Source organism: Bidens hawaiensis, unplaced genomic scaffold (assembly GCF_021521415.1).
Source record: "Bidens hawaiensis isolate Kalapana, Puna unplaced genomic scaffold, B.hawaiensis_p1.1 tig00002772_1, whole genome shotgun sequence".
Classification (NCBI taxonomy): Eukaryota; Viridiplantae; Streptophyta; class Magnoliopsida; order Asterales; family Asteraceae; genus Bidens; species Bidens hawaiensis.
In genome coordinates this window covers 2,109,676-2,181,764 of record NW_027491150.1, presented here as the reverse complement: position 1 = coordinate 2,181,764, position 72,089 = coordinate 2,109,676, and the positions used below count along the sequence as shown (strand labels likewise).

The window sequence follows — 72,089 nt, the reverse complement described above, 5'->3', positions numbered from 1 at the left end:
TCGGGTGCTGACAGATCCTGAGACGCGCTACACCATCATAGAAAAGTTAGTTTTATCATTAACACATGCGTCGCGCAAGCTTCATAGATATTTCAATGGTCATCCCATTGAAGTCCTGACTGATTACAACATCCAGCAAGTCTTGCGACGTCCCGCGCTCTCAGGAAGGCTGACAAAATGGGCGCTGGAATTAGGGGAGCACACGATCACCTACAAACCTCGTCCAGCAATCAAGGGACAAGTCTTAGCTGATTTCATTGCAGAAATCCCTGAAGGAAAAGTCGAAGAAGCTCAGCGCGAAGTAGACCCTCCGCAAGCCAATAATGAAGAAAATGTTTGGAGATTATTCACTGATGGAGCTTCAAACAACGAAGGGTCCGGCGCATGCCTCAAACTGGTGGATCCAGAAAATCATGAGTATACTTACGCAATCAGGTTGGATTTCAAGAGCACCAACAATGAAGCTGAGAATGAAGCCCTGCTGGCTGGTCTGCGCATCGCGCACAAGTTCGGAGTTAAAAAGCTAGAGGCTCATGTCGATTCATACTTGGTAGCAGCACAGGTCAATGGCCTTTATGATACCAAGGAGAACACTATGCCTCTGTATTTAGAACAGGCGAAGAAACTCACCGAGCAATTTGACTTCTTCAGAATCATACATATTCCGCGCAGTGAAAACAAGTCTGCCGACGCGCTGAGCAAGATGGCATCAACCAGCTTCGATCATTTCGGCAAAGATGTCAGAGTGGAAGTAATGAGCAACCCGTCGGTGGAAGCGAAGTCTGTCCTTGTAATTCATACAACACCTTCATCATGGATAACTCCAATAATGGAATTCTTGAAGGAGGGAAAAGTACCAGACGATCGCGCACAGGCGAGGAAGATAGGACACAAGTCGCAGAACTACGAACTGCTTGATGGTACGTTATATCGAAGCTCTTATCTTGGACCGCTCATGAAATGCTTAGATGCCGAAGAAGCAAGCTATGTGATCAGAGAGATACACGAGGAAATCTGTGGAATACATGCTGGCCCGCGCATGGTGGTTGCCAAGGCAATGAATGCAGGTTACTATTGGCCAGGCATGTACTTGGACGCGTTAAAAGATATCCAAAAATGCAAAGCGTGTCAGAGCTATGCGCCAAACACCATGCGGCCAAAGAACAACTTGATTCCGGTGACCTCCGCATGGCCTTTCAACAAATGGGCAATCGATATTGTGGGTCCCTTACCACAAGCGCAAGGGCGGTTAAAATTTTTGGTAGTGGCAGTAGATTATTTCCCAAAATGGGTTGAAGCCAAGCCATTGGCAAAAATCACAGCCGAGGCAATGAAGCAATTTATTTGGAGCCACATCATATGCCGTTTTGGCCTGCCCATGGAAATTGTGAGCGACAATGGCAAACAATTCAGTGACAAGAAGATATCCAGTTGGCTCAAAGAATTGCGCATCAACCAGGTCTTCACTTCAGTATACCACTTCACTTCAGTATACCACCCTCAAGGGAATGGCCAAGTGGAACGCGCGAACCAAAGCTTGCTGAATGGGCTGAAGAAAAGGTTGGAGGGAGAATCCCATTCATGGGTCGAGGAGCTACCTAATGTCCTGTGGGCGCACAGGACATTAAGCAAAACCAGCAATGGCGAATCCCCGTTCAGCCTAACCTATGGATTAGGATGCCCATCCTATAGAGTGCTCATGATTCCAGCACTATAGAGTGCTCATCCTATAGAGTGCTCATGATGAGTAAGACGGATAACGAGCGCGAAAGGAGGTTGGTTCTAAACTTATTTGTAGGGCGCAGAGAGGCGGCTATCATCAATGAAGCCAAATACAAGAAAAAACTAGAAAAATATTACAATCAGCGCGTGAAAGAATGCCACTTCAAGAAGAATGATTTTGTCCTTCGGAACAATGAAGCTAGTCGCGCGATACCCCCGGGAAAGATGTCCCCAAACTGGGAGGGACCTTATTAAGTCTCGGAAGAATTGGGAAAAGGCGCATACGCTTTAAAAGATTTGAATGGAAAGAAGATCCCGCGCACATGGAACGCAGCACAGCTTAGAAAATGTTTCATGTAAAAATTGTCAAGTTTGTAATCAAGGCTTTTTAAGCCATTATGAATAATGATACGCGCTATTTTCTCTTAATGTGTGTTCCATTACCTTTTGCATACATGTTTCACACTTCCGTTTATTAATTTTGAGCAATATGACAACATTGTATTGACATCAAACTAAAAATAAAACGAAGTAAAACATACATGCGCGAGCTTCAAGCTCAAACGCGTTAACGAGTTTTAACTCTAAAATGTCAGGGCCTTAGCCCAATAATATGAGCCTTAGCTCAGGGCCTTAGCCCAATAATATGAGCCTTAGCTCAAATTACTCACAACATCCATCCTACATGCTGCGCAGCTAGACCATAAAAATACCTAAGCACAGCTAAGGCAAAGCACATGCCAAAACATAGTTGTTAAGGTCTCAAGTCGAGGTCGCGCACGGGATTAGAATGGATATCAGAGTAACACATACTGACACGTAAAGGCTAAAAAACTCATTCATAATTCCCTATAATAAATGCGCGATAACGTCGCGCAAAAGAGGAATAATGAAATGCCAAGGCACGTGTCAGCATATTCAGAATATTGCAAAATAACTTGAAATATGACAAGGATTAAGTAAAATAATTTCCTTACAACCTTGTTCAAGTTTCAATGTGCAAGCATATCTTATATTCAACAAGCAAACACATGCAATATAAAGAGATGAATTGGGAATGCGCAAGATGCGAATAAGGAAAAAACAAAATTTAATTCCAAAACATAGAAGTTTACAAATTTACAAATTTACAAATGATGAGATAAAAACTACAAAAAAAAAAAAACAAAACATGAAGGGCTTTTCAAGTCTCTATATCAATATCAGCCTCTTCATCGTCCTCATCATTACCTCCTCCATCAGCATCTGGCGCAGCCCGCTCCTCGTCATCTCCAAACTTACCATAATCAAGCTGTTCGTCTTGAATGGAGTCGTCTTCTATCACGATAGTGTCAGGAGTAGGTCCTTTGGCCACGCCAGAGCCGCTAGCAGAGGCAGCATTGCCCGCGCCATCATCGCTGCCACCAGTCCCTTCACATTCATTAAGTAATTTCTTTAGCGCGCCAAGATCGGGCTGGTCAGCAAGCGCGGCTATCTGCAAGTCACCAGGAAAAGTATGAGTACAAAAGATTAGGAAAATAAGTCAAAGTAAACTCATTAAGGTTAAAATACCTGCTCAAGGATGGGAATTGGAGTGTTCAAGTACTTCTCCCCCACCCCGGCCATGTCAGCGCAGACAGCGTCGAGCTGATAAGGGTAGTCGGATGGATTCTTCTTCAGCATGCCATATTCATAGCCATCCTTAAACCCTTCAGCTCGATCCACCAAGCGCGATGCTGCATTGCAATCCATCACAAGGGTCTGAAACTCGTCTGAGTATTTCATCGCATAAGCGCAACGAGTCACACCCTGTGAAACTAGCCATTGACGATCCTGCGCGAGGGAAGAAACAGACGTCTCAAGAGCAGGAATCTGAGAGTTTAACAACTCAACAGTTTCCTTGGCTTGTTTTAGCTGTTCTTTGTCAGACGCTGCTGCCGCCAAGGCTTCATTCTTTTCCGCTCGCGCAGCATCGAGCTCTTTCTTCAGGCGCGCAACCTCATTCTCTAATAAAGATTTGTCAGTGTTAGCCTGCGCAAGAGTTTGGTCACGCGCCTCTGCCTCCAACTCCAGGTCACGCGCCCGGCGCGCGTACTTGGCGGCATCCGCTTCTGCCACCTGCAGCTTCTCCCGCGCAGCTTGCAGCTCATGCCCGCGCTTCACAAAAGCAGCGTTGGCACTTGCCCGGTTCTCGCTAAGTTCCGCTTGGAGTTTCTCAGCCCTCTCTCGGGCATCAGAAAGATTCCAAGCTGAAACCTTAGCCTCTCGCTTGGCCTCCACAAGGGCATCACGCACTTTTATATAATCATTGCGAAGCTCTTGGGAGGCAGCAAAGAACGCAGACCCAGCAAAAAGGTGGTCATTAAGCAAGTCCACGCGAGCGCGGTCCTCTTGAAACCTCCTCTCAGCCGGAGGAACAGAGTGAGCCCAGAAGTCTTCACATACGCCCATGGATTGAAATGAGCTATCTTCAGTGATATTCCAGCTCGGGCGGTATATGTGATCGGCTTCCTGCAAACACAAAGCAACGCAAAAGCAACGTTTTAGTCATCTAAACACTAATCTGGAAGTCCGCACAGCGGAGCAAAACAAACTTATACCTGCGGAGAGCCGGCAGAAAAGTCAGCGCCAACCCCACGAGAAGAAGGCTGCGCCACGAAATCTCGTGGCGCTACAGGGCTTGCGCGGCCACCATCAGGGCCTTCAGAATTGACCTCCTCATCATCCTCTGTAACAGGTCTCTTCTCCTGCGACTTGGAAAAATCAAAAACAGTTTCACAAGGGCTGCGCGCATGAGGAGGTGAGGGAGGTCTTGACGCCGTTAGATCAGCGCGTAAAATAGTCTCCTGCTCCTTAGTAATCCCAATGAGAGGATATTCAGTGCTTGTTGGAGCAGGAGCAGAACTAACGGCGCCGGCGCCGGCGCCAGCAGTGCCACCAGCAGCTTGTGTGCCAGCTATAATTCCTATGAAAAAACCAAGGAGAAATGATTCATGACTTGATCTAAAGGAAAAAATCAGAAAATCAAAGCGCAATAAATACCTTGGCGCACCGCCGTCCGCGAATTGAGCATCGCCATGAAGTCCATTTTCTCCCTTTTCGAGGGTAAAACAGGGGACTTCAAAGCAACCTTCGGCGCAGCCTCGGTACCTTGCTGCGCCTGAGGTTGAGCCACCAAAGTCGCCGGCTTTACAAACATTTGAGTGAACAAAGCTTCATTAATAACTCTATCGGAATCACACTCATAAAACCACAAAATATAAACAAAGTATACCTGTTAGAGAAGATGAAACAGCAGGCGCAGCGCCGCTTCCCTTGTCCGCCGCGCGAAGAGATGAGGTGGCAGCACCATACCTCGTGTGGACGAGAGGATTGCCCACACCTCGAGGCAAAGAAGACGAGGAAAACTGGGAGGTAAATCCCTTGGTTTTCTCAAGTCCCTTCGCTTGGGTAGGAGGAAGATTCTGGGCAACAGGGGCATCATTTTTCTTCTGTTTTTTACTGGCCCCTGCGCCAGTTTTGCCTTTAGTTTTGCGCTTGAGTTGTGGCGCCTCAGCTGCTTCCTCCTCCACCTCCTCTTCCGCAAGCTCCAACTCATAGTTCTCGAGCGCATCTACAATACGTGCAACAGAAATGTTAACCAAATTTGGTATTCTAAAGGCATAAGCATAAATACAAAGGCTTACCAGGCGCATCGCTATTAAAGCAAAATTCTAAATCGACAGGGATGAACATATCATCGAAGCGATCGGGGAAAGCAACTTCCCCAGCGCTCAGCGCGACAGAGCCGCCCTCCATATGCTCGTCATAGGCGGCGTGGACGTATTCCTTGCTTACTGCATAAAACAAGACAAATGATATCAGCAAAACGAATTATATTCGGGCAGAAATAATGCAATGAGCTAATAACTCACCTAAGCCATCAACATGGACGACAGGCTCAGTCGCGCTGTCGGTCCACCTCTTGCTCATACCAACCCCCACCAGCGCCTCCTCGCAAATATTCTTGGCGGGGGATGGTTCAGCAGATAACTTGTTAACCCATGCGCCCGTTGGGTTCTTAAGAACATTCTCATCCGCGGGCGCAGAAGTGATCGAGCGCATGGTCATGCGGATGGGAATCACACCAGCCTTAATATAAAAAATTTTTTCAGCCCAGTCATGAAGGCTTTTGAAGGAAACAGTGCAGCACTTAACCTTCTGACTGCGCGGTATGAATGAGAACCAAGAATCTTGGATTTTTGGCTTGTAAAAATATTGAAAGCGCCGAGGGGTGGGTTCCTCGCGCTGAGCTTTGCACATGAACTCAAAATGAGTCATGCGCACTAGTCCACAAGGATGGACTTGGGATATGTGAATCCCATAAAACTGAAGGAGCGCACCCATAAACCTTGTCATCGGAAGACGAAGGTTACAGTGAGTGAAAAAGTGAGAGTATAAAGAGATATAGCCGGTGGGCGGATCTGCCGCAGTTTGCCCGGTCGCCGGGAGCAGACAGCTGTACTCAGGGAGAAAACACCGAGAGGCGACGAGATTATCGAAGTCAGACTGTTTCAATTTGCAGGGAATCTCATCCCATCTCTTCACCGTTTTGTTCTTCCCCACCTCCTCCGACGAGGCCTCGGCAGCCCGTTTACCCTTGCCGGTCTTCTTCAAAGTGGACATAACCAACGACTTTACACGGCGTTTGCTGGGGGAAATTGTGGTGTCTGGGTTATCAGACATACAATTGTGAATCAAACAGTATGGTTACTTTAAGCACGGAAATCTGGAAGCAAAGGATAAAGGCTCTTAATCGGAATGAAAATTGAAGAAGAAAGAGCTCTGAAATAACAATGAAGATGAAGAAAAAACCACTCAAAAGGCTTGCTTTTATAGGCCCAGGAGAGAGAAAGAAACAGGTAATGATCAGAGTTACGCTCACGCGCCCCCACTCGCAGGTGTAGGCCAACATGAGCGCGACACGTGTTCCTGACACTGTATGAGGAGACATGAAAGGCCACTGTAGCACCTCGAGCACACGAAAAGTCTGACACATAACGTCTCCATCTCTGACGCATGTCAGCACCAACCAACCATGTACATGGACGATTCATTTCAACCAAAAGGATAGAATTTCGCGCAACGCACTTGTGAGAAATGAAAAAGAAAAGATAAACCCTATTAAAAAAGCAAACCATTAAGTCTAATATCTATCTTACCTCGCTCGCGCGAGACAAGACACACATTAGACTGGGGGGGCTTGAAGAGGTATGCACCCGCCTTAACATCGAGCGGGGCGGGTCAACCCACAAGATATAGACAAGAGGCTTGAAATCAGGATGTCATGAAGACGCAAAGCCAAAACCTATGCGCGTGGCGCATATCACATATGCTCACGCATCACATATGCTCACGCATCACATATGCTCACGCATATCACATATGCTCACGCATCACATATGCTCACGCATATCACATCTGCGCGTGGCGCATCTGCGCGTGGCGCATATCACATATGCTCGCGCATATCACATACTCACGCATATCACATGCTCACGCATATCACATCTGCGCATGAAACATCTGCGCGTGAGAATAAAGAGAAGACCTCGCGCATCCCCAGGATAGGCGCATATCACACATGCACACAATCAACCACGTCCTTATCCAAATCAGGATAAGGACAACCATGATTGTGCTCATCAGACAACCTTCCAGAAGGTATCCTTTAAGGAATAAAGAATATGCTGATGTTGACAGCTGCCAATGAAGGGTGGACAACTCAGCAAAGCCCATGTGCTACCACGTGATTGCACATGGGTCAGGTGAAATACCTTGGTCAGAGAATAATCAATGAAAAAGCACCAGGTGTCCTAAGGACACGTGGCGCGAAGCAATAGGAGGAGGCCAAAAATGCCCTAATTGGGTCTGAGCCCAATCATTGAAAACCCTAATACTATAAATACCACACCACCTCCACAGTGGGAGGTAAGCAAGAAAATATATTCTAAGTCCTTACTCACTTTCACATTCTTATCATCTTCTCCTACAATATCTTATTCTCACACCGGAGGGTTACCCCAAAGAGGACTCCTCTGTCCCTTTCTGAGGGGTAAGTTCACGGTGCTGCTCATTTTGTAGGTGGAAGAACTCATATTCTGGAAAACCATCGGTGATACAGCACACTCATACCCGAGGAACGTTGATCGTATATAAGTAAGTCGATCCACGCTTCTTCAAGGACCAACGTGAAGAAAAAGAAACAAAAGAAGATGAAGATGAAAAACCAATGGAGGTTATCATCCATACGAACATCCGCAATATTGGTAGTTCTTCTCCATCTTCAAGCCCATCATTTCTCCCTGCCTCTGTATCAAGTTCTTCAATCCATTTCCACGTTGGTCTCCTCCGTAAACATTTATCTTATCCAACTTCTTGATTGGGTTACCGAAGCTATTACTCTCAATCTCATCCATTGTTTCAGATGAATGTGTTTGTCTGTGTGTGTTTGTGAGTGTGAGATGAATGTATGTGTTACTTTGTGTGTGATGGATGACTATGTTACTTTGTGTGTGTGTGTGGTTCTTTTTTACCTTTACCATAGTAAAACTTCAAGCTCACCATTAACATCATTTTCCGACTCTTAAATACTTTCTACTTTACCCACTTTACAGCCATTTACATGTACTTCAATTAAGTTTCATTTCATTTTCATATCTGTAATGTATCATAATATATTATTAATGTATCTTCTGATATGGTTTATTTTATCCTAATCGTTATAGGTGAATAACGATTTTTACCGAGAAATAGTTTGACGAATATTATTCATTTTGTCACACGAATGGTTGAATTACATTCAATTGCATAGATTGACATATAGATGTCACTTGGTGTCTATTATCCAAATTTTTATTTGTTTTTTTGTTTTTTGACATGTCTTCTTCAGCTTTACGTACATTACTTTAGAATAGTAATAAAATACCTTTTTTAAGAGAAATATGCAATTTGCCTCCCTGGTTTATATCTTCGCTGGATGGAATAGCCACTGAAAACGAAATTGTGAAGTTTCCGCCACTGTGAAATTTTGGCGGGGCAGAGTGTGCCATTGTCGTCAGTTGACCGTGAGTTGACTGACCAAAAAACGTTGAAATTACCATTTTACCCCTAAGCCTATAATTAATTCTAAAACTAAATATCCAATATCGTGTAGAGGGTGGGGTTCGAACCCCCGACCCCTGGTTTAACACAATACAACACCAACCATTTGAACTATACTAATATTTCTTATAACTATATAATATGAAATATATATTACCACTTTATAACTTCATTAAAGGTTTATCATCATCATCATCTCCAGATTTTATTAACACATCATCATCATCACCATATCTTCATCATCTCAAGTTTATTATCATCTCTAGATTTACAAAACAATTAAAATCTAAATATCAATATTCATCCAAAAATCCAATAACAACAAATATGACACAAGAATTAATAATTATTAATTAATTTTTTGAAATAGAAAAACAAAAAAATTAAGATATAAATCAATATTCTTCTTAGATCGGAATCAAAGTACCATTTGCAATCACTCCGGCGGAATCTTTTACCACCGGCAACAGGAGAAACGGTTGCGACGGGGTGGAGGTGCGATCGAGGTGGTGGCTTCCATGGATGTCGTGGTGGTGGCATTGAAGAAGGTCGATGAAGCCACGAGCGTGGGTGCGGTGGCGGTGGCTGCCGTGACCGGAAAAACGAGATGGCAGGAATCCATGGCGACGATGGCTGCCGTGGCGGTGGCGTGGTGTCGGAGGTTAGGGGTTTTGATCAGAATGATTTATGGGTGTGGTGGTTGAATTATTGAAGCGATTGGTGGTGAGATTTGAGAGATTTGAGGGTTTGAGTGATAAAATCTAGGGTTTGAGGATTTGAGCGATTCGATTAATTGTTATGAAACTGATGATGAAAATGATGAGATTCAAATGGATTACTTGGTGGTGAGTTTGAGGATTTGAGGTTGGTGATGATGAAGATGAACTGTTGTTTGAGTTTGAGGATATGCTCTATTGTTGTTATATGATAATAATAATAATAATAATAATAATAATAATAATAATAATAATAACACATTCATATGGTTGTTGTTGATGTTCTACGATTCATCAAATTCATTTTGAATATGTTGAATGTAACCACATGAACCATTATTATTATTATATTTATTATTTATTAGAAGAAAATTACTAAAATACCCTTAATATGTTGGTAGTATTACTAAAATACCAACAGTCAACTGACGGTAGGAGTCAGAAGAACCCGCCTGAGAAACACAGAGAGTCAAAGTTCGCAAATTCTTTTTCAGTGGTTTATCCATCCAGCGACGATATAAACCAGGGAGGAAAATTACAGTTTTTTTTTTAAATTCTAATAAACTCTATACTTTATAAATGTGTTTAATTATTATTATTATTATTATTATTATTATTATTATTATTATTACGTTAATTCAAACCATATTGAATAACTGGTCTACTGTTCACTATTGTTTACAACACATTAAACTCTATACTTTATAGAGTAGAAGTGCTGCCCGTATAAACTTAGAAATATCTAAACTCCAAATACTGTGCTAGGTAAGGAGTTCTGCCTAAGTTATTATATTATTATAAATGGCTTAGACCATAGTCGAAGTTATAGCCGAACCTTAATTACGATTAAGAATAAAATAACTTTTCTTAAGTAAAGGTTATAGTTAAAATAGTATTTCTTTATGATTAAAGAAATATAATATTCTTATAAAGATAAACTAATGTTTCTTTTTGAAGAAGAAACATAGTATATAAATGATAAACAAACAAAGGGACTAAAGGTCCAAATGTTTTGAATAAACAAATATTTTTATCAAGGTTAAAAGCTATATGAAATAGACTAAAGGTCTAAAGCTAGATCGTTGATCTAGTTATTTATACCAAATGTTATTCTCGTACTACAAGTCCGAGGTAACAAAACAAGAAGCAGAAATCAGAAAACAGGAATCAGTATCAGAAACTGATTATAAACAGACAAGGTGAATACGCCCCAAACCTTTTATATTGAGTCAGAATGTTTGCATAGGATTTACGAATCCTTAAAACTTTGTGTACAATAATAAGAAACGGACACTCTAATTAAGAGTATACATGTGTCTGGATCCAAACATACATTGTGACTCGGCATTTCCCCGAGGCCATGCATATCATCAACATGCCTCTGAAGGTCTACGGGACTGTTCAGAGAAATGATATTGTGTATATAATTATTTGTACATGGTACTTAGGGTAATTTGATCCCAATATAGTTGGGTGCCTAATGAGTAGTCACAAAGGTATTATTGTTGGTTTCACAAAGGTATTATTGTTGGTTTCACAAAGGTATTGAAAAGATATTTTTAGAGTCAGCGTTATTCACCAGCTTTGTGCTGACGTATTTTTCCCTCATGTTACAGGGAAACAAGAAAGGTTAGACTATACAAGCAAAGAGGAATAGAAGATTGGAGTTATAGTCATTAGATGCTATCTGGCGGCTCAGATATTTTATTTCAAAATACTATAAAAGAGTTATGTTTTATAAAGAAATGTATTTGAAATATCAAGCGGGTATTTAAACCCGAGATTTTAATAAGTTTTCAATATAAATATTTTAAAGACTTCTGCTATAAACCGCAACTCTGATATATTTACAAAACAGGTATCAACTATTAGTCACACGCCTAGGCCCTAAGTGCGGGTGTGACATTTGGCTCATCATCTTTACTCATATATTCATTATTCCTTTTAATTTCAATTTTAAGGGGGTGTTTGGCCTGGTTTTTTTAATTTGGCTTATGCTTATATTTTAAAGTAGCTTATAGCTTATTTTCTATTATTTGATAAGCTATTTTTAAGTGTTTGGATTAACTTATATACTACAAGTTAATTATGTATCTTAATAAGTTGTTAAATCCATAATTATTTAATTTGTTAGAGTAATTAGTTGCTTCAATAATTACTAATCTATCACCATTTGAAAGAAAATGAGTAACATACAACCTTAAACAATTAAGTTTATTCAAATAAGCTAAAAACCAACTATGAACAAATGCGTGAGTATTTGTCAAAAAAACAAAGTAATCTTAAGTGAGTGGATGTTTATTATTGGAATTGGTGTAATCATTTTGGATATTTATATTATTGTGATAATTATTGTGGGTATGAGAAGCTGTTTAAACCCCAATCAAATGTTTATCTTCTGTCACATTTTATAATATGTGTATATATTTCAAGGGTAATTTGGTAAAATCAAAATATCGACCATGGCTCGGCTCGTTGGCTCAATCTTAGGCTCGTTTAATTTCATAATCAGATCAAGCCTAGTTGAGCTACCGTGTTTAATTTCAAGCTCGAAACCACCTTGAATCGACTCGTGAACAGCCCTACCGCACACATGATCTCAAAATCAATAATAATAATAAAATATAATCACATAAAGTTGAACTAAACACTAAAGTGAAGAAATGAAGACAATAAAATCTAGTCGTGTCACCTTAAGCAACTCAAAAGAGTTTAGCTACTCGTAATAATGAATAAAAAAAATTTCAGTAAAGAAAAACATATTAATTAAATGGTTCAAACCGAAGGTGTTGGAAAGAGGAAGATGGCTCGTTTCGGTGCCTAGGTGGAATCGTCATTATTTTAGATATTGTTTAGGGTTTGGTTCAAAACGATACTTGGAAATTTACTTCACCTTTAATAAAGTTCAAATGTACTTCACCTTTAATAATACTTCTTCACCTTTGATACATGCATGCCTTCAATGGAATTGGCACATTTGTCACATTATTATCTGTCACATGAACCAACTATTTCTTTTTAAAATATATAAGTTTATAAATTAAATTTTTTTAAAAATACATATCTATTTTTTCAATTAAAAACAGTAAAAAATTTTTTTTTACAAAATTAATTTTTGTTATTAAAATGTCTTCTACACGTATTTATAAACAAAACGTCCAAAAAAGTTTATGCTAAAACTAATTTTTTAAATGTAAAATGAAGAGTTCCTCACGTTTTTTGAGTTTATTATTGAACATGTCCCTATATAACTATATATATATATATGTATGCAATTTGAAAACATTTAACAGGTATATACATACATATATGTAGAGAACTCCATTAGTGAAATCATTTTTAAATAAAGTTTTTACAACTAGTTTTTTTTTTTTTTTTTAAAAAAATTTGTACATGAAAACCCTTTTTAAAGAATAACTAATAGCTCATTCAAAATTCAACATTAAGTTTAGATTAACTAATATGTCCATCTATTAAGCCTATTATTAGATCCACTCATGTCTTGTAAGTTTCATATACCTTTTTTACTAGATCTATGTTTTATAATTATATTTGAAGTAACAAAATTTACTAATATGTAATCTATTAAACGCATTATTAGATCCACTCATGTATTGTAAGTTTCATATACCATTTTAGTAGATCTATGTTTTATAATTATATTTTAAGTAACAAAATTAACTAATATGTCCATATATTAAACGTATTATTAGATCCACTCATGTATTGTACCTTTTTACTAGATCTAAGTTTTATAACTATATTTTAAGTAATGTTGCAAAAGTCGCTAGGCGGTTCCTAGGCGGCCGACCCCCTTGGTGGGAGTACTCGGGGAGTACTCGGACATGATAAATATAAAGAAAATTAGATTTTGGGTAATATATATATTTCAAATATCATAAGTTTACTAATATTTATAACAAAATAAATGAATATCAATATAAATAAGAGAAATACATTTTTAAACACTAAATTATTCTAAAAAAAATGTTAATCATTAATTAAAAATAATGATATTCGTTCTTTAATATTATAGAAATACGAATTATGTTGTATTATTTAAGTCAAATAGACCAAAGTTAACCGACTAGATGTGATTCAGGCTAATGTTGACCACCTATGGCCTTTTTTAAGTAACTAGGCGGAGTTAAAGAAACTCCCCTCGGCACCATACCTTGTAGCGAGTACGCGGAGAGTACTCGGACTTGTAGACCTAATTTTGTGTTATGTTTTAGTTTACATGTTAGTAGATCTACACTTTTATTAGTATTTTCTTGTTACTTGTACACGTGGGTGAACATGTTATATAACCAACACTAAGAAAATAAGAAAAGTATAGAAGCTCACTATGCTTTATGGGTGGAATTGAGAGAAGAAATTTAAGAACATAGAAGCTTGTATTCACCAACTTTTGACTTGATTATGCCATGATAGAGGGTTTTTTTTTTTTTTTTTAGATGATGAGTGAGGCTGTGTTTTGGTTATAAAGAACAAGGAAGTAGATGAGTATGTGTTTGTGGGTGGTGGTTTACGGTGGTGGTGGAAGGTAAAAAAGAAGAGAGAAGGTAAAAAGAAGTGAGGAGGTGAGTGGTGATAAGGAAGGACTGAGATTGCTTTGTATATAAAGGAAGGGTCGAGATTGTTTTGTATATATTTTTTGCTTTTCAAGTTTTTTTTTAAACGACCAACTAAGTAAAGGAATATGATAATTAGAAGATGATAAATTGTTATAGACTAATAAAGAGAAAAGTAGATGATGAGATGGATGGTGAGTGGCGGTTTGAAACAAGAACGAGTATTAACCACTGGAGAAGAAATAAAGGTTATAGATTTGTTTAAAATCTAATGTGGCATGCTAAGTTGTCAGTTTGAAACAAGAACCATTGTTGTGTATTGAAGACTTATGACATATAAGGATCTCTTAAGTGAACACAATTTGTCAAGACTTTTCATATGAATGTGTGTGTTTTAGATGAATGCTTGTGTTTGTTCTTTTTACTTTTTATATTTGTAGTAAAACTTAACTAGAACTGTAAACTTAATTTTCCCAACTTTAATTATTTTCAACATACTTTGTGCTTTACACTTTACAGCCATTTATTTTAATATTAATTTCATTTCATTTCTATATTTCTATACTATGAATGTGAATTTATTTCAATTTCATTTCAATACTATGAAAAAAAATATTTTTATTTTTTAGTAAACCTTTATCATAACCTATTTACTGAAAAGCCTATTTACGAACTGTTCACGAACAAGTTCACGCCTATATACACACAAATTGAACTGAAAACACTATTCACTGCTGCAAAAAAGTTTACCTCTTAATACCGGTCAAAAGTTATAAGGTTCAATAGCTAAACAATAAAAAAATATGACAAAAAGACCCCCAAGCTTTCCAGTTTCTTCAAGGCATAAGTTAAAAAGCAGCTTAATAGGCCCAAGGGCGTAACGGTCATTTTACATACGCCCGTATCCTGAAAAATTATAGATAAAACACAACCCAAATCAACACATTTTTTACATTATATACATCGAAAATGTCGTATCGAGAAATATATTACCTTGATCTCATCATGACTCGGTGTTAATAATCTTCCCGGTGAGAATCTTGGAAATCTGAAGCCCGCGACTAAACGCTTCACTAAACAAAATCCTCGTTTGCATTGTTTGAAACACGGGCATCCACGACAAAAACTCAAGGGGGGGGGAGACACAAATATCCCAATCAACATATCATAAAGCCGAGCCAACGACACAACCGAATCCCAAACAACCGAGCTTTCAAGAAACGGCCTCAAAACCTGTGCGATCGATATCATCCCCCACCCGGTTGGAATAAACGCCAAGACGCTCGATAACAGATCCAAAACCGTTAGCTTTGTAGAGTTCAACAACATCATAATAACAAAAACCACCGCAAACGTCCCACTTGAATATACTCGTAATAGTTTGTCATGTTTAAGAAGTTTAACACTCTATTTGTACTGAAGGATTAATCTTGAATTAGTAATAAAGTTGAGGGTTTATTTAATTATGTTTTAATTTAGGTATTTGAATTATAATATGTTTAGGAAAGGTATGTCTTGGAGAGCAAGTTTAGTGAGTCTATAAATATGGTCTAGATTATTAGTTTTTATTGATGAGAAGTTGAGAGAGAGTTAAGAGAGAGTCAAGGAGTCTCATCTCCATGTACGTTTGATAAATTCGTGAAGTTCGTTTGATTATATGAAAAGAGTCGAGGGTTGTCAACTTATCACCCCAACATCTTGTGTTTGTTTGTTTGATAAGTTCGTTTGATTCGATTATTTAATCCGTCTGGGCCAACAATTGGTATCAGAGCATAGGCTCTCGTAGAAGTTTGTGGGTTTCCTATTTGAAGGATTGGAAGAATCGTTGTTGGAGAGAAGTCGGTTGAGCTTTCTTACTGAGAAGTTGCATATTAATTTGTTTGAAATTGTGATCCATACTAAGGTTTGGTGCTTTGGATTTATTGTGAAAGCCGCCACTACGAAATAAAGGTCAAATCCTTTTGCATTAATTTATTGGTGTCTTCACGTTACAATATAATATATACTATATTGTTTGATTTTCTTTGTGTTCGAAGTCAAACCTACGACCACCAAGATATTATATTTAGTATATCGATCAATTAGTGAACAAGATAAAGCCACTATTCTCGCAACATTGTTGGAACGATAAAGTCCAAACTAGTTTTTTTTCTTGGAATATTTGGTTGTCGGGTTTTTGGTTTTAGAGTTTAATCATCGAGTCATGTCCGGTGATAAAGAAGCGGGAAGTTCGGGAACAATTAAAGAATCGATTGGTGGTTTTGTTTTGCAAGCACTGAAGTTAACGTCGACCAATTACGCGTCATGGTCGGTTATGGTGAAAATTAGGTGCGAACGGTTTGCATGATGCGATTGATAAGGAAAAAGGGGTAGAAATTGAAGAAAGAAAGAAGTTTATGGCCTTGGGTGTTATCTTTCAAACCCTACCTGAAGATGTGATGCTTCGATGGCCAAGTATTCAGAACCGAAAGATGTTTGGGAAGCGTTAAGAGTTCATTATCTTGGTGCAGAAATAACTCAAAAGGCTCGTGTTCAAATGCTAAGAACCGAATTAGATGCATTGAAGATGGGGAAGACAGAAAGTATTGATGATTATGCAGCGAAGTTGGGTGGAGTACAATCAAAGTACAAGAGCTTGGGAGCGGTACTTGAAGAAGAGGTTTTGGTAAGAAAGTTCTTGAACTCTATGCCGGATAAATATTTACCCGTTGTTTCTTTGATGGAGCTACTCGCAGACATCGAAACAATGGCGTTTGAAGATGTGGTAGGACGTTTAAAGGCATATGAAGAAAGAAACAAGTTCAAGAATGTGAATGGAAGTTCATCCCAAAGTCAGCTCTTGTTCACCCAAAACGAAAAGAAAGTTGAAAACTACCGAGGACATGGTAGAGGTCGTGGAAGATACAACGGACGAGGAAGAGGGAATCCAAGATAGAATGATGAACGGGGTCAATACCGAAAAAAGAACCCTGGAGAATGGGAAGATAGAAGGAAGTATGTAACGTGCTACAACTGTGATAAGATTGGGCACTACTCGAATGAATGTAGGGAACCAAGTGATGTACACAAAATTATACATCTTTTATACATCAAATACGCTCCAATCTATGATATTTCTTGGGAATTTTAGTCAGAAATGATACTTAACTTGTTTAATTTGAATTTCCAGGGATAAACGAGCTAATAAAAGAGAAACGAGCATTTTTCTAGAAGAAATGGCGATGAAATGCACTTTCAGCACTAAGCATGCCCCATGCCCAGGAAGACACAGCCCAATGCATAGTCAGGCACAACTATACGCTCATTCAGGCACAACCTGATGCCTACTATAACAAAGAGAAAAGTACAATTTGTCATCTAGCAAGGTCAAGCACAGCCATGTGCCCACTTTGGCACAGCCCGATGCCTAACATGATGTAAGCAAAAAGGACAGTTGTCGGCCAATAAGGGTTCACACAGCCCATGCTTGAATTGGCACACCCGATGGTCAAATGTGTGCACATGCTTCAAGTACAAAGATATTTTGTCAGAGATTTAGGGACTAGCATGGGCTGTGCCGAATTTGGCATACCCTGTGCCTCCTGCAGCAGTTTGCCTATAAATTGGCGTTTTGTGTTCTCTTCTTCACACACCGAATTACATACACAAAAACACTCCCTTATCACCATAATTCCAGAAGATTGAAGGCAAGAAAAAGCTCTTGAAGATCCATACAACATCAAGAAGGAGTTCTAGCATTCACATAATCATCTAGCTTGGCTCTTGGGTTAGATTATCTTAAAGTTAATTATGAATGCTATGTTCTTTTACTTTGATGTATATTTCATTATTATCATGAGCTAAACTCTTCATATCACCTTAACTTATGATGAAACTTGATAACTTTGATGGTTTGAAATAATATATGGTAATTTTATGTTGAAATAATGACTAATTCTTGGTTATCCTTTGATGAAATATTGTGTTTAAACAATTGAAATTAATATACAAGAATTATAAATGGTATATCTTGTTATGTTGAAAGACTCTTGATTTTATCATTTATTTATAAATGTTGTTCTTGCAACTTTATAACTTTTAATCTAGAAATAGTTAAAATAATTCTTGAATATTAACATGAAAATTGGTTAAACACATATCCTCATGTTTAGATTTGAAAAGATTGAACATTTGTTATGAATTGATATTCTTGTTAAGTAATATTATAAATATTTTGTTAACACAACTATTTTGATATTACACTTGGGTTGAAAATTCATAAATTAAAGGAATACTTGAAGTTTGTCTAATTTAATCAACCATAGGTGGATTAGGTGTTTTTCATGTGATCTTTTCGAACGGTTGTTAGATTTGAGTTTCGTAATTGAATGATAATCTATATCCTTAAATTTTAACATAAAGGTTCACTTACAAATGTGATTTGAAGTGATTAGTTTGTATAATTCATACTAGTCTTCCAAAAAATCAAAGGAATAGTTATCTATAACTAGTGACTACTCTTTTCCATAAATTAAAAAAGTGAATTTATCATATATTTGAATTTACCATCATAAGAAGTCAAGTGGATTCTAAATTTAATGTGATAGCTTTTAAATCTTGAATCTTTCCATTATCATATTTTTGCTTGCTTTATACTATTGTTATAAGTCACTTTTAAAAATTACTTTTAAAAAAAACTAAAACTTTTAAGATATGTCTTACGGTTATTTTAAAATGCAAAGATTTAATATTGAAATTTACGTGTCCACGGATTGATACTCGGTTCTTACCGCGACTATATTACTTACACATTGGTACACTTGCCATTTGTGTGTGTTTTATTAAGTTTAAGTGAAAACCCATTTTTTAAAAACCCGACAAAGTGTGAAAAATCTTTAATAAAAATATATATATATCACTCACATCACCAAGCAATGGGAATGATGAAGTAAATTTGACAAAGAAAGAAGATGATGTTGATCCTTCTTTGTTCATGGCAGTTGGTTCAATAAAGAAAGTAAGTTTGAATGAAGAAAGGGTTATCCCTGGTGTGTTTGAAAAGGATGAAAAGAATGAAGGTACGTGGTACTTAGACAATGGTGCAGGCCATCATATGTCAGGAAAGAAAGAGTTCTTTACTACCTTGGATGAAGGAGTTTCGGGTCAAGTGAAGTTTGGTGATGGATCCGAGATCGTGATCAAAGGTAAAGGTAATGTGACTGTGGTAAGTAAGACTGGTGAAAAGAAAACGTTTTGTGATGTTTTCTATATCCCTAAGTTGAAGACCAATCTTCTTAGCTTGGGGAAGTTAGATGAAAAAGGATGTAAGATTGAAATAGCTAATGGTACATTGAGGCTATATGATCAAAAAGAGAGATTGTTGATGAAGGTTCAGAGAAATCTGAATAAGACGTACAACATCAAGCTTCAAGCATGTTGTAATCCTAACAACTTTGAAGATGATAAGAAAGAAATTTATGATGTGAAACTGATTATGAAAATGAAGGATATTCGGTTTGGAACGATCCCGAATGATCTGTTTGGAGTTCGTGAAAGTATCGGTCAAGAACGAGTTGATGAGAAGAAGCGATTCGAGAAAGAAGATGACAATGTGGTTTCAAAGTTAAGTACGGAAGGAATGAATGCTATGTTTGAAGAATCGGTGAAGCAAGTATGCTATAGTCAGTTGAAAAGGAGGAACAAATGCAAGAAGAAATACAATTCAAGATTAAGGGGGTGAATGAAGGATTAATCTTGAATTGGTAATAAAGTTGAGGGTTTATTTAATTATGTTTTAATTTAGGTATTTGAATTATAATATGTTTAGGAAAGGTATGTCTTGGAGAGCAAGTTTAGTGAGTCTATAAATATGGTCTAGATTATTAGTTTTTATTGATGAGAAGTTGAGAGAGAGTTAAGAGAGAGTCAAGGAGTCTCATCTCCATGTATGTTTGATAAGTTCGTGAAGTTCGTTTGATTATATGAAAAGAGTCGAGGGTTGTTACCCCAACATCTTGTGTTTGTTTGTTTGATAAGTTCGTTTGATTCGATTATTTGATCCGTCTAGGCCAACATGTACTACAAACTAGTGTCGTTTTGGTTTACTTTGCTTTTGCGGCTTGTTATCACAAGCATGTCATTGTGGTTCAAGTGACAGACATTATACTGCCATTCATGATGTTGTGATCCACTTTTGTTTAGTTAAAAATATAATACCCTATTTAAATTATTCACTAGATCTTTATATTGGATTTTATTTTTGAAGTAAATCAGTTTATTATGCTATTTTATCGTCCGTTTTAGTTAACTCGATATCCAAAAAAACTGAAAAACAACAATGTGATTTTTCCGACATCTTAACTCCAACTCGTGGCTCACAAGTCTTCAAACCGTAATCTATACAAAGTGTCAAAGTTTGATTTTTATATTAATAAACACCGTCTGCAAAATCATCTGTTTGTTGCAGCAACATTATCTGATCTGGTACCTGAAATCACTTGTAAGATAAGAATCAGCTGAAAATTTCACTTAGAGCTTTCTTGAAGTCAAGCTGAAACATCTACTAAAGTCAGCTGAAAAATGTTTGAAATTGAAAAGGAAGAAATATTAGTTTCCGCGCAAGAGTGGTCCTATGATGAAGTCAACAGGGTGCAAAATAACTCTCGGTCCAAAGAACTTGAGGTTATATCTAGCCTAAACAATGTGCATCTTTCGAGTTCAATGGCGAGAATTTAATGTTTACCACGAGTTCACAGTCTAATGATCTTTTCTTTTGAAACTTGTCATATGGCATATGCTTATAACCTATCATACATATAACACCATTTCTAGTATTATACACAACCTTCTACAGATATACCACTCCTATGCTTTAAACTAAAACTTGACGGGAAACTAAACGCTAACCTAATCGAACACTCTTTAAGTTGGTGCCGTTATCGCTCACCAAATTCTGTGGAAGTCCAAAACGACAAATAATAAATTCCCAAATAAATTTTTTGATATGTTTTGCGGTTGTTTGGGCTAAGGGTTTTGCTTCTATCCACTTGGTGAAGTAGTCGATGGCTACCACTAGAAACTGAACGTTCCCTGCTGCTGTGGGAAATGGGCCTGTCACATCGATGGCCCACTTCTGAAATGGCCATGAAGAGGTGACTGGAACAAGTTCATTCTTCGGGCGATGCGTGTTGGGTGCGTAGAGTTGGCAAGACCTACACTTTCTGATGTATGCCAGCGCATCCGTATGCATCCCCGGCCAAAAGTATCCCGCGTTGTTTAGCTTAGCTACAACAGCGCGTGGACCTGCGTGTACTCCACAGATGCCCTCGTGCACTTCCCTTAGGAGGTAGCCAGCATCTTGGTTGTCCACGCATCTTAGGAGTGGGCCAAGAAAATTACGTCTGTAAAGGATGTCATCGATGAGTTGATAGTTCAGTGCTTTACAGCGTATTTTTCTTGCCTGTGTTTTTGACTCTGGTAGTATACCCGCCGCAAGGTAATTTATTATTGGTGTCATCCACGTTTCTGTGCCGGTTTGGATGACACAGATTTCCTTGTGCGGGACTGATGGTGCTCCAAGGAGTTCAATGCGGATGTCCTTTCCCAAGTGGGTGAAGGCTAATGATGCAAGCTTGCTTAACGCATCCGCAGATTTGTTTTCGCTACGCTTGACGTGTATGACTTTACAATCGTTAAAATCGCGCATAAGGGTTTTTGCTTGTGCGAGATACAGGGCCATTGTGTCGTTCACGGCAGTGTACGTCCCGTTTATTTGGTTGGCTACTAACATGGAATCCACGTGGGCTTCCAAGTTTTTCACTCCCATCTTACGCGCAATTCTCAGCCCGGCCAAGAATGCTTCATACTCCGCTTCGTTATTCGTACTTGGAAAATCCAGTCGAATAGCGTAAGTGTATTCTTGGCCTGCTGGGTTGGTTAGTTTCAACCCTGCGCCTGAACCCTCGTTGTTGGCTGCTCCATCAGTGTAGAGTCGCCAGACATCATCGATGTCCTGTGCTGAAGAGGGTTGAGCCTCCTCCTGGCACTCTTTCTCCAGCGAAGCGGGGACTTCTACAATAAAGTCGGCCAAGACCTGGCCTTTTATGGCTGGTCTTGGCTTGTACTTTATCGCGTATTCTCCCAATTCTATTGCCCATTTGGCTAGGCGTCCTGACAATTCGGGTTTGCCTAGAACGTTTGCAAGTTTGAAGTTGGTGAGAATGGTGATTGGGTGACCTTGGAAATATCGTCTTAGCTTGCGTGAAGCCTGTACAAGTGCTAAGACTAATTTTTCCAGGGTAGAGTACCGGGTTTCTACGTCTGTTAGGACACGGCTAACATAGTAGATTGGCATCTGGATGCCTTTTCGCTCTACTAGCAGGACTGCCCCGGTTGCTCTCTGTGGCGGAAAGGTATAGGATTAATTCCTCCCCCGCTTCTGGTGCTGTGAGCGTTGGGAGTTCGATCAAGCGTGACCGAATTTCCTGAAAAGCTGATTCCGCTTCTGGTGTCCAGCGGAAGTGCGTTTTCTTTAAACAGTTTCTCAATGTTGACACGAATGGGAACGACCTATCCGCATGGTTTGCCAAAAAGCGGTTAAGTGCGACTAGTCGTCCATTCAGTTTCTGAGCTTGCTTGATGGTAGTAGGTGATTCCATTTTGATAATGGCTTCGACCTTTTCAGGGTTCGCTCTGAAGCCATCTTTAGTAACAATGACTCCTAAGAACTTCCCTTCTTCCATGCCAAAGGAACACTTGCTAGGATTGAGCTTCATGTTTATCTTTCTGAGTGTGTTGAAAGTTTCTTCGATGTCTTTCAACATCGCTTCTGGCTCAGGGCTTTTGATGACCAAGTCATCCATGTAGACTTCTAAGTTCCTCCCAATTTGGGCATGAAACTCTGTCCATCAGGCGTTGGTATGTGGACCCGGCATTCTTAAGTCCGAATGGCATCATTTGATAACAAAATGTGCCATCGGGCGTCCGAAATGCGGTTTTGTCCTGATCGTCAACGGCCATGTGGATTTGATGGTACCCCTTATACGCATCAAGGAAGCATTTAAGGCGAAACGGTGCTAACGAATCTACCTTAAGGTCAATTTCGGGTAACGGGTAACAATCTTTGGGGCATGCTTTGTTTAAGTCTTTGAAATCTATGCACATGCGCCATTGTTTGTTAGATTTCGGTACCATGACGGGATTTGCAACCCATGTTTGATATCTGCTAACGCGTACGATGCCCGCGTCAAGGAGTTCCTTGACTTGGGTTCTACACGCGTTAGCTTGTTCCGCCCCCATTACTCTGCGCTTTTGTATGACTGACGTAAAAGCCGGGTCACACTTGAGCTTATGCTCTGCCTTACTTCGAGGTACACCAGTTATGTCAGCTGGTGTCCACGCGAAGATGTCAGCGTTTTTCTGTAGTAAGCGTTTGAGTAAGGTGCGCGTAGGATCAGTGACTGTTGGGCCAATGGTAACAGCCTGGTCAGGGTATTTGCCATTGAAGGCCCATTCTTCGGGTTCGGTGATGGTTGGTTTAGCCATCTTTGGTTTGGGTTTAGATGAGACAGATGCGATGCATACCTGGGGAATACCGGTGATCATCGCTACACCCTCAGCTGTTGGCCATCCCATCATGCCGTGGACTGAAGATACCACGGCATTGAATCTTGCCATCCCGTCTCTCCCGAAGAGAATGTCGTATGTGTGGTGTGGCTTCCTCATTACGACAAAGTCCACGTCTTCTGTGCGGGAGTGTTTCCCGTCCGTGAGAATGACGGGGAAAGATAGGATACCCAGGTGGGTGTTTGTGCTGCCGTCGAACCCTTCCATCGAGGCGTAGACCGTTTCCAGGCGTTCCTTGTCTTCGTCGTCTAGCTTGTCGAAGAACTGCCTGTACATAACCGTTGACGAGGCGCCGTTGTCAGCAAGAGTGCGGGAAGTGATGTAGTGCCCCAGCTGGCTTTTGATGACGATAGGGCCTTCTTTGCTGGGTCCTCCTGGCACTCGCGGGAAGCGCACCTCAGCTTCCTTCCACGCGCATGGTTCTGTCATTCGTCTTTTTCTTCCTCTGACGTTACTATGAACCATGTGGATGCTGATGTCAACGGGCTTTCGTCCGTTGCCTTTGTATCGGTTATCATTCCTCCCTCCATTCTTGATTGATGCCACAAGGTGTGTAAGTTTTCCATCCTTGACGAATGTTTCAACAATATCCTTCAAGGATGTACACTCCTCAGTGGTGTGACCCTTAGTCCCGTGGAAGTCACAGGATTTGCTCTGATCCGCGTTATGTCGCTGCCGGATCATTGGAGCTTTTGGCCATGGGAGTTTTTCGGTGGCAAATATCTCCGTGACGCTTTTGGTGAGTGGCGTCCACCGGGGGTTTCGGCTTGATGGGTGTGTGTTATCCCTTCCGCCTACTAGAGGGCGAGAGCTGGATGAGATGTCAAAGTTTACCCTTGACTGCCAAATACCTAGCTTCCTCTTTTTGTTTTGCCGGGCGGTCCGGATGTTGTTTTCTCTAGTCCTCTGCGTGTAGAGGTTTGTATTCTGGGGAAGATTCCTACCCAGTTGCTTCTCCGTTTCGGCAAAGCGCTTGGCCGCCGTCATGATGGCATCCCATGTGGATGGCATGCCGTCTTTACCCGTCAACGTGCGGATAAGCTCTGGGTATTCGGCGCCCTGGATGAAAGCGGCGCGAACAAGATCTTCGCTTATGGTGCCCAGACTCAGCTTCTTCGAGTTGAAGCGAGTGATGAAGTCTAGTAAAGATTCATCCTCCTCTCTAACGCAGTTGAGGATCGTCCACTGCTCTTCAGTATATTTCCTCTGTTGACTGAAGTGCTGGCTGAACTTGTGTTGGAAGTCCGCCCAATCATAGATGTGGTGGACCGGTAAACGATCAAACCACGCCCTGGTCGCTCCAACCAGCGTCATCTGGAACATATAACACCACGTGGGTTCCGTCCAGTTGCTGACGGTTGCCCCCGCTATGAATCTGTTCAAGTGATCGTCTGGGTCGGATATACCATCATAAGTGCCGATTTTGGACATCTGTTTGGCACTCTTCGGGGCGATTGCTTCCGCAATGTCCCTTGCAAACTTGGACGTTCCCGCATTTGCAACAGTTGGTCTAAAGGTTTTGGAGAAGTCACGTGGGTTTCCCCCCGCGTTCCTTGGTTTGAAGGTTTCTCTAAAATTCCTTCTCGGTTGGAAGTTCGTTTCCTTGCGCTTCCCTTTCGTCCTATGACGAGGGTTTGCGTCACTGTCGGACTCCTCCCAATCATCGTCCAAGTACTCGCACTCATTGCTCATGTTGAGCTGTTGTCGAGTGCTTCCGAATTCGTCAGCCTGTTGGAGTGAACGTAAGCGTTCATCCAACTCTGCTTGGAATTCCTTCTGACGTGCTTCCGCCCACGCTTTAACTTGATTAAGTGTTTGGCGGGGGAGCCTCGTCTGTTGTCTCTCCAACTGGGTATCGGTGAATCCCAGTGAAGGATTGTTTACTGCACTTGCCCCGGCTTGGGTAACCGGGGTAGTGTTCGTAAAAATTGTGTACTCGCCGGTGTTCCCCCCAGTAGCTGGGGTTGTGGTTACCGGAGTTTCTTGGTCACTCGTTGGCCTTGGCATCGGAGTAACCTTAACCATCTTTCCAGAGGTTTTGAAAAAACTGAAAAAGAATTAGTTCTAGCTTTTATGCACGGATGGCGCCAATGAAGAAACACTAAGTGACCCCGGCAGATTAAGGATAATCTTAGGGTTAAGTAGATGTTTCCCACGAGGGTTAGGTCCGGCAAAGATGGTTATTCTTCTCGACCTGCAAAACAGACACCGTGAGCTCGTCACTGAGAAGGGGGGGGGGGGGTTCCTCCTTGTGACCACCCTCCGGCGTGAGAATCAGACTAGATTGCTCTGAATATAAGTGTATATTAAGAGAAATAGCTAGAGACGATAAGATAATATCAGATGATCTGTCCTGTTACCGTTCCAAGGTGTTGGAGTATTTATAGCCGAAGGTAGGTTTCCAAGCAGGTACAGCCAGCTGTATAATATTCCTTTTCCACCAACTGTGGGCTACGTACGTGCCATGCTGGTGGTTGGTGGGTAGGCAGCGGCTGATAGTGACATGGCCGGCTGTGTACTATTCCTTTTCCACCAACTACAGGCTATGTACGTGCCACGATGAGGGTTGGTGGGTAGGCAGCGGCTGATAGTGACATTTTGTACTGGAGCATGCTCCTCCTCGTACTATTGTCGGTGAGCTGTCACCCTGTGATTGGTTCATGGGCTGCTTTGGTCAGATCTTGTCTATTTTGTCCATACCTTGGCAGGTATAGTACAAAAGATCTTCCAGAAGCATACGAACTGGCTCTTTTGGGCGGGAATATTCCCGCCTTGCTCATTCCTTCTTCAGGTGACATTGCTGAAGTATTAAGAGTTAGTGCCTTATGCGTGTAGCTTTACTGTTAGTGCGGGTAGCCTTCCTTCTCAGCTTGTACCCATAGCTGCGGGAACAGGCAGAGTACTGTACCAAGGGAGGCTTTCCTGCGGGAACAGCTGGCTTACTGCGTGTAAGGTCTTCATCTCTCTGAGCATGGTGGGTCTTGCGGAACCAGTTGGTCTTTGCGCAGACGTACCCCATCAAGGTGTGTCTTGCGGGTCCAACTGGGCTTTGCGGGGACCTACCTCTTCAACTCCCCTTCCGCAACCAAACTCGTAAGCGAATAAAACAACCAACCTTTCCCATATATAACTCGAGTTTGAAAACTGCAAAATGTACCTCGTTTTCCATGTTTTAACTCGTGTCTCTTAACTAGGGGTGTGCGTGGTGCGGTTCGGTGCGGGTTTTGGCTAAAACCAAACCGAAAACCAAAACTTCGGTTTTTGGAGTTTTTTGAAGCCGTTCGGTTTTGGTATTTTCGATTTTTGCCATTTGAGTTTGAAAATTTTAGGCCGAAAAAAAAGTTAGACAAAAAATAATTAATTTTGTTAATTTTAAAATAATAGACTATTGTACATTTGATCAAAAATATTGGAGTTACATATATATTAAATTCTTATAAATTACTTAATATAAAATATAAAAAAACAAAAATTTAGGAATTCGGTTCAGTTCAGTTTTTGCGGTTTTTGTTACATTCGAAACCAAAACCGAACCGTTAGTGCGGTTTTTCAAAAACATAAAACCAAAGCGTCAGTTTTTGTTTCGGTTCGGTTTTTTCGGTTTCTTGCATACCCCTACTTTTAACTCACCAATGAACTTGATCGCCTATATATTTCAAATTATATATAAACATAAACATATGATTTGAAATACGTTGTAGTTGAACTTGCTATGTGTTGAAACGTGTTTTTAAATTATTTTTTTAATCTCATTTTAATTTGATGGAATTAGTTAACATGATCGTGATGAGTGAAGATGAGTTAGAGAAAGATCGAGCCAAAAAGAGTTATTTATCTTATAAGCTAAAAAAAATCTACTACTTTAGAAAGTTCAAAACTAAAAGAAAAGCTATTAAACATAATTCAAGTTGTTACTTTTTATCTAGTTTGACTGGGTTGTATTTCAAGTTCTTTACGCAACATGTCACCATATAATAAATATGAAATGATGGTATAAAATCTTTTGGTTTCATTATTTTTTAACCCTTCTAATTATTATCTTTAATTCTTATAAGTAAATTTCTATTGTATCAAAATGAGGTAAACCGATATCGGGAAATTCATCATATAAACTATGAAGATGAAGAATTTTAAGAACGAAAACAATATTATCTTTGACTGGACTCGAATTTGTCTGTCTTTGAAGCTTTAAGAATTAATTAGATTCAATTGGGTAAGTATAGACAATCCAACTACCGAGACTTGTTAGCATGTAAAATAAAACACCGATTAGGCTTGTCATAGAGAGGGAGAGTCACTTATTTGACCACCCTCAAACTTTAGAAATAAGCGACTTGTTTGAGAGAGTATAAATGTAAAATGGGCGTGAAAAAAAAAAACCAGTGAATTGATTGTGATTAACTCATTACAGTTGTCATGCATTGGTATTTATATCATACATGCTCGGGCGAGCCATCTGTTATCCCATTCTGGATGAGTCACTATTGGAGTTTGTTATAGGGCTTGGCTCCCCTATTGGAGATATGACACATGTATTTAGCATGTGAGACTCATTATGTTATTACATCCATACTACTAATAAGTTATTCCATAGGTCATGCATTGCACGTAACCAACTAGGTTCGTATCCAGTTATATTCTTGGAGACTCATCATCATGCATATCAACATGGATTTCGGAGAATTTGAAATATTGTTTTAACTTAAAACAGTTATTTGAAATAAATGGACCAGTAAAGGACAAGTCAGTTTCGCTTGCATATATCAAGGCCTTGTCGATAATATGTTTTTGTTATATAGTTATTCCTTTATACTCGTACTTGCCTCGTATTTACTACTTTAATTTGACACATTTCACCCATTATATTATTATATTAAATTGGTTTATCACACTAACTTGTTTATTTATTTAGTTTTCTACATATTTGATACAAATATACCTCTTTTACATGTCTATTAAAAGTATATCATTTGGGAATTATTAAAGCCAGAAGTATACATATACCTAATCAACATAAAGTGATAGTAAAGTAAGTTTAGACGTATAAGAAAGAACAGCTCATACCCCATACACATAACCCTTTGTCACATGTTCAAAAAGGATAAAAGAACAAAAAAGAAAATAAAATAAAATAGAGAACCTCTAAATAGAATAATGAGAGGCTCCTAAAGCTATAAAGATTTTACCAACGAACTCTAATAAAAAATTGTTGCAATAGCGTTTGAATAAAACATATAAAATTAGACTAGATGTAAGATGTCCTAGTGTAGTTGTGTGTTTATATATTATTTTATACACGAGTTGCCCAATAGGGCAATACTTTAAATTAGGATGCTTTTTCATTTTTTATTAATGTACTTTATATATTTTAGTCAATTTTAATTAATTATCTAAAGTAAATCTCAAAAACATGATCGGCTTGAAATAAAATGATCCAGACAAATTTTTCAAACAAAAATTATAAAGCTCCCATGGTGACTTGATTAAATGTTTACATACAGTTATAACTTTCAACTATATACTAACTCTAACGTCACTGCGAAAAAATCAAACAAAGGTTCATCAAAATTTGAGTTTTATTTTATTAATATATAAAATAAAAGTAACAAAATATTGCTTTGATTCAAATTTTTGTGCAAAACGACTAGGGGTCACTTGATTCTTTTAATATAAGTTAACATATAAAACGAGAAAAAGTATGGTGTCGCTTGACCACAACACCAAAACGTAACTCCGTTGGCTAATATAGACATGTAACCCCACATACCATACGAGCCATGCCTTCTGGAGAACACATCACCGATACATCATTAATCAGTTTTAGTAAAGCTATACAAGCCATGTAACTTTTTGCATACCACCTTAAAACGGGCTTGTGTCATACATTTTTGTTGTACACGATATCCGTAGTGTATAGATATTGTACCAGTATAGTTAAAATAATCATTAAGTTTTTTAACTTATCATGTTAAAACTAATCGTTTTAGTTAATATTACCGGGAATGAAACCGACAAATATCAGTCATCTTGTAGTTGTAGGTTTTCTACCGAAATGATTGAGTCAAGTCATCACGTTCTGTTTTCCCGAGTCTTATTTAAAGAGGGGAGGGGAAGGAAAGGAGAAGAAAATGTGAAGAAATCATGTTCCAGAGGTTTTTTAAGGGTGTGAGGGGAGGGGAAGAGAGAGAAAATACTAGAAAATTTAAGTGTATAATCATTTTTTCAAATTGGAGAGATTATGAAAGAAAACGTGTTTGTATCATTAATTGGCTATTAACTCCTACATTTTCTTTCCCTTTCCTTTCATTTTCATTAAACTCGGAAACACGAAATAAAGTGACACATTTTCCTCCTCCTCTCTTTCTTTTCTCTTTTAATTATCCTCCTTTTCTTTTCTCTACTTAAATGAAACTCGGAAAACTAGGTAACGTTAATTAGAAAATAAAAACTCAGTTTGAATTTGAACCTCCTTTGACTTGTACCACCCACACCGTAACGGCGGCCTTATGAGTTACAAACTTACAACGTCACATACATGATACATAGATTATATGCCACGCACGTGACACACCTGTTACGACTTTTGTCTTCTACTTCTTACTTCTTACTTCTTACTTCTTACTTATTCTCGTATCTCAAAACCACAATGTCTTTTTGATTTTTACACAACACACACTCACTTCGTGTGGGCCCCACTTATCCTTTATCCCACTCCCCCACGCGCTCCTCACGTGCCATAATAATAATAATATAATAATAATAATAATAATAATAATAATAATAATTATTATTATTATTATTATAATAATAATAATAATAATAATAATAATAATTATTATTATTATTATTATTATTATTATTATTATTTCTCTCTAACTTCCACTCAAAAACCCATCACACACAAAATTCAAAATCCAGATAACAAAGATTCCATCAACAAAATTTAAAGGTACTGCTATGTTCTTTCTTTGATTCTGTTTATATACTTTACACTCATGATTCTATATCTATATCTATACATATATTTCTGATATATATACTTTAGTGGTTAATTATTAGTAATTTTAAATAAATTGTAAATTGTTCCAGCCCTAAATTGTATAAAGCTAAGATCCCTTTTGTTACATTACGTGTTCATTTTTTGTCACATAAAGTAATTATAATATTATTATCCATATTGTAAATGTAAAGCCTTTGATCTTTTTATTCCTTTTGGTGTTGTAGATATAGATTATTAATGAGATATGAATTTGAGGCAAAGACCAGCTCCCACGCGCGGCCGTGACAATCCCCACGCGCCACCACCACTACCGCCGCAGGCGTCGAGCTATGAGGAGCCGTATAACATAATCCCCATCCACAGTTTACTCTCCGACCACCCGTCTCTCCGGTACCCGGAGGTACGGGCGGCGGCGGCCGCTCTCCGTGCCGTGGGCGATTTACGGCGGCCGCCGTTTCGTGAGTGGCGAGACGGGATGGACTTACTGGACTGGCTCGGGGAGTTTTTCGGGTTCCAAACGGATAACGTTCGGAACCAACGCGAGCATCTTGTTCTCCACCTCGCGAATTCGCAAATGCGGTTATCCCCACCGCCTGCCATAGCCGATAACCTCGACCCGAAGGTGTTACATAGCTTTCGGCGTAAGCTGCTTAAAAACTACGAGACGTGGTGCTCGTATTTACGGAAGAAGTCCCAGGTTCGCCTCCCGCATATTCGACAGAACCCCGAGACTCACCGACGCGAGCTTTTGTATGTTGCTATGTATTTGTTAATATGGGGAGAAGCCGGAAACCTTCGGTTTACACCGGAGTGTCTTTGCTATATTTACCATCATATGACTATGGAGTTGAACCAAGTGTTATCCAGAGACATCGATGTCAACACGGGTCGTGCGTTTAACCCGTCGATCTCCGGGGAAAACGCGTTTTTAAACAAAGTGATCACACCCATTTACAAAACTATTAAAACCGAAGTTCAAAGAAGTCGAAACGGGACCGCCCCGCATAGCGCGTGGCGAAACTACGACGACATAAACGAGTTTTTCTGGAGTCGGAAGTGTTTCAAGAAGCTTAAATGGCCGTTGGATGTTTCGAGTAATTTTTTCGTAGATGACCCGAAGTCGACGAATCGGGTTGGGAAAACGGGCTTTGTCGAGCAGCGAACGTTTTGGAATGTTTTTAGAAACTTCGATCGGTTATGGGTTTTGTTAATTTTGTTCTTTCAAGCTGCTATGATTGCTGCTTGGCGTGAAACTGTGTACCCGTGGGAAGCGATTAGTGATCGGGATGTACAGGTTGAACTGCTTACGGTTTTTATTACATGGGCCGGGCTCCGGTTCGGTCAGTCGGTTCTAGACGCCGGGACTCAGTACAGTTTAGTGTCAAAAGACTCGAAACTGCTTTTGTTTCGTATGGTTATGAAAAGCGCGGTGTCGTTAACGTGGATTGTCGTGTTTACCGTGTTCTACATTCAGATTTGGGTTCAGAAAAACTCGGACGGGCTGTGGTCGGACGCTGCGAACGATAAAATAATCGTGTTTTTGAAAGCGGGTTTGGTTTACATTATCCCGGAAGTACTCGCGTTAATCCTTTTCGTGTTACCGTGGGTCCGAAACTTTATAGAAAACACCGATTTTGTACTTTTCGACATGTTAACGTGGTGGTTTCATTCCCGACTCTATGTCGGACGAGGTTTACGGGAAGGGTTAGTTAATAACGTCAAGTATACACTCTTTTGGATAGTAATATTACTCTCGAAATTCTCGTTTAGTTACTTTCTGCAAATTAAACCGCTCGTTGCACCCACGAAAGCGTTATTAAACCTGAGATTGAACCAGTATAACTGGCACGAGTTTTTCACTAACACGAACCGAATGGCGGTTGTTTTAATATGGGTTCCGGTTGTTTTAATGTATTTAGTTGATATTCAGCTATGGTACACGGTTTTCTCGGCTTTTGTCGGGTCGATTATCGGTTTATTTTCGCATTTGGGCGAGATTCGGAATATTGAACAGTTGAGGTTACGGTTTCAGTTTTTCGCGAGCGCGTTACAGTTTAATATTATTCCCGAGGATCTAACGTTGGTTGCGAAAGATAGTCTTGTTCAGATGTTGCGTAACGCGATTCATCGGGTCAAACTTCGGTACGGGCTTGGTCTACCGCATAAGAAGCTGGAGTCGAGTCAGGTTGACGCGAGACAGTTTGCATTGATTTGGAACGAGATTATTTTTACGATGCGGGAGGAAGATTTGATTAGTGATAAAGAGGTCGAGTTGATGGAGTTACCGCCAACGTGTTGGGATATTATGGTGGTTCGGTGGCCGTGTATATTGTTGTGTAACGAGTTGCGTCTTGCGTTGAACCAGGCGAGTGAGCTCGCGGGTGCGCCGGACCGATGGGTTTGGTTCAGGATTTGTAACAGTGAGTATAGACGGTGTGCGGTTATTGAAGCGTATTGTTGTATTCAGTTTGTGTTACTTAATATTATTGAAAAGAATACTGAAGAACACGCGATCGTTACAAGATTATTCGAGTCGATTAATATGTCTATACATAACGGGCAGTTTACACGGGAATATAAATGTCAAGCGCTTCCGATTATCCACGCTAAGTTAATTAATCTAGTCGAAATATTATTGTCACCGGATCAAAATACGGCCAAACTAGTCTTTGTTTTGCAAACCCTTTACGAGCATACGGTTAAAGAGCTACCGAAATCTAAGAAACCGATGAGTATATTGATTAACGAAGGTCTCGCCCCGCGAAACCCGGCTACAACCGAAGAGGGGTTACTTTTCGTGAACAGAGTTCGGTTTCCCAAACCCGATGACGCGTTCTACTACCGACAGTTACGGCGGTTGAGAACGATTTTAAGTGCTCGGGACTCTATGCGGGATGTCCCGAAGAACATTGAGGCTCGGAGACGGATCGCGTTTTTTAGCAACTCGGTGTTTATGAATATCCCGCGGGCCCCGCAGGTTGAGAAAATGATGGCATTTAGCGTTTTGACACCGTACTATGACGAGGATGTTTTGTATAAAAAGGAAGCGTTAAGAAACCCGAACGATGACGGGATCTCGACACTGTTTTATTTGCAGAAGATATACGAAGACGAGTGGGAGAATTTTATGGAACGGATGCGGGGAGACGGGATGAAAAATGATGACGAGATTTTCACCACGAGGTCCCAGGATCTTCGAGTTTGGGCGTCGTATCGCGGTCAGACGTTGTCGAGAACGGTTCGGGGAATGATGTATTATTACCGGGCACTTAAAATACTTGCGTATCTTGATTCGGCTTCCGAGATGGATATGAAACAGTCGATGGGTCTTTGGGGTTCTAGAAGCTTAAACCAAAACCGAGCTGTGAACGAGTTCGGTGCGGTTATGATGAAGTTCACGTATGTTGTCGCTTGCCAGATTTACGGGTCCCAAAAGAAAAAAGGCGAGTCACAAGCCGAAGATATTGCAAATTTGATGAAAAATAACGAAGCGCTTCGGGTCGCGTATGTAGATGAAGTTCGGTTGGGTCGGGAGGAAGTCGAGTATTACTCGGTTCTTGTGAAGTATAACCAGCAGTTAAAGCGAGAGGAAGAAATTTACCGGATCAAGTTACCGGGTCCAATGAAGCTCGGTGAAGGAAAACCCGAGAACCAAAACCACGCGATTATTTTCACTCGGGGCGATGCGCTTCAAACAATCGACATGAACCAAGATAATACGTTTGAGGAGGCGTTAAAGATGCGAAACCTTTTGGAGGAGTTCAAGATCACTCACGGGATTCGAAAACCGACGATTCTCGGTGTTCGTGAAAACATATTTACGGGTTCGGTTTCGTCACTTGCGTGGTTCATGTCAACTCAAGAAATGAGCTTCGTGACACTCGGTCAACGCGTGCTCGCGAACCCGTTAAAAGTCCGAATGCATTACGGTCACCCGGACGTGTTTGACCGGTTCTGGTTCTTGACACGGGGCGGGATTAGTAAGGCGTCTAAAGTTATCAATATCAGTGAAGACATATTCGCGGGGTTTAACTGCACGTTACGAGGCGGGAACGTGACACATCACGAGTATATTCAAGTGGGTAAAGGTCGGGACGTCGGGTTGAATCAGATCTCGATGTTTGAAGCAAAAGTTGCATCGGGAAACGGTGAACAGGTTTTGAGTCGGGACGTGTATCGGTTAGGTCACCGGCTCGATTTCTTCCGCATGTTGTCGTTTTTTTACACGACAGTCGGGTTTTATTATAACACCATGATCATGATTCTGATGGTTTACACGTTTCTGTGGGGCCGGTTATATCTCGCGTTGAGTGGCGTCGAGGGTGCAGCTTTGGACAACGTTCGGTTAAACAAAGCATTCAGTGTGGTCCTGAACCAACAATTTGTGGTTCAGATCGGGGTCTTTACCGCCCTCCCGATGATAGTCGAGAACTCGATCGAACACGGGTTTTTATCCGCTGTGTGGGATTACTTAACAATGCAGCTACAACTGGCGTCGATTTTCTTCACGTTCTCGATGGGGACCCGCAGCCACTACTTCGGTCGAACCATTCTTCACGGTGGGGCCAAGTACCGGGCCACGGGACGTGGGTTTGTCGTAGAACATAAAAGTTTTTGTGAGAACTACCGGTTATACGCGCGAAGTCATTTCATGAAGGCGATCGAGCTCGGTGTGATATTAACCGTGTATGCATCGAACACCCCGTTATCTATTAATAATTTCGTTTACATAATTCTAAACTTTTCAAGTTGGTTCCTTGTTGTTTCGTGGATCATGGCACCGTTTGTGTTTAACCCGTCGGGTTTTGATTGGTTGAAAACGGTTTATGATTTTAACGACTTCGTGAGATGGATATTTTACAGTGGCGGGGCGACGGCGAAAGCCGATGTAAGCTGGGAAACGTGGTGGTACGAGGAGCAAGATCATTTAAGAACAACCGGATTATGGGGGAAATTGTTAGAAATTATACTCGATTTACGGTTTTTCTTTTTCCAATACGGGGTCGTTTACCATCTCAAAATAGCCGATAATAAAACGAGTATTGGCGTGTACTTGGTCTCGTGGGTTTTCATGATCGCCATCATATCCGTTTACATTGTGATCGCGTATGCTCAAGATAAATACGCAGCAAAGGAACATCATAAGTACCGGCTCGTGCAACTTATCGTGACGTTTGTGGTGGTTTTCGTGATTATGATGTTGTTGAACTTTACAAAGTTAACGGTTTTGGATCTGTTCTCGAGTGTGTTGGCGTTTATTCCAACCGGGTGGGGGATGATATCGATCGCACAGGTTTTGAGGCCGTTTCTTGAAAGCTCGGTTGTTTGGGATTCGGTTGTGTCGTTGGCTCGGCTTTATGATATGTTGATTGGGATATTTGTTTTGGCCCCCCTTGCGTTTTTGTCGTGGATGCCCGGGTTTCAAGCGATGCAAACGAGGATTTTGTTTAATGAAGCGTTTAGTCGCGGGCTTCAGATTTCCAGGATTCTCACCGGGAAGAATATTAACACCGAGTCATGATGAGATCAAGGTAATATATTTCTCGATACGACATTTTTGATTCATGTGTAAATATATATAAAAAATGCGTTGATTTGGGTTGTGTTTTATCTATGATTTTACAGGATACGGGCGTATGTAAAATGACTGTTACGCCCTTGGGCTTATCAAGCTGCTTGTTAACAGATGCCTTGAAGAAACTGGAAAGCTTGGGGGTCTTTTTGTCTTTTTTTTTATTGTTTAGCTATTGAACCTTGTAACATTTGACCAGTATTAAGAGGTCAACTTTGTTGCAGCAGTAAATAGGCTTTTCAGTTCAATTTGTATCTATATATGCATGAATTGTTCGTGAACTGTTCTTCGGGAAGTTCATTAATGCCCGTTCATTTAATAAACAAACGAACATGAACGAACATGTTCATTTTTTAAACAAACAAACATTAGTCCGATTTGTTTGCGTAAAGTTGACTTAATGAACACAAGCATACCCTTGTTCGTTCTGTTCGTATACATACCTATATGTATATATTGTTTATCTAATTACTGCGTATAAATATATAATCATCTCAAAATGCTACAATTTTCAAAATTGAACTTTTGTATAATATAACTGTTTTTTACAACTATGTGTACAGATGCAACAAAAACCTCAACATTAAACCTTTAGAAAATTTGCTGTTCTTGAATAATAACAGGCACTTCTTCGTACAAAAACGCGTCTCTAAACCTCTTCGGCAACACGAATCGACCCCCGAATCGTTGCTGCATGTATATCACAAAAACACAAAACAACCCGCTGCAACATATAACAACATCCCACATAGTTGAATAATAATCCATCCCCGGATTTGCGTATATCTTGTCATAAAACCACGACGAACTATGTCTTCGATAAAGATCGTATACATGAGGCAATAACCGAACCATAGTCGACCCGATATAAAACGAAGGAGCAAGAACCGTCTCGTGTACGTCACTAAACAAATTGAACATAATTTGAGGTATCAAAAACGCATCAAGAACCAACCCGGTATATGATTCGAGTGCACCCCAAAACGTTACGTTCTCGTGTGCTAAATGAAACCGCGTTTTCGTGTGAGTATTTTGTAGCGAGTGTGCAAACCAAGCGGTTAGACCGATCGCAATGTACAACGGGCATGATATTTTAAGAACCTTTTTATCGGACATCCAGAGGCTTCTACGGTTCTCGTGACCGTTTCTTGAAGACCAAGTAAGCTGCAGTAACCGAAACTGTAATAAGAAGGCGACCATTGTAATGACTCGAACCAAAACCTCGTTAACTTCCAGCCATTGATCGGTACCAAGAAACACGTTTTGTTTTCGGTTAACCATAAAAACGGCTTCAAAGTTGAGCAGTAACGGGATCATATGAGCTAAAGTGAGCACAACCAACATGACAACGGATATAAACAGAAGCATATCGGGATTCTTTTTAACATGAAACAACTGCAACCCGACGAAAACGCACGCGAGTGTGTTGGATATTAAAACCATGGTTATTTCAAGATCCATCCTCCATATCGACTCTTTCGCTTGAATTGTAGTTATCGAGCTAGACCCGAAGTCAACCGGGTCAAAGTAAAGCGGGTCGGGTTTCTCACGGGTGCTTTTAATACTCCCACGAACCATTCCCGCGTCTTTCGAGTTCAATGGCGAGAAGTTAATGTTTACCACGAGTTCACAGTCTAATAATCTTTTCTTTTGAAATTTCTCATATGGCATATGCTTACAACCTATCATACATATAACACCGCTTTTAGTATTATACACACCTTCTGCAGATATTTCGACAACCTTTGACGGGCCGATTTGATCACCAAAGTCAAACGCGTCACGGGCCTTGAAGCTAATCACATAACTAACATTAACATACCCGTTCGTTGAACTATGATTCCATTGATTTTCAAAAGGCGTGTAGACTTTGTCACGTATGTATAACGGAGATGCATAACCATACGCCGTTTGACCTTTCTTGTTTCTAACCATCATGTCGAATCTCAAGCTCGGCGATCCCTCATCCGGGTAGGTACCCTTTTTACCTTTCGTATCGAGATTTTCTTTACAAAAGCTTTGAACCTTTTCATATTCCGTATGCTCGTACGAAACACCTTTGATTCTCGAATTTACATTAGCGGGACTATAAAACGAAACATTACCAAGACTCTCGGTTTCCGTACTCCACATCTTCCCAACGATACCACTCCTACGCTTTAAACTAAAACTCGAAGCAAAACTAAACGCTAACTTAACCGAACACCTTTTAAGAGACGTTCTAGTGTTATCAAACACTCGACACGCAACCAACGCAACACGTTTCTTCCTCTTGTCCCACACCCCTTCCACAACCAAACTCGTAAGCGGATAAAACAACAAACCTTTCCCATAACTCGAATTCGAAAACTGCAAAATGTACCTCACTTTCCCGTCCTCCAAACAATCAATAACCTTAACCGACATAAACCGCGGCAATATCTCATCGCCCACGGGTCCAAAACTACACGACACGTTCTTACAATCATAATTCTCGTAATCCAATTCAAATCTCATCCCCCATGTCATAACCGAGCATATCCCTTTACCAACCGTACCCCGCACCACATTTTCGATACCATCATCGTAAACACGAAAACCGCCGTTTTCGATCTCTTTACCAATATAACTATAATTATACCCCATACCCGAAACACCCAAAATCGACATGGGTTTAAATTTAAAGTAACTATCACTACCAGGTACCGACACACTTTCTAAACTACCAGTAACCAAACTCGTATCAAGAACCGTCGAATTCGGATAATTTAACTTAAACACAACATTAACATCCCGCAACGAACTCACCGAACCCGAACCGGAACCGACCAAACAAAGCTTCCCGGAACCCGAATCCCAAAACCCAGAAAGCCTAAACTCAGCTCCGACGCCACGTGGCACAAACCGGGGCGGCCGGAACTTAACAAGGCGTAACCCACGCCGTGAAACCTTGCCGGAGAAATAGTTAATAATATCCGGTCCAATCAAGTTAAGAACCGAATTAACGTAAAGGGTATGATTATCTTGAGTCTTGTAAGCTTTCTTGATCGTAAAGGTTGCAACTTGGGGGTTAATTGGGTTGAAATTGAATTGGGTTTGATTTTGAAACCCTAGGGTGTATACAGCGGTGTTTAAATTGGGGAAATTGGGTGGTGGTAATTGGGTATTGGTTAATTGGGTTTGTGGAACGACGTCGTTGCAGTAATTGGAGTATGGGAATTGGGTTGGAATTGATTTTGAAATTGTGAAGAAAAGAGTTGAAATTAGAATCAAGATTTGGGGAAATGAAACCCTAATTTTGGATTCCATTGGGAACCAGATTTGTGTGTAGGCGAATCTTATTATTTCTGAATCTATATTATAGGTGAATCTTTTAACAAGAGATTTCATGAACTTGTTGAGTGTTGTACATTGTGCTTTAGGTGTGGTACATTTCTGTTTGTATATATTTATTTTCAAAACCGCAAAAACACCAACACAGCCACCAAGCTACCTCCGTGTTACGGAGGCCGTCAAGAAAGAGAAAACACAATTACACAAAAACAAAATTACACTTGTTATATGGTCCGCTGACTCACCTTCCACCTCACACAAAGCGCAAATATTGTCCGAGAACCTTAAATTCCTTCGTTCCAACGCTCCCTTAGTAGGTTATTTATCCATATTCACCCTCCAAGCATGAATGTTGCATTTCGTCGGAACCCATTTTAATTTGTATATGGTTATGTAAACTTGTAATATAATATTTGGAGTGTAATTAATGTGGGAAAAATCTCAAACTAGTCATTTTTACCAAGATTTTCTAATTCTAGCTCAAGACCAAAACAAATTCCCAAACTAGCCCATATTATTCCGTCGGGTCCAACCAAAACACTAACTGATCCGATTGAATTTGTAGCCTATCACGACGCACCACATTGCCTGATGTTCCATCGGATCCGACGTTTTAAGTGTCTGGCCGACGATTAGCCGGAAGAAACGCCGGAGGAGAAGACAGTCGGTTCTGACGGAAACAATGTCTGAACATTCGGATCCGACTGTTTAATTTGTCCGACGAATCCTGGATTTTCAATTCGGGGGTTTTTGATTTTGTGTTTTAGAGTGAAATTTGAACAATATGATTGTGTTCTTTTCGAAAAACTAAGCGATTTGCACTATTTATTTGCTTGTTTTTGTGAAGAAATAAGATTGATGGAGATGGAGGTTGTTATGGAGGTTTTGGGTTTGATAGGTAGAAAATGAAAAATTCAGTCGGATCCGACGGAATTTTAAGAAATTCGATTGAATCCATTAAAACGTTGACACGTGACGCGATTTTAAAGGTCCGAAAATTCAGTCGGATCCGATTGAATTTTTTTGGCTAGTTTGATATTTTGTTTGATTTTGGACTATTTGTGAAAAACCATGATAAAAATGGTTATTTTGGGAAATTTCCTATTAAAGTAACTATGGGAAAGTCAAAGTTTATTCTCTTTTCTTTTCTTTTCTATCCTTTTCATTTCTTTTTTAGAAAATAACTTAAAGTTAGTGATTGCATCACATTCAACTAGGGGTGAGCATGAACCGGCTCTGACCACTCAACACGTGAGACTCGTTAAACTCTAGACGATCATACCCGCTAAGAATACTGTGTGGTCGGTTCATTGGTCCTACAAATACTAAAGAATCAAGTAGAATTTATGAACCAAAGTGAACTGTACGTGATGAGATGTTGTGTTCATTTAATTAAGCAAACGAACATCATAAACACTAAAACCATCATTTTTTGTTACTATAGTGATGAGATGAGAGGAGCTCGGGATGGTTATTTCCACTCCGTTCACACTTATTGCTTGGAATCGTTTTCGTTTAATTCATGTTACGAAAAATGATATACGAAAAGATAAATGCTGCATGTTCATACATCATGAGATTTTATCGTTATTCTCTCTTATTGGTGTTTTGTTAGTGTTCCTGTGATTATTGTGAGACCTTCTGGAGTGATTTGTGTTACATACGTTAATTAGTGTCCAGTGATTGTATGAACATTTGTTACAGTAAGTTGTTAGACTGGTAATGATTATAGTTTTACATCTTAAGACGTTTCGGTTGAACAAGCGAATAGTGTGTGGTGTCGAAAGAATTTTTTGTAATGCAATTTTTTATATTTTATATCAGAAAACATAAATCTCTACAACAAAATGATGGGGAAAAAATGTATAATAAACAAATTATTATAACTTGTCAAAATTGTATATACAACAAAAAAATGGAAACCAACAAATCTAAGTGAAGAAACAAAAACATATACTAAAAAATGATGTTAATAATGATTGCTTTTGCTTACATTTAATTTCAGCTGCGAGTGATCGCGTTTCTTGAACCCGCAGCAATCTTTCTGTGTCCCCGGGAACTCGACTTTTTGTCTCGTCTGCGTCTTTTTGATGGTGTCTTTTTTGGATTACTTAGATTCGATTCTGTAGACTTTTTTAATGGCTTTTCGATGATAATTGCTGACTGGGAATTGGAAATGACAGGTGTACCAAGAACCGGTGGCGGTGGGGCCCAATGCTCCAAAACATCTCTATGGTATCCCTGTTATAAAGAACAGAATCAGCATAAGTCATAAATATGAACTCTTTGACTGTCAAGGTCAACTTGGATGGATTTCAAGACTCGAATTTTGATATGAATTCTCGAGGTTTGAAAAATATTCACAAGTTAAATTGAACTTATTTACAAAATTCTTCGAATGGAAACATGTTAATGTCAAATTTGAAAAAAGATCCGTATCAATTTTGGCATTTGGAAATGATCGGTTTGACTTTGAAAGTCAACATGCATGTTTAAGAAATAAAGGGTCAAACAAGAATGGTGATAACTCGATACCTGAAGTACAAAATTGCGTCTTTCACAGTCCCAAAACATGTTAATGGTCCAATTAGTCTTCGACCTAATCTTGTCCCGTACGATGCCAAAACTAATCTGATCTCTTGAAGTAAACCGGTCAACTTCATTAAACCATAGACATGTAAAAAGATTGGATATTGGGATATGTTCTTTTATTACCACACAACCTTCTGGAACATCTGCAATAATTAAAAAATAAATAAAAATATTGAGTTGTATTTAAAAAATAAATAAAATGTCGTACCACTTCTAATAGGAAGCTTGGCTGAAGTATAAGGGGTCAAACCCTCCTTTTTATAAAAGTCAATCTGAAAGTCAATGGAGGCATTATCATACTTTGCAGCCGCCTTATTAGCTTCGGCTTCTAAAAACACATCAAAACGCTTATAATGCCTTGAAATCGCAAAACTTGCATTTTCCCTCCACAAAAACCTGAAACCAATTAAATTATATGTTTCTGTATTCGATATAAAAAACACTATAACATTGCAATATAAATTATAAATTAATACCTTTCAAGAATTTGATACGGGTCAACCACAAGCTTAAGTTTTCCATCCATCCATATAGAGTAACGCGCATTGGGAAAAAGCCTATGTGATAAAAGCTTTGGAACCTTCAAAAAGTTGTCCATTATGTTGTCAAAATTGAAACCATTTTTGATAACCAACTAATAGTCAACTAGACAACTGTATTTGGTCAAATGTTACCTTTCCATTGCGCCTCGGGTCTGCATATGGCAGATTGTAAACAACAACAACGTTCCACAAACCTATCTTCTTGCTATCATCCAAGTTACTTGCATTCCTCATAAACTTTTCGGTTTCTTCATCAATAAACATGAAAAAGCAGACGTTTTGCTTTGCAGTTTCACTGATATTCGTCGGTTGTTGAATCAAATCATAAGCTCCTGTTAAAGTTACACTATTAGAAACACAAATACATATGTGTAAACTATGTATGATAATGATAATTATGATATAGAAAAATACCAAATATTGCAGATGCAACCACGATTCCATGACACTGATCCATCAGAAAAAGATCTGAATCACTAATATCAAATCCTGACTTGCGTCCGGGCCTATCTCCTCTCACAAACCTTTTATGTAACCAAGCACAAACCGGAAACTGATTAGTGACTAGAAAACTAAGCAATGGGTGTTTGGATATCAGTTTAACAAGTGTATATGTATTGAAACACCCTCGGAATGATGAGTGAATCTATAGAAAATAATAATCATAATCATACCCACAATGCACAGCCATTGATTCTTTGATATCATAAGCTTCATATCTCTGTTTTAAAGAAGGATATCCACCAAACTCCGACCCACCAAATTCAGTTTTTATTAAACTCTCATCATGAATGTAAGTAAGGTTATGAAGCACTGGAGAATATGATGGTGATTTTGGCATTAATGCAATAGCATCTTTCACAGGAAGGTAACACACCGGACACGCTGCAACATCATAAATAAATACACAATTAGCAAATAAATAAAAAAAGAAAAAAATTCAAGACTGCAAAATTAGTAATGGTGATTTAAGCTTACGACGAGGGCCTGTTTTTTTCTTGTCTGCTGGTGGAGGTGGCAATGTGAAGGTCTCACAAGGGTTTCCAGGAGGAAGAGTGTAGCCTGTGAAATAATCACGCGGTGGATGGACGGTAGGCGGGGGCGGTGGTGGTGGTGGTGGATGGGATACAGCCCGTTTATCTTCATATAATGTGACCGGCATCTTCCCGTTCATCAATGCAGAATTTAACTCATGATTTCTTTCATTGATACTTGGTGAAAACCTAGAAAATCTTTTGGGGAAATGATTCCTTTGGTTGATTTCACCTTCAAAATTCAAAATGAATCATGAACAAACACCTAACTGGAATAATAAAATCAGTTGGTTATATACATAGAGGCAGATAGGCAATCTAACACAAACTGATTACTGAATAATTAGGCTGAACTTAGGTCTGTAAATGAACCGAACGAACACAAGCGAGGGCATGTTCGTTTCGTTCATTTAACTTTAACAGAACACAAACGGTTTCATTTTCATGTTCGTTCTTACAGAAAATGATCGTCTTTGTTAACATCCTAAACGAACATAAATGAACACATACAAATGAACATAAGCAAACAACTATAAATGACTATAAACGAACATAAACAAACATTCAAAATCGAACTCTGTGTTTAACTATCTTGGACAGAATGAGGTAGAAATATAGGAGGCCGAGAGCTAATTCCCAAGAATGAAGATGTGACTAGGGTTAGTGGTAGCTTGCAAACATGTTTAACTATATTCAAAAACTATGAACTTACATAGTTAAATGTTTCAAACATACATAGACAAGTAAACATAAATGAACGAAAATAAACGAACATATATCAACAAACATAAACGAGCGTTCAGGAACGAAACATGTGTTCATGTTTGTTCATTAAAATAAATGAATGAGCGAAACATGTGTTAATATTTGTTCGTTTAATTAAATAAATAAACGGTTCACGAACATTTAACTTTACGTTTGGTTCGTTTACAAGCCTAGACTTAAACTAGCACAAAAACAGCCTGAATTCAACAAAATGCAGCATTGTAAATCAATTTAGAGGAAATTGAAACAGACCTTTGGCAATATACAGTTACATAGTTCAACTATTTTTACAAACTATATATAATTACATAGTTAAATAGGTTAATCATGCATAAACATACGATCATAAACGAACGTAAATAAACGAACATAAACTAACGTTCATGAACGTAAACAAGCAAACGAAACATGCTTTCATGTTCATTTGTTTAATTAAATGAACTTCTCGCAGAACAGTTCACTCGTTTCGTTCATTTACAGCCCTAAATCCAACCAGAACACAAAACAATAACTCAAATTACACGAAACCGCAAACCGAAACAAACCTTTAGCAATATAGAGAATCCACAGCATAGCAGCAAAGGAAGCAATGCACAACAACAGCAGCATTCCAACCTTCTTTCTCGGTACGCATTTGACGATCCAAACGAACGCCTTATTATTATTACTATTACTATTATTATTACTATGATCTTTCTCCTTATTAACAAACACCTTGGAAGCTTTTTTAGGTGGCGAAATTAATTGATTATTATTATTATTAATATTAATATTAATATTATTATTATTGTTATGTAACCCTAGAGTACCGTTACTTGATGATCGTACGACTAACGAACCTAAACTCGCTACTCGTGAAGCGTTATTTGACGTCATATTTGGTTTAATTTTGACCTAATTGGATGCAATGTGATGTAATGTAATCAATGGAATTGAGATTATTATTATTATTATTATTATTATTATTATTATTATTATTATTATTGTTGTTGTTGTTATTATTATTATTAATATTATTATTACCTCATGGAAATGAAGGAATGGAGAAGATGAAGAAGAGCATATTTTAAGCTTTTTCTGTTATTTAATTTTGTATGATTTGTTTATTATTATTATTATTATTTCATGTCAACTTCTTCTTTTTTGGGTGTAAACGAGGCGAGTTGAGCCAGTGTTTGATGTTCGAGCGAGAAATGAAAGATGTTTTTACTAGCGTAAGTTTGGTCATGGGCTCGACTTGTGTATTTTTTTTATTAATTAATAAATTAGTCGAGTTGAGTCGGTGCTCGATGCTCGAGTAAGGATCCAAAGACGTTTTTACTAGCTTAAAGTTGAGCCAGTGTTTGATGCTCAAGCTCGGCTCTAAAGACGTTTTTACTAGGGATGAGATTTTTTTTTCACGAATACCCGTACCTGTCTATTGGGTACGAATATGGGTACTCAAATTTACTGATTATAGGTACGAGTACTTTCGGGTGAGGGTACAAGTACGGGTATTACGGGTACTGGGTCGTACCCATTTAGAATATGTAAGGGCTTTTATTAGGTTTCCAACATTTATGACTTAACTTTCAGCAGGATTTTCTAAACATAATATATATTAGTTGAATAAGTTCATTCTCAGTCTATATGTGCATATTCATATAGTGTGTGTTCGTATATTTGTATTTCATGTATGTGTAATTGTGTATATAATTAAATAACATGTATTAACTTTATTTCTTGTTTTTCTATAGAAATTGAGGAAGCAATAAAAAAAGAAAAGGAAAAAGGAATGGACTTTATATTATGGCTGATTTGTTTCATTTTTAGTTTTGGTATTGTGTTTTGGTTGCGGTATTACGGTTCTGGTTGTGGTATTACGGTTTCGGTATTATAGATAACTGATTGTCAGTACCGTGTCGTTACAGATACCTAGTTTAGTGGAGATTTAAAAAAAAAAACAAAGAGGTACCAAAGCGAGTATTGTACCCAAAGTACTTGTACTCGTACTCGTACCATATAATTCAGGTACGGGTATGGGTACCAAGATTTATCAATTTTAGGTGCGTGTACTTTCGGGTACAGGTTCGGTCCCGATCTCACCCCTAGTTTTTACTAGCTCAAGCTCGGCCATGGGCTCGATTCGTGTATTTTTTTTGTTAATTAATTAGCCGAGTCGAGCCAGTGTTTGATGCTCAAGCTTGACTCCAAAGACGTTTTTACTAGCTCAAGCTCGGCTGGGGTTCAACTTGTGTATAGTTTATACTAGCTTAAACTCGGTCAAGGGCTCGACTCGTGTATATTTTATTAAGTAATTAGCCGAGTCGAGCCAGTGTTCGATGCTCAAGCTCGACTCCAAAGACGTTTTCACTAGCTCAAGCTAGGATGAGGTTCGACTGTGTATTTTTTTTATTAATAATAAGAGTATAAGGCTTATGTGTGTTATCTTATTATATACATTTAAACCTTAATTACTAACAATTAGAGACGTTTGTAGTATTTAGTTTGAATTATAGACTCAACAACTTAGGGTATGTTTGGTTGGAGATAATGGAATGAAGGAGGAATGGAATGGAAAAAGGAATGAAATGAACATGGTAATCAAATGGATCATTACCATTCATTTGTCATATTTGGTTAAATATGGGAACGAAATTAATTATTAGTTAATGTTGTTTGGCATCAAAAAAAAATTGTAGGAATAAAATATAAATAATAAAAACACTTTTATCTCAAAGTAATTTTTTAACAAAAAAAATAAAAAAAAATAACTGTAATGGCGACGGTGGTGGTGGTAACTCCAGTGACGAAAATGATGGTAGCGGCGGTGGTGGTAGTGGTTATCAGGTGGAAAGGGCGGTGGTTGTGGTGGTAAGAGGGGTCACAATGGTCAAGAGATGGTAGCATTGGTAGTGATAGCGATGTTAGGATGGTGGAGGTCACGTGGTGGTGGCGGTGAAGGTCAGGCGACGGAGACAATGATTGTGGTGACAATGGTTGTGGTGGTTACGGTGACAATGGTGGCAGCGACGGTGATAATGGTTGAAGTGACAATGGTTGTGATGTTACGGTGACAATGGTGGCGGCGGTGATGGCGGTGGTAGCGCTAGTGGTGGCGGCGGTGACGGCGGTGGCGGAGGTGGTGGTGGCGGCGACGACGGTGGTGGCGGAGGTGGTGGTGGTGGAGACGACGACAACGGCGGCGTGGTGGTGGTGGTCGTAGTAGTTGTGGTTGATGTTGTTAGGTGCTGGTATTATTAAGAAAGTAGAGTGAATAAGGAATGAAATGAAAAAAAAAAGGTGGAAATGAATGGTTTTGATGGAATGAGATTTCATGTGTAATTGATGATTTTATTCCATTGAGCAACCAAACACTACTTTTTCCATTCCTAAGCAATAAATCATTTCATTTCTCTTATGATTACCGCATACCAAACGCTACCTTATTTATTTTCAAATAAAAGTTTGTAACATTCTTCCATCTGACAAAATGGTTACAAACCTCTTTAAAACGTATTAGGTTTTATGATTGGTAGAGATAAAAGTATAGATTGAAAACGATGTATGTGCATTAAAAAATATTTTTATATACACCAATTCCACATCATTTAAAATAAATCTATGAATTATTAAAATAAATAAAAAAGACATTTTGAACTATATGTCGTAAGTGCCAAATTAAGTTGGTCCCAAACATTTAGTCATTTCTTCATTAACGATATTTTATAAAATATGTGAACTAAAAGTGATGATAACATATTCTCAATTTCAAACAATTTGGTGATTCATAAATTTATAAAATAGTTATATAATAAAGTCCGGCTATCTCTGGCACAAATGAAATTTTAATTTTAAAAGAAATTTATTTTTTTAATTTAGGTTAGCCAATTTCTTCATAATATCAACAATTTTTACAACAAATGAAAAATAAACATTAAGTTGTTGAAATTATTTATTAATGAAAGTGTAGTGTAACAAGGTTTCATAATACATCATATATGTTCTACAAAACTTTAACGGTAAAATCGTCAACAAAATCCATAGCTAGCATTGACATTCTAACTTTGGTTGATCGAGTAGATCATTCATCATCTACTAATGGCTTGATTGCGGTCGTGAACAGACCGCTCCGTGACTCTAAGCCATTTTGCTTGCATGTATCTTTGCTTTCTCCATGGCCCCAAATGCACTTTCTTTTCCCTCATGCATTCTTTTGCCGCGTTACTTATTATTTGTATTATTGTTTGTAGTCGGTCGGATTTGCCAACAAAGACGTCGGGCAGTTTGCGTACGAGACTGTTGTACTCTTTGCTCCCTTTCTTCATCTCAAACTGGCCACGTAACTCTAACTCGATTATCACTCGTACCGAATCTTTTTTATGGTTAGAACTATCAATAACATCCAAAAATGTGTGTTCCCTGAATCAAAATAATTATATAAAAAAAATCTTTAGTTTAGTAAGGACAACTCGGTATTCTTAAACGTACCATAATACCTACATGGAATATTCCAAAACATGTTAAAAACAAAAATACAAACAAATGTGGACATGAAAGAAAATCGACAATCACCCAATAAAATTTCTCCACGTGGCAATTTTTCAGTGTTTGTATCTGATTTGACGCTAACATTTTCGGGTCAAGCTGAGTTACAATATATGGTTCAAGAACTAATTAGATAAAATAATTAAAATACTTAATTATATCAATATTTATTTTTTCAAAAACAACATTATGTAACAATATTTTCTAAGCTAGTTTAAAACTTTAATGAGTAGATTGAAAAATCGTAATACACGTTATATATAACAATAAAAAAGTTGTGGTATTGTCGTGTTTGGACTTGCAAGTACCTGAAAATGAAATAAAAAGAATCTAATTACCTGATGGGAAATCTAAGGAGTTATTCCATTTGGACTTGCATATACCCGAATCATAACCGGACTTTGTAGCTGCCTACAAATTTCCCTCATCCGACAACCCCGACACCCATCTAAGACGGGCCTCGTGCAAGAGCATGCATTCCCAACCATCTCAAAATTCCTAAGTACTTCTTTTGTTATATTTCGGATTTCTGATTCCAAAATTGTCGTCCTAAACAGGGTTGTCTGTTGAAAAATTAATACAAATCACAAATTGTTAACCAGAGCTAAAATCAAGATTTCAAGATTCTAATTAACTTAACGTTAGGGGGTGTAAACGAGTTGAGCCGCTCGCAAGCTACTCGAGTTCAGGTTGATAAAAGGCTCGAAACGAGCCAAGCTTAAGCCGAGGCCTAGCCTCAAATAAAGTTTGTTTTGTTATCGAGCCCGAGCTTGGCATGGGAAGCCTTCACAAGCCTTGTTTATTTCAAGTATTACCTTATTTGGACTTCTATGTTTTAATTTAAAGTGCACAACCGAGCTTGAGCCGAGCTTAAGATCATTTAAGGTTTTTCTCAAAATATATAAATATAATTAACATGTATTAATTAATTAATTAATTAATAATAAACTAACCGAATCAGAGCATGAAAAACCGACTCAATGGCCGATCTCGATCTCAAAAGAGTCGTGCTCGAGCCTAGTCAAGCTCAGGCTTAGCTCATTTACAACCCAACGTGGTTAAGAAAACTTACATCTAAATTTTCGTGTTGGGTTTCCCAAAATTTAATCTTGTCTTCAATATCTTCGGGGTCTTCACATACGTCATCATCTTCTTTATCTTGTTGAATGCCGAACAATATATCATTTCCTGGGGACGATGACACTGCGATTTCTCCCTCAAGAAACCCGAATATTGAACCGCACAATTGCACCAGTTGTTGATCATGTGGGTTGTGACTGGTGGCATAGTTGTGATATGGTGACAGAACATGGTGGCTCATCCGAATATAGGTGGTGGTTCTGCCCATGGACCACCCTCACACAACCATCTATTTTCTAAAGAAAAAATATATTATTCTTTTTTTTTTGTTTTTGTAGTAGCAAGATTATTTGTGGGAATTGTTTATTTTATAGGGTGATATATAATATATGATATATTCCACGTGGCATGTTTCTATTTGATGGTGTAACTTGTGGTTTAAATCCACGTAGATTTGATTCAAGATATATAAACGTGGAGATATGCTCAAAAATTTTGTTTTTTTTTAAATTATTTTTAAAATTACAAAAAAGCCCTTGGGCTCAAAATATCATGTTACTTAGATGTTGCATGTATTTTACAAAGAAGCCACACATGATAATGTGATACAACTACTAACTTTGTCCTCTTTAGCATAATGTTATTGGCGGTTTCAAAACCTATTTTACCGGTTGTTGCTACGTGGATGCACCGAGATGGAGATTAGCGTCGATGTATTAGCTGAAAGCCTGAAAAGATGAACTAGTCACACTTCATGTTTTAGCCCCCCTAGTCCTTATACAAGCTACACCAATGCACGTTAGCCCTTATACAAGCTACACCAATGCACGTTAGAAGGGATCCAAGGCCAAAGCCATAGGATCCGCTCCAACGCTCGGGTCAATATAGTATTAATCATCATTAAGTTAAGTGTGTGGTGGTGGTGGCAGTTGCACTTTGGCAGCCGATATTATAACTCAATTGTGTATTAATCATTGTGTACACAGGCAAAACCCTAACTGCCAACTCAATTCGGATCCCAACCGGCTTCTAAAGTGCCAAATTAGTTACAATATTGGTTTTGGAGGCCGTAGGGTCCATGTTTTGGGAAACACTTACCCGAGAATTTGCTAACGTAACTTCTTCTTCATGGCTCCATATTCGTGACCCTCTCCTAATCAGCGGTTGGGGATTCGCTTGCTTCATATAAAGTGACGATTTAAAGAGAAATTGAACAAATTGTTGTAGAATAATGTGTAGAAAATGGTTAGTGTGATTAGTGGAGTTAAAAATGTATTAAAATTAGCTTTCACTTGCCTTCGTTATATATTTTTTTTATTCTAATAAATTTAGTTGGAACGTTCCAATTTTTAGAGTATAGATTGAAAACAATGTATGGGCATTTAAAAAGTTTTTTTTTAATACACCAATTCCACATCATTTAAAATAAATATATGAATTCAATAAAGATTCTTTTTAACTATATATAGTGAGTGCCAAATTAAGTTGGTCCATACATTTAGTCATTGCTCATTCATTAACGATAGTTTGTTTTCAAATTCATATTAAAATATGTGAACTAGATATACAATATTTCAATGCAGCTTAATGTAGTTGTCCATCAAATATATTTGGCTTTAGAAAAATAGATTTTCTTCCTTTTGAAATTGTGTGATGCAAATGCAATGATGTTAATCACTTAATCCTAAAGGTTTGCAAGTGATTTAAGTGTTGTAATTCATTTTAGCGTTTAAATGTTTAATGTATCTTATAGCTTTTTGGGGAGATGGTGGCGCGTGTTGAAGGACTTTAGTTCAAGGACGCATGATAGATCTAATGGGGTTATGGCTATGACGGAATATTGAACTCATGTGATGATCATTCATAACATAAGGTTCGTTCTTTCGTATGTGGTCGTCCATTCGTACGACCAATATTGTCTGCTTTGTTCATGAAGAACTCATAACTTTGTTTTTTTGCCCCGATAGAGACTTCTCAGGCTGAGTCATCCATCATAGTACTACTTCCACCTGAATACGCTTAACTGTGGAGCTCTCCTCTCGTTCACTAGCTTTAAGCCCAAAACGCGTTGGTGATTTAAGAGACATGATATTTACTTGTTAACCAAAAATCTCTTCTATTCACACTCCACAGCCAATATGGGATTCGCCTAGGATATTATATATTAAAGCCGAAATTCAACTTTGGTTCGTTTTTAAACAAAGCTAAATTGGGATTTTGGTTCCAAGAATCTCAATTCGGTTGAAAGAATAAACCAAATGAAATAATCTATATTATATATAAAAGAGGAGTGATGGGCACAAAAGTAATTTCATAATTGCATGGCAAGGGTAAACTCGACATTTCATAATAGGGCAAGAAAAGTAATTTGTCAACGTATACATCAATTCTTAAAGCTTTTGGTACAACATCATGAAGCTTCACGTTTTGTGACATTACTTTTCAATACTTTAGAAAACAAAAGGTTATGGTTTAAATATGTTATAATTATATTATTATGGTGACTATTCACATTCTTAACTCTCATGTGTCATTATGTGTCTATTAACTTTGTTAGCCTATATATAGCGGCTTCTTGTGTATACATGCATACATACTAATGAAGAACAAGCTCTCTTTTCTCTACTTATTATGCTCTCTATACACTATTCAAAACGACAACGACAACTAACGTAAAGCAAGGCCCGGCTTTGGATTTAGAAGGGTGGACTAATCGTTGTTGGTTCTCATTTCGGGGAATGCTGTGTAGAAATTAGAATGTTTAATGTTTATGCTACTTTAAGTCAAACTTGTATTTGATGTATATGGTTGATGAAAGTGATAATAATGTTTTATGTGAAACTGAGTAATGTAACAAAAATTAGAAATCAAATAATTTTACATATATAAGTGTCATATATACATGTGTGTGTACACTAGAGAGAGAGAGAGAGGCAGTTACCGAAGCTCCTTTTTTAAAGCTTAAAGAAAACTAGGATCTCCTCCTTAGTTTTCGCGGGTGGGAAAACTGGCTGTGAATCCTACATCAATAAAATAATCAGTGAAGTTAATAAAATATTGTTATTAATATTACCATATAATAAAGAGGTGAAGGTGTATAATTTACATATGAATCCATATCAATAAATGATACATGTCCTTCTACCTCCAAAAACAACTTAACCTCAGCATTGTTATCCTTATTTGATACCTCTCTCAAATGTCCAACCTAAACATAAATTAAAATAAAAAAAAAACAGATTCAGCAATATTAAGGATCACCAACCAATTAAAAATATTAAAGGTACATACAGATTGAGCTTCTTCTAAAAGAGTCAATGGACGATTTGGACGGTAAGTATGATTTTGGCGTTTTGCCCAAAGCTATAAACGTTGATGTTGTACTGGTATACCCAATTCTTTGGCTACTTCCTGCCGGAAAAGTAACATATGGAGCTTGATAAAATAAAATCTATGAAAATGAAAAATAAAATAATTTATAAATAACAAAGTTATAAAATAATTTATAAATAACAAAGTTAGTCAGTGATAATACCTTGAAAAGAAGATATCTGCTTTTGGATAAGGAAACTACGTATGTTATCATGATCCAGTAGGTCAAAAAATATAGTTTCCCCTATTTGTTAATGAAAATTCTCATCACGGGCAACCTGCTCACATTAAATGAAGACCACCGCAGCACCACTCTTATTAACTACGTCATAGGGGTACAAAATATTCGTTGACCCTTCGATTTAAAAACTAAAACTACTTTAGATAATTATAATTATGCATGTTCTTTAGTTGGAAGGTAATCAACAAAAAACCAACCTAGCAAATATATTATAATATTAACAATATGTATGTTTATAAGTTTATTATTGGATATCATACTCCACTACCCATTTATTGTCATAAAAGCCTACAATCAATGTAATGTTCTTAAAAACCCATTAAACGTTATTAACTACTATGAAGAGCCGTTACAATGTTTCTCCTATAATAACTATCACCAACTCTTCCAATCATAGATTCCAACACCACAAAAGCAGGTATGTTTTAAATCCATCCGCTTTTCTTTACGCATACTATTTTTATCCTATAACTATATATGTTAATTGTATAGTTCTACTACTTCATACTTCATGACAAATATATTTTAACATTATGATTTTTTGTATGAGAACTCATAAGCCAATTGATGTGTTATGTCACCTAATATGGAATTTAAATATTACATCCTTATTATTAACTTTATTATGATTATCACTTCATTATTATTTAAGATGGTAGTCTTGAGTTTTCAAAAAAATTGACTCATGTAATGTTGCAAACCGGTATAATTGTGTAAGAAGGGGATAAAGATGAAGGTAGGAAAATATATGGCATTCATCTTGGTAGAACAATTATTGAGCAGCCATTTGTAATTGGAGGTTTGTTTGCATTATCTTTTTTAAACAGTTTGCCGATTTTTAGAAAACTTTAGGCAATTTTTAACAAAAATCTAACCATCTAATATGTAAGACCATTTGTACATATCAACAATGAGTTTTATATATAAAATAATAATATGCTTTATTAACTCCCTAAAGATTATAGGATAGTGTACAGGTTCAAGAAATCAAATGATTGATGAGTAAGTTACCAAAAGTGTTTACGATGGCATGTCTAAACGAATACGGAGAGCATGCTAATAAACAAACATGCAAGTCAATTTAATGCAATTAAATAATAGTTGTACAATGAGAAACATACTTTAGAGTACAAGAGTAAATGTAACATATAAGATCAAAGCATAAATTGTAACAACGTGAAAATTTCGAGTTCAAAGTATCAACTTTCCAAAGTCTAGGACTAAAATTGCCAAATTCCAAAGTTGAGGGTTTAAATTGAAAATTCTGATTTCCTGACCCATCATGCTACGCGATGAGTTAGAGGAGAGCCCCATCGCGTATCGCGATGGGGTACCTGACACAACGTGACACGTGTGCCACGTGGCACACGGTGGCATCATGTGCTGCCACGTGTCACCACGTGGCAATAGTGTTGCCACGTGGAGTGGTGCCTGCCACGTGTCGACACGTGGCAGGCCTACGCTGTGAGTCAGCAGACCTATATCGCGATACGCGATAGGTCTGCTGAGGCACCCATCGCGTAACGCGATAGGAGCCAATTTTTCGTCTATAAATAGCAAGGTTCGGGCTTCACATTTTGCACACCAAAACTCAGTTCACATTCCTCTCTCTAACATCTCACTACAACCCGACAATCATATAGACGATTTGCCTTGATAAGCCTGCCTCGATCTCTTGTTTGTGTATACCGTTTCCTCGAAGTTTGTGCCACCCTCCACCCTCATTCATCAAGAAGACGTTGTTATGGCAAAGAGTCCCGAAAGACATGCTGACGAGTGTTGAAGTTGGCATCTCAAAGTTAATCGAGAAAAGTAAAGCGGCGTTGGAGTACTGCTCGTGCCCCTAGAGTTTCTATACGCCACTAAGGTTAGGCGTAATGATGAATTCAATATAATTCAATATTATATTAAAGCCTTAAGTCGATGATATACTTGATACCTCGATAAAAGAAAATAAAAGAAAACATAACAAAAAAATGAATAAAAGATTATTGAATATTGAGATAATATATATACGTGTGTAAGTATATATGTATATATTCTTTGTTATGAAATTATTATTTAATGAATAAGAGTATTCTTAAATAATAAAAGAAAAGGAATACGTTTCTTGGAGAAGAAGAAACGTCGGATTTTTGAATATAAACTAAAGGTTTATAATTTACTTTTAAACTAAAGGTTTTCAAGTAAATAAGAATTGAACTAAAGGTTCAATCGAGGATTGAGATATAAGACTAAAGGTCTTAAGTCGGATCGTGTATCCGACTAAAAAATATTTATACTCGTACTATAGGTGCGAGATAAAGATAGGGAAAGACCCTTGGACGGTGAGTGAAGCCGATCCTAAAGAGACAAGGTGAATACGCCCCCAAACTTTTACTTATTTAAAATGAGTCAAACTTGTTATTTGAAATTGTTTACAAGGAACTATGTGTTCCTAAAACCGTTATGAATAAGGGTATAAACCTAGCCCTCAGGCTGTGGTATACGTATGTCTGGATCCTTACAGAGGTGGTACTATGCGATGTATGGGCATGATCGCACCACCCTTGGTCGTAGGACGCTCTCCTGCAGGGAGTAAGACCTTATGTGTATATTTACGGGTACTTAACTAAGTCGAACGCTGCGGTGTTTGCTGAGGTGACCTAGCGTAGAGGCTCATATTTATAATGTGTTATTTGACTTTGTTATTCCTAAGCCACGTTGGGCCGAGGCAAGCGTAGTCTCGAGGGGTAATAAAGTAAAAGAAATATTTTTTGCGTCAGCGTGTTCACCAGCATTCGTTGCTGACGTATTTTATTACATTTTGCAGGTGAACAAAGTTAGAGCTTGGAAATAACGAAGTACTAATATCCGATGGCTCGGATTTCTTTTGTAAAGTTTAACATGGTAGTTTGTAAAACATAAACAAGTAATCTTTTGTTAACAACTTTAAACGGGTATTTTATAATTCCCGTCTTTTGAATATATATATATATATATATTACACTTTCGATCCTTAAAGTTTTATAAGACTTCTGCAAACTAACGCAACTCTGATTTATTTACAAACACGATACCAACTTATGGGTCGCACTCCTAGGCCCTAGATGGGGGTGTGACATAAATATAATGAATTAACTACTTTGTTGGACAAGATTTATAATTCATTAACTCATGTGTGAAATAAAAAGAATGAAAATTTAAAAACTTTTCATTTTTTGATTAAGTAAAAAAGTTTAATAAATTCAAGAGCTGGTGAGCTTTTAATGGGAAAAGAATGTTGGCTTGCAGTTAGATAACTAAAAATGATTTCAATAACTAACATTTATATTTATTTTAAAATGGACCCTAGCAACCCATCGTCTTTATGGTTGTGCAATCCAACATGAAATTGCCGAGAATAAGATGCCCGGCTAAGCTTCATTATATAACATAGCAAAATTTAGTTTATTAAAATCGTTTTTAGACATCTAAGCGAAAGTCAAGATTCATTTCTTTATAAATATTCATAAACTCTTCGATTTTTTATTCTTTTTACTTAATTTGAATTTTTTTTAACAATATTGTTTTAAGCATGATATCATACATTGCAATTTATTTGGTGTTATCGATATTAATTTTTTGGTGTCAATACTGCACGTTTGATCATCCAACCTCTTTTTATTTATTATTTTTTAATTGCATGACATTTCCTTACCCAATTTCACTTATATAACTTGTAGCACACCACTACAAAATTGATAAATTGGTTTCTTATCCTACTTAGATATGCCGATTCAAGGCTCCATGAAAGCCTCCCACCTCGTGTTTACGATGTCTCTAGACGCAGTTGTTCTTGAGATACTCACAAGACTACCAGCAAAAGTCGTTGGCCGGTTTAAGCTTGTATGCAAGGAATGGCACGACTTACTATCAACCCGAATTTTTGAAAAGCTCCATTTGTATCGATCACTTCTTCCGAGTAACCAAAAAACACTTGTGATCCATCGCCTCATCGGAACTGTTCATCCAATTGACTTCACAACCGGTGAATACGGCCCAGGTAAACCCATCACATACCCTTTCTACTCGGATATTACATGCATCTCTATCCTCTCACACATGGATGGCCTCTTATGTGCTTGGGTACATGATACACATGAATTGTTCTTGTGGAATCCAACCACTACTGCCTACAAGAGATTATCAAACTCTACTGGCCGAGGCATATTTGTAGACTCCACAGATACAGTTGCTTTGTTCAAGGACCATTTGAACGACTACAAAGTCAGGCACGTGATCCGAAAATCAAATGCCTTCGAAGCCCATATATACTCCCGTTTACTAACATCTTGGACGGAAATACCATTCACAGCAAAAGTAGACTACCTAGACCGCAAATTCTGTTGGTCCATTGGGACTCAATGTGGTACGACCATCTACTACACAATTACCCAACCCATGATACAAGGTGAAAATGTCGTCATTGCATTCGATGCCTTCTCTGGGCATGTGACAGAGCTACAGTTCCCACCACTCCAAACAACCAGGGTTCTCGAAACCAACATGCTTACTATTCAAGATGATCTTTACATGATTGTTACAAATGGCCTACAGAATCGGACGCTCCAGCTATGGATCCTAAGACAAGACCATTGGATCAATCTCTTCACCCCTCCTCCCACCACCCTATACCAGAGCGTTTATGGTGCTCAATCACACACTACATGACAAATGGGAAGTGGTTTGTCATGAGTAACTCACTAACACTTTATGAAATCGATACTGATATGAGACCCCTGCAATATTTTCACAACGTCAACTCACTAAATAGTGGTGTAGGTGCCGTGTACTTGGAAACCGTTGTTGCACCGGCTATATGATGTCTCTTTCTTCCCATGTTTAATGTACGCCGTGTGGTTTATGTTAAGATTGAAAACTGAGATTAGTTATGTTGCATTATTTGCACGTTATATATTATTTTTCTATCATTGGACTTCTCACCTCATGTATATTGCTTTGGACGGCTTTTCAACTTCACATTAGTTCTAACATTTTTTAACATGATTTGATAAATTGCACACCAACACTACATGAGATTGCAGCCATCACCAACACGTTAAGACGCATTCAATCCTTTATGTTGCTTAATAATCACTAAACACATAAACCTATTTCCTTAACAAATATTTCACAAAACACGATACATCCAATATATATGCATAGCTCAAAATTTTAGTGCGCACCCCAACATAAAAAAAATCCAACAAACCATATGCACATGCGGCAACACGTTCTCACTGATAACCTTTTACGCAGCACACCAGACACTGCAGGCCAATACGAGTGGATAATTTGCACGACCCCGCAGCAACGCGCGGACACTTTTGCTAGAATATTTTAGTTCATATTTTTTAAAATGTTTTAGTAATTTACATTTAACCCAATAGGTCAATACTTTATATTTAGTTTAGCCCAATAAATCAATAGCCATTAGCCCAATACATCCTAACACTTCAACTCATAACTTTTCATATAATAAAAAAAAGTTAAAAAAATAACTCAACAAGGCTCTTGGGATTTGAGGATCACGTGACAGCAAGTAATGGCTCACGTGATTGTTGACAAAAGTCATGTAACGAATTTAAAACCGTAAAATTATGCATAGAAAGTGCATAACAATTCTTGAAAATGGATGGATTAAAACACTCATAGAATATTATTATTTTTTTATTATTTTATTATTTTATTATTTTATTATATATCGCTATCAAATAATAAATGATGTATTATAACTTAAAAAAGAAGCAAGACAAGTTGAGAGAAATAAGCATGAAAATTTGATTGAATTAAATAACTGAGATAATAACATAGAGCTAAAACACTGAAAAAGATATAGATATAAAGGAATTTAATTTAAATCCTAATTATTATATAAACTTATTAAAACCTTTGCATAGAGTTGACAGGTTATAACATATTCGTTAACACGAATGACTTGACACGGGCTTGGAGTCATTTGAGTCGTTTGACCCATTACACAAGTTTCCTTTTTTTTTAAAGTTTGAGATGACCCATTTCCGTCAAAACATTACACAAATTGACCCACTTACAAGTAAACAACTGAAATGACTTGTAGCATAAGAAGATGCCGTGCCATTCAAAGATTCATTACCTTGACAATTCATTCATAAAACCTTTGGCGGTCCAAACTATGTCTTGTCATGCCCTCATGGACCGAGAAAACCAACACATTATCGTGTCATGTTTGTAGCTAGCACCACATGTCATCGTGTCGTGTTTCAATACATATGTTTAATTATAAACATGTTTAAGGACACGATAAATAAACGAGCATTAAACGTCTTAATTAATAGATAATCCTTAACATAAAACTTAACTCTTAACAGCATAAAATATAATCCAAAGTCAACATAAAGTATGAACACTTGTAGCTGGTATGGGAGCATTGTAAGATCACAAGATGTGTGCATTAACTGTTGTGTTGATTATTACACCTCAGTGTATAAGCATAAAGTTCTTAGTGACATTTATTAGTTAACATTTAATATATAATTAGAATAATCATTAATCGTATGACTTGGCATAACACTTGATAATTTAAAAGAAATTTTCAAGTGTTAAATAAATTGTGAAAAATAAAGAAATAAAAGTAGAAAAAGAAACTATTAATGCGAAGCATGTGAAAAAGAATCAAAACCAAGAATCCCGCCATAACTTGATGCTTCTTTAAGTCTTTAACCAAATTTAATGCACTCTGGATGTCCCTCTATGCTTCTCAAATTATTATTATTATTTTCATTATTCAAATTTACAACTAAAAATAATATTCTGAGAGAATTAAGATTAAAATGTTTTAATTTTACAACAAATCTTTAAAAAGTTATGAATATCATTTTTGTTTATTAAAGTTGAATGATATACCGATAAGTGGAGAAGCTTGGATATACACGTCGAGAGAGCCGGACTCAATATGTATAAAAAAATTCATAAACTAGAACGGGGCGGTCTCAAAATTTCGGTCGGAACGGGTAAGTTTACACTATGTATAAAAACATAGTGTAAACTTTTCCGCCACGCTTGATCAAACTCCCAACGCTCACAGCACCAGAAGCGGGGGAGGAATTAATCCTATACCTTTCCGCCACAGATAGAGCAACCGGAGCAGTCCTGCTAGCAGAGCGGAAAGGCATCCAGATGCCAATCTATTATGTTAGCCGTGTCCTAACAGACGTAGAAACCCGGTACTCTACCCTGGAAAAATTAGTCTTAGCACTTGTACAGGCTTCACGCAGGCTAAGACGATATTTCCAAGGTCACCCTATCACCGTTCTTACCAACTTCAAACTTGCAAACGTTCTAGGCAAACCCGAATTGTAGGGACGCCTAGCCAAATGGGCAATAGAATTGGGAGAATACGCGATAAAGTACAAGCCAAGACCACTCATAAAAGGCCAGGTCTTGGCCGACTTTATTGCAGAAGCCCCCGCTTCGCGGGAGAAAGAGTGCCAGGAGGAGGCTCAACCCTCCCCAGCACAGGGCACCCATGAGGTCTGGCAGTCTCTACACTGATGGAGCAGCCAGCAACGAGGGTTCAGGCGCAGGGTTGAAACTAACCAACCCAGCAGGCCAAGAATACACTTACGTTATTCGACTGGATTTTCCAAGTACGAATAACGAAGCCGAGTATGAAGCATTCTTGGCCAGGCTGAGAATTGCGCGTAAGATGGGAGTGAAAAACTTGGAAGCCCACGTGGATTCCATGTTAGTATCCAACCAAATAAACGGGACGTACACGGCCGTGAACGACACAATGGCCCTGTACCTCGCGCAAGCAAAGACCCTTATGCGTGATTTTAACGATTGTAAAGTCATACACGTCAAGCGTAGCGAAAACAAATCTGCGGATGCGTTAAGCAAGCTTGCATCGTTAGCCTTCACCCACTTGGGAAAGGATATCCGCATTGAACTCCTTGGAGCACCATCAGTCCCGCACAAGGAAATCTGTGTCATCCAAACCGGCACAGAAACGTGGATGACACCAATAATAAATTACCTTGCGGCGGGTATACTACCAGAGTCAAAAACACAGGCAAGAAAAATACGTTGTAAAGCACTGAACTATCAACTCATCGATGACATCCACTACAGACGTAACTTTCTTGGCCCACTACTAAGATGCGTAGACAACCAAGATGCTGACTACCTCCTAAGGGAAGTACACGAGGGCATCTATGGAGTACACGCAGGTCCACGCGCTGTTGTAGCCAGCTAAACAACGCGGGATACTTTTGGCCGGGGATGCATACGGATGCGCTGGCATACATCAGAAAATGTAGGTCTTGCCAGCTCTACGCACCCAACACGCATCGCCCGAAAAATGAACTTGTTCCAGTCACCTCTTCATGGCCATTCCAGAAGTGGGCCATCGATGTGACAGGCCCATTTCCCACAGCAGCAGGAAATGTTCAATTCCTAGTGGTAGCCATCGACTACTTCACCAAGTGGATAGAAGCAAAACCATTAGCCCAAACAACCGCAAAACATATCAAAAAATTTATTTGGGAATTTATTATTTGTCGTTTTGGACTTCCACAGACTTTGGTGAGCGATAACGGCACCAACTTTGCTGACAAGAAGCTACAAAGGTGGCTGGAAGAACTTCAAATCACCCACACCTTTACCTCAGTGGCACACCCGCAGGGTAATGGTGAGGTGGAAAGAGCAAATAAGAGCATCGTCGACGGCATAAAGAAAAGACTTCTGGAACACAGATCCGGCAGGGTGGACGAAGTTCCAAACGTCCTTTGGGCAAACAGAACGCTGAAAAAGGCCAGTACGGGAGAAACCCCGTTCAGCCTCACTTATGGCACTGAAGCCATGGTCCCAGTCGAAATTGGTTTACCCTCACCAAGGGTCTTGATTCAGCCGGAAGACAATGATGCGGAAAGACGGTTAGACCTTATGCTAACCGATGAACGCAGAGACTTAGCCGCAGTGCGTGAAGAGAACTACAAGCGACAGATGCAAAAGTAATACAACACGCGGGTAAAACTCTGCAACTTCAATGTAGGAGACTACATACTGCGTAACAACGAGGCTTCGAACCAACAACGCCCAGGAAAGCTGGCCCCGGTCTGGGAAGAGCCATACATTATCAAAGAAGTTCTGGGAAAGGGCGCATACCGGCTCGAAAGGCTCGATGGCACTCCCATCCCAAGAACATGGAATGGAGCTCAATTACGCAAATGTTACATGTAGATCAATTCCAAACTTGAAAAGAAAAGGCCTAGAGCCACTTCTAATGGAAATGATTCTCCTTTCACATTGTGTTGATAGCCTTACCTTTATACTTATGAACTTCCCACACTGATATGCCGGTATTCACCGCATAAATATGGGAAGAAGTAAGTCGTTGCGTGTGGAAGGCGGCAAAACCCGCATAAACACATACAACGGTAAAAATTTCTAAAGAAAAGATAAGGAAAACCTTCACGCAGGTCAGTTATAGGTAAAGTTTGGTCATCCCACTAAGTGAAAGTGACGGTCCTACCCGCACAATCATGATAGAGGAAACTGAACACTAACCTATTAACAACCGCGCGTACAAAGGCTAACTTATTCAAAATACTTAGAAAATTTCTAAAGAAAAGATGAGGAAAACTTCCACGCAGGACGGATATAAGTAAAGTTTAGCCATCCTACTAAGTGAAAGTGATGGTCATACCTGCACAATCACGAAAGAGGAAGCAAAACTTTAACTTATTTATCTGCCACGTTGAAAAGTTAACTTATCCAAGTACTCAAGAAATTGCTAAGTTAAATCAAAATATGCGTGAAATAAACAAGGCAAGGCATTAGCAAATAATCTTTATTCCATCGAAATTCAAATATTACAAGGATTGCTGGGTACATACCCGCATACAAGAGAAGCTATACAAAAATAAAAATCTACTCTAATGGTGGAAAGGGATCTAAAGGATCAAGCTTCAGGACCACTTCCACTTGGACCCGCACCATCAGTAGAGTGTGGCGGTTCAAGGAAAGCTTTAAGGATAGCTAGCCCATCATCAGCAGCAGCAATCTCGTTCACCTTCTCCACCACCGGATGCGGGAAGGCAGCATACTGATTCACTGCTTGGTCATACGCAACTTCAGTATCCACATTGTAAAGAGGGAAGTTGGAATGCGGGATGCCTTGTTCAACAAACCCTAGACCAAGCAGGAAGCCGGCCTTTTCCCCATCCTCATGAGAAGCGTTGAGGGCTGCGCTCATCGCATCGTCATATGATGTGTTCGTAAACACCCGATGCACAACCTACAAAACAGAAGTTTGTCAAAAACTCAAGAGTAAGGAAAAGCGTAAAGAAGTTATAAGTTAGGAAGCTGCGCATACCTGCGACAACGCTTCTCGAAGAAGCCATTCCTTGGCAACCAGAGCCTCCTGGAGGGCAGCTTGAGCTTCATTACGGGCGCGTTCGGCTTCGTTCTTTGTGAGGTTGGCAAGCAGCACATCTTTGGCTGCAGCCTCTTCGACGCCCTTTAGCTTACGCTCAGTGTGGTCAAGCACCCCCCTCTGGTCCAAGATCTCTTGGAGCTTCTTGGCATCTTCCATGGCCAAGGCATCATGAGCCTGCTGGAGCCTCTCTAATTTGGCTTTAAGTTCTTCATTTTCGATACGTAGAGGCTCAGCAACAGCTTCAGCCTTGGTGGCCCTCTCGGTTGCGTTCCATGCAGTTTCCTTGGCCAGCCGAAGCTGTTCGTTAACAGCTTGGGCAACCTTGGAACGGGCCTCGAGCTGGGCCTGAACTTCAACCTCGAGGGCCTTGAAGGCCTTCTCCTTTTCCGCAGCAACGGCGGCAAGCTTCGCATTCTCCTCCCGGATAGCCCGCGCCTGAGCCACTTCCAGGTTACGAGCCACCTTTAACTTGTCGCTTTCACGACAAAGCAGCTAGACGCGCGGCTGCATCCGGGCAACGAGAATCCAAAGCTCGTTAGACAGCCTACCCTCCTGGTAGCTGGCCATGGCTTCCCCCAGCGCACCAGCGGGGGCGGCGTGGCGTGTCCACTCGACACAATCCTCAGCAGTCCGGAGGGTCGTTCCCCGACGGATACTCCACCGAGGAGCGTACACCTCGTTGGAGTCACGAACTGCAATAAAGCAAAAAACAGTTAGCAAAATAAATGATATAAGGAATATAGGCCAAATTAACCCTACGCACCTGTAGGGTCGACAACAGGCCGATAGCCACCAAACCCATCACCTGAACCTAAGGGATATCCATCCAAAAGGTCAGGGAGATGGGAAGGAGGCAAGGATTGGCTAGACGCCCCAACTCCGTGCATACCTGAAGGACCGGCCGTAGTCGCCGGCGCCGGAGGAGGCATGGTGGAGGCTGCCGCGGCGTAAACCAACGGAGGTGAACTCACCGGAGGTGAACTCACAACCGTGGCCGCGGCTGCGGAAGAATCCACAGAAACATTCACCGCCGGCTCAGTGAAGGAATCAGTGAATATGGCACTGACAGCCGGCGGAGACGTCGTCACAGTTGGAACAGTTGGCTCAACCGGATGAGCAACTGAACCAACTGAAGCAGGCGCCGTCGCCTGGGTCATCGCCTCAGGTAGGTTGACCAAACCTACCGTCATGGGTCCGGAGGTGCTCCTCCCCGCTCCACCATGGAATGCGGAAGCATCCACGCCTGCACAGAAGATATATAAGTATAATGACGGAAAGTTATGCAGTTAAGATAAGGGAAGTATACTTACGGGTCCTTTTGAGCTTGAAGGTGCGAGCGGGCGGGGACGAACCCGATGGAGCCGGCCTCTTCGTACCGGTCACCGTCGTTGTCCTGGGCTGCTCGGAGGTGGCGGTCGTTTCAACCTCTAGAGCAGTAGTCTCAACACCACCAGGGTTCCCCGCCGCCTCGTCACTCTCGGTCTCCGACTCAGACCGGTTCACCTGGTCGGCAGTGGAGGCTACCTTCGCCTTGCCCTTCCCGCCAGCAGCCTTCTTCTTCCGCGCAAGAAAAGGACCATCTGCGGATTCCTCATCAGAAGATGACAAGATTAGAGGAATTCCAGCAGAGGTTTCAGCATTCAGAGGGCGAGGGTTAAATAGTCTTTTACCTGGCCGCGTGGCGCTCAGTATTTCGTGGCCTGGCGGGTAGGCCTCCACAAACCGAACCGCAGTCTGCGCGAGGATGGGCAACTCGTTCTCGTCAAGAGCACGAGTACCCAACTGAGCAGGACCGTCAGCTTCCCGCGGATGCAGGAGGGACTGCAAGTCATTTCCCTCTGAAATAAAAAGAAAAACAGTTAGAAAAAACCTTAAATCAACAAAGAAGACGGAGCATACTGTAAGGGATAAAGTTCAAACCGTATTCAAGTACGATGGGAATCTGTGGCGCATCCGCCCCAGCATCCTTCCATACCATGCTCATACCGAGCATCACCATCCCGGACTCCGGAAAGCGGTAAACCGGAGTCTGGATCCTGGAAATCTTGGAGAACCATTCCGCCTCCTGGTAGTTGGAGGCGTGAAGGCTGGGGAGAGCTCTCCCGTTCTTAAATGTCATCGCTATAGGGACGACACTGGCAGATATGTAAAAGAACTCCCGCTTCCAAGACCGAAGACTGCGCTCGGTAGCGCAGATCTTCAAACCCTTGATCCGGGTGACCAGGGTGTACCAGCCTTGGATGCACCTCCAGGAGTAGAAGGTCATCAGGCGGTCGACGTGGGGATCCACGCCAAGAATGAGGCACACCCACTCAAAATGGCGGATCTTGGCGATCGCCATTGGGTGTACCTCCGTCAGGTGCACACCGTGTCTATCCAGAACACGGTATACAAACTTCGTCAATGGGAACCTAAGATTCCCATAGACGAAAAAGGCGGCATATACCCCTATTTTGCCCTTGAGGGCATCGTACACCGTCTGGTGTGGCTCCGGAAACTCAGGCTCGAACGGCTCGAGCATGAACTTCCGGACGATGTGCCGGTAAAGCTCGATGGGAAGAGCACACTGGCATTCGCCGGCAGTGCTCTTATCGTCCTTATCGGACGTAGACGTCGGGTTATCGACATACAAGTCAGACTCCTCGACGGTAGCTTCTGGATCATGAGTAGACGACATGTTTTGGAGGTAAAGAATGATTTCAGAAGAATGCTCGACAGAGAGTATTCGCTGGAAATCGCTTAGAAGAAGAAGAGAAGTGAAAGTGTGGATTACCGTGAACCCTCTCCCCCTTTATATACTCATCGCAATGAATGCGATGAATTTAATGCGGAGGAGAGAGAGAAGAGCTGGTGCAATGAAACTATGACACGTGGAAAAAGCAAGCTGGCAACAGCTGTTGACGGGACGCGCGCCGAAAAATCCGCACCCACGCGCCCGAAAAATCGCGCCCGCGCACCTGAAAAAGCGCCTGGAATTACCATATACTGTCACGTCGCCATAACTTCCTGCACGTCCTGACACTGTCAGAAGAAACCGTCGGACGACGTTTCAACAGTTTGGACTGTTCTTATCCTTTCACCAACTCTTCGAATTTCAAAAAGATTCAAAAGTAAGCGGGAAAATACCCCTTACCTTGGCAACCAGGTAACTATAAGACAGGTGCGAGTACAGTGTCAAGGCAAAACCCTTCACATACTTAGCACCCGCAGGGAATGGACGCCAAGAATACCTTGGAAGTAAGATAACTATAAGACGAGTGTAGGTACAGTGTCAAGGCGAAACCCTTCACATACTTAGCACTCGCAGGGAATTGAAACCAAGAAGGATCTTCTGGGCCATGCTTGCGGAAAGGGAAATAACATCCCCGCATAGCGGGAACGTTGAGAACTAGATTGTTTGAAGCTCCAGGATGGAATTGGTTCTTTAACATAATTGATCACTATGTTTAAAACTACCAAAACCTCGTGGAGAATCTACACAAGTGAAACTCAACGCTCCTGACTTGCGAGGAGGTTACACACCTACCCGCATCATACCCAAAGATCAAGCAGAAAAGTCGGGAATTTCTGCACGTGACATTAAGGAAACCGCGGGAAGAATCCCCACGGACAACCTTAAAACTAAATCCTTTTCAAAACCCCTTGCTTAAGTCCAAAGTTCACCTCACTTATTAACAATTCATGAGAAGAACATTGGACTGGGGGGACTTGAAGAGGTAGGTCCTAGCAGAGCCCAGTTGGACCCGCAAGACTCACCTTGAAGAGCGACGTCTGCGCAAGGACCAACTGGTTCTGCAGGACCCACCATGCTCAGAGATGAAGACCTTACGCGCAGTACGCCAGCTGTTCCCGCAGGGAAAGCCTCCCAATGGTGAAGTACCCCGCCTGTTCCCGCAGCTGCGGATACAAGCCATCAGGGAAGGCTACCCGCACTAATAGCAAGGCTACACGCATAAGGCACTAACTCTCAATAATTCAGTGTCACCTAAAGGAATGAGCAAGGCGGGAATACTCCCACCCAAAAGAGCCAGTCCGTATGCTTTTGGAAGATCTTCTGTACTATACCTGCCAAGGTATGGACAAAATAGACAAGATCTGACCAAAGCAGCCCATGAACCAATCACGGGGTGACAGCTCACCGACAACAGTACGAGGAGGAGCACGCTCTAGTACTGTTTGTCACTATTAGCCGCTGCCTACTCACCAACCCTTGTCGTGGCACGCACATAGCCTGCAGCTGGTGGAAAGGGAATAGTACACAGCCGGCCTTGTCACTATCAGCCGCTGCCTACCCACCAACCAGCATGGCACGTGCGTAGCCCATAGTTGGTAGAACAGGAATATTATACAGCTGGCTGTACCTGCTTGGAAACCTACCTTCGGCTATAAATACTCCAACACCTTGGAACGGTAGGAGGATCTGGTATCTTATCTTCTCTAGCAATCTCTCTTTGTATACACATATTCAGAGCAATCTAGTCTGATTCTCACGCCGGAGGGTGGTCACAAGGAGGAACCCCCCCCTTCTCAGTGACGAGCTCACGGTGTCTGTTTTGCAGGTCATCAGAATAACCATCTCTGCTGGACCTAACCCTCGTGGGAAACATTACTTAATCCCCAGATTGTCCATAATCTGCCCGGGATCAATTAGTGTTTCTTCAATGACGTACATGAAGGAGGCTATGAGGGTACCGATGATGATTGATGAACGTCTGAAGACGCACAATATTATAAAAACTAAAAACATAAAAGTAAAATTATTATTTCACATTTCATAATAATAATATAACATCAATAATTTACTCCTTACCCCTCAAAAATAACATATACTAACATTTAGCCCCTATAGTTTACACTTACCTTATTTATTTCCCATAACATCTTATTAAATATTAAAAATATTAATCTCATTAAATTCACAAGAGCTTCTAGCTTTCTACTATATATAACCAACACTCTCCCACCATTTTATCACACACACAAACACTTAAACACACACACTTAACCCAAAATGGGGTTCAACCTAATATTGGTCCTAACATGTTGCATGATAATCAATGTGCTAGCTAATGTGAGCCAGGCTCCGGCCCATGCTCCGACCCACCCACCGGTCGGAGCGCCCGCACCACACCACCACCACCACCACAAGGGTCCTGGTGGTCACCACCACAAACCTGTTGCTCCGATTCACCCACCAATTGTAGCCCCGGTTCACCCACCAGTTAAGGCTCCGGTTCACCCTCCAACTAAGGCTCCGGTTCACCCACCAGTTAAAGCTCCGGTTCACCCTCCAACCAAGGCCCCGGTTCACCCACCAGTCAAGGCTCCGGTTCACTCTCCAACTAAGGCACCGGTTCACCCACCAGTTAAGGCTCCGGTTCACCCACCAACTGTGGCACCGGTTCACCCACCAACCAAGGCCCCGGTCCACCCACCGACCCATGCACCACTTCCGGTAAGGAGGCAGGTTGCGGTCCGGGGTATGGTTTACTGCAAAGCTTGCAAGTACAAGGGTGTTGATACACTCTTGGGAGCAACTCCACTAAAGGGTATTATATTTTACTTTTGTTTACCTTAATAAACTTGAACTTAGTATAAAAACATTATAAAATTTGCTCTACTACTAGAAAACTGGATATTTGTGACCGTAAACAGTTACTAATAATATTTTTAATTAATTTGCGACCGAAATGCCATTGCGAAAACACTAGCGTCATCTCATATTTATCTATAGGTTTTGTGACCGAGTAGACGGCAGTCACTACTTTGTGACCATTATAACTTTGGTTGCAAATATGACACTATCGACGGTGGTCACTAATATTATGACCAATGTAATTTTCTTCGCAAAATTTCTCACATTTTTTTTATTAATTGCTTAAAATTTTCTAGTAGAGAAAATGTTATTCTTTATAATATTTTGTACCAACTTAAATGGATATAATAAACTACAAGCACATAGCAATATATAAGTACAAACACACTAATGTATGAAATGTGACTAATGTGTGACAAGTACAACTTATTAACGTGTGATAAATGAATAACAGGAGCTAAGGTACTCTTAACATGTAACAACACCAAGTACCCATTGAGGGTTAACGGTACAACCGATAGTAACGGCTTCTTCTTCATCATGCCACCAAAGACATTGACCACATATGGTGTCCACAAGTGCAAGGCCACATTGCTATCATCACCAAAGGCTACATGTAACCACCCAACCAACCTACACTATGGTGTCAAGGGTGCCCCCTTAGTCCCTACCCCGAAACTAGTCGGGTCCAAGCTGCCAACACCACTACCGTTTGATGTTTTCACTGTCGGTCCGTTTGCGTATGAAGCCTCTAAGAAAACAATTTGCCCTCATGAAAGTATTGAAGCTTGATTTGGTCAAGTGTTAGAAGTTAAGGAATTTAAAAGGTTGTTATGATATGTTTAAGGATGTGGCAAGTGGTAGTTAGATTTCTCTCTCTTTTTTAATAATTTGATTTGGATTTAGATGTTTGGGTGGTGGTTTGGTAATTTGAGGGAAGATCATGTGCTATTTCTATGTAGTGTTTGGTGACAATTAAGAATTAAATAAATCTACTTTCAAGTTTCAACAAGTGTGTTTCTTATTTTCCTTTCATTTTTCAACTAGTTGTTTTTCTTAATACCCATATTCAAGATTTGAACCGGTCTTCTCTTCTTGTAAAAACAACTAAAAATATAGAACCATGCATCAAAACTTTAAACTAGGTACACTAGGCTTTCGTGTTTGCGCAAGGTCCAGGGAGGGGATGGATCGCTTCGTAATATGAAGTACACAGCTTTACCCTACATGTTTTGCACAAAAGGCCGTTTCTACGACTTGACATGTGGCCTCTAGGTCACAAATCATCAACCTTACCAATTGTTCTAAGCCTCACCCTCTTTAAGCTCATTACATATTATATACACTTTAAAACAACATTTGCATGACTGCAAGTCGCGACTGACAGTGATAATCATTAAGGTGGTAGTTGTTTTGTTGCACAATTCAGCGCCAGGTGTACATATCTTATAATAACTAGCGTATTTGAAAGACGTTAAGGGAGTAAAGACGGGGAAGTGTGGTTAAGGGGGATAATTAGAGGTATAAAGGTGCTATTGATTTAAATAAATCTAAAGTACTACAAAGATTTGCATATTCATGTATACCTTAGAGTGATATGCAATGTAAAATAAATAGAGGAATTAGGAAAGAAAGAAACAACCTAATTTTAATACCTGTTTGGATAATAATAATAATAATAATAATAATAATAATAATAATAATAATAATAATAATAATAATAATAATAAATTATGTGCAAAGCATATCCATTATCCAATAAGTTAATTTATAAAGAAACATCTTTATACAATTTAAAGTAATGAAATGACAATAAATTGAAGGTGGTGAAAAAGTAATGAAGGGTGGTGTCTCAACAAATGTAGACATGGGAGTGGGTAAACCATGATGGTAAATCAATGTGGCACCGCTCCCCAAACATTCCAAATTAACACATGAAAAGAAAAAGTATGTTTACAAAATATTTCACTTTGTCTAGACAAATCTTTCTCATGATAGCATATAATATCAGAAAACTTTATATTATACATATTTTTTAGTTTCTTTATTAAAGCATATGTTCTATAAATTGTGAAACTAGTTGATGATATTCTGATTTCAAAAGGAAGGGATGAAGGCCTAACTATGTGTTGAGGTTATGTCTAAGTTAACATGGCTAAACTGCTCGCTAATATGGTTTAGTTCGGGCTATAAGCTGAAGGGTAATACCGTCATTTAGTAATAGTGAAAATAGTGTCTTGACTCTTGAGAAAAGTTTTGTTCAAGTTTACACTTCTTG

At 39.4% G+C, this 72,089-nt stretch overlaps 3 protein-coding genes, 1 non-coding gene and 1 pseudogene across 5 annotated transcripts; 3 read left to right on the top strand and 2 right to left on the bottom strand.

Annotated features, from left to right (window-relative positions):
- The first annotated feature begins 30,967 nt into the window (after nt 1–30,967).
- On the top strand, nt 30,968–36,609 carry LOC143621172 (callose synthase 11 pseudogene; annotated as a pseudogene). The gene is made up of 2 exons (XR_013151467.1): nt 30,968–36,268; nt 36,363–36,609. The product of XR_013151467.1 is annotated as a callose synthase 11 pseudogene (transcript).
- Nucleotides 33,974–34,055, top strand: LOC143621250 (small nucleolar RNA J33). Its single transcript, XR_013151483.1, has one exon. It is a non-coding gene; the product is annotated as a small nucleolar RNA J33 (small nucleolar RNA).
- Nucleotides 36,610–36,900: 291 nt separating the features above from the next.
- LOC143621233 (uncharacterized) lies at nt 36,901–39,597 on the bottom strand. The gene has a single exon (XM_077092731.1). It carries the CDS (start codon nt 39,595–39,597, stop codon nt 36,901–36,903), a length of 2,697 nt encoding a protein of 898 aa, XP_076948846.1.
- Nucleotides 39,598–41,622: 2,025 nt separating this feature from the next.
- LOC143621232 (putative hexosyltransferase MUCI70) lies at nt 41,623–43,929 on the bottom strand. The gene is made up of 8 exons (XM_077092730.1): nt 43,734–43,929; nt 43,430–43,640; nt 43,170–43,279; nt 42,888–43,087; nt 42,690–42,793; nt 42,422–42,609; nt 42,157–42,356; nt 41,623–41,862 (listed from the first exon to the last, which is right to left on the bottom strand). The coding sequence occupies exons 1-8, from the start codon at nt 43,927–43,929 to the stop codon at nt 41,623–41,625; spliced, it is 1,449 nt and encodes a 482-aa protein (XP_076948845.1).
- A 25,264-nt stretch (nt 43,930–69,193) lies between these two features.
- Nucleotides 69,194–70,775, top strand: LOC143621178 (uncharacterized). Its single transcript, XM_077092684.1, has 2 exons — nt 69,194–69,764; nt 70,266–70,775. The coding sequence occupies exons 1-2, from the start codon at nt 69,227–69,229 to the stop codon at nt 70,601–70,603; spliced, it is 876 nt and encodes a 291-aa protein (XP_076948799.1). The 5' UTR covers nt 69,194–69,226; the 3' UTR covers nt 70,604–70,775.
- Nucleotides 70,776–72,089: the final 1,314 nt, after the last annotated feature.

What these genes read in the sequence shown, in the direction of transcription:
- LOC143621178 (XM_077092684.1), top strand. Translation starts at nt 69,227, where the DNA reads ATGGGGTTCAACCTAATATTGGTCCTAACATGTTGCATGATAATCAAT. An exon ending in GGGAGCAACTCCACTAAAGG is followed by an intron (nt 69,765 to 70,265) that starts GTATTATATTTT and finishes AATGAATAACAG; the next exon opens with GAGCTAAGGTACTCTTAACA.
- LOC143621232 (XM_077092730.1), bottom strand. Translation starts at nt 43,929, where the DNA reads ATGAACGGGAAGATGCCGGTCACATTATATGAAGATAAACGGGCTGTA. An exon ending in GAAAAAAACAGGCCCTCGTC is followed by an intron (nt 43,641 to 43,733) that starts GTAAGCTTAAAT and finishes ATGATGTTGCAG; the next exon opens with CGTGTCCGGTGTGTTACCTT. An exon ending in CAAGCTTCCTATTAGAAGTG is followed by an intron (nt 42,357 to 42,421) that starts GTACGACATTTT and finishes TAATTATTGCAG; the next exon opens with ATGTTCCAGAAGGTTGTGTG.
- LOC143621233 (XM_077092731.1), bottom strand. Translation starts at nt 39,597, where the DNA reads ATGGAATCCAAAATTAGGGTTTCATTTCCCCAAATCTTGATTCTAATT.